Consider the following 71,706-nt stretch of genomic DNA (forward strand, 5'->3'; position numbering starts at 1 on the left):
ATTTTATTTAACTAGGCAAGTCAGTTAAGAACAAATTCTTATTTACAATGACGGCCTACCCCGGCCAAACCCTAACCTGGACGACGCTGGGCCAATTGTGTGCCGCCCTATGGAACTCCCAATCACTGCCAGTTGTGATACAGCCTGGAATTGAACCAGGGTCTGTAGTGATGCCTCTAGCACTGAGATGCAGTGCCTTTGACTGCTGCGCCACTTGGGAGCACAAAGATCTACCTCTATCACTCCAGTATCCTTGCACATTGTAAATATGGTACTGGAGCTGACTGACCCTGTATATAGTGTTCTTACTTACTTTCTCATGTTCTTCTTATTTCTTATTTTTTATTTCTCGTGTGTTTTTGTTCTACCTTATGTTATTTCTTATTACATTGTTATTCATTACAGTTTTGTTGGGTTTAGAGCTTTGCAAGAAATAATTTCCCTGGATTTGTGCATGTGACATTAAAAACGTGAAACTTGTTACTTGCATGTCCATTGATTAAGTTGTTTGATATCCACCAGGCGTCGCACTATCATAAAAAAATATGCTTTCATATCAGTCCTGTAAGATAATTCGCCTTTGAAGTTGCCTAGGTTTGAGTGGTTTAAAATAGATCACCTTTAACATGTGTTTAGCCAGGCCTATACTACCCTGCGGCTTTTCCTCACCCATTCGTATTCTACATTGTTAAATTGCTAGTTGTGTGTTATTTTAGGCCTACCCCATCTATTCCTTCTTTATTTATAACCCCTCCCCCTCTGCTTCATTAGCTATATCACCGCCAACTGACTAGTGAAAGTCAATTAAAGCGTCGGGGGGAAACTGTTTACACTCGGTTCCTTGTTCTATTCCTTGACTTGAGATACTCGCTCAAGCGTGAAAGCTGCATGCAGAGGGGTGCGTGCGCGCAGTCGTAAAGAAAAAGGAAAAAGAGGATAAATACTTCGCCATAAATCGTGGCAAGCCGTCTCATATTTACACGCAAACAATCCCCTAAAAATAAACATACAAATTTACACGTTTAAATGTTTACGAAATGCAATTATTTAAATGTAATATTTCGGTAATGACAAAAGTCCTAAAAATACATTTGAGGTAGGCTACTCTAAATGAAATGCCACTGTGTATGTTATGGTAAAAAAAGAAGAGAAGGGAGTGCAGGAGGGAATACGACAGAGGAAAAGGAGGGGAATATAGAGACGGCAGATCTAGGACCCGTCTAAATTGTTTACCCCTATCGTAATCTTAGCACATGGAAAATAAAACAAACTGACACCAGATCAGTGTACTCTCTGCGGTCCGTTCCATACCACACCAATCGGGACGTACACGATAGAGAGGAAATCGTGTTCTTCGCCAGTCCGAACACGCCACTAGAATTCATTGAACATACTGCGAGAAAAAGAACGGTGGTAAAAAGAAGGCTAGGAGAAAGAGAAGGTGGAAGCAAAGAAGGGCTTAAAAATATATTTGGTTGGGAGCGGAGGGCGCATTGGTTCGCAAGGAGAAGATTAGTGATTCAAATAATTTCCTAACATTTTCTATATTGGGCGGAGAAAAAAAGTATCGTTAGCTAGCTAGTTAGCTACTGTTACGAGGTAGCGGAATGTGTAGCTAGCTAATTAGCAAGAAATTTGTGTTTTGTATTTACTTGGTTTACGTGTTCTATTGTGACTATTTTTCTAAGGCTAGTAATTGTGTGAAATGTGCACGAGCCACACATGGTCATGGTGTTCTGTATTGATTAGACAATAACAATCTAGCTAGCGGTACAATACATTTGGCCGAGAAGACCAGCTACAATCAGCTATTTGCACATTCAAGGAATAGCATTCCTTATCCCAGAATAGGGAAGAAGTCAAAGGTAGCTAGACTTGTAAGTGTAGACTAGCTGCCGTCCAATGTTAATGTCGACCGACGTCGCATCCATAATGTTACCCGTTACTCGGGGAATGATGGACCGGGAAAAGGACATTGATACAGCAACCGGTCCCCACGTGAACACGACCGGGGGTCCAGCAGCAGTAGTCCGGGGAATGAAACGAGGGGATCCTGAGCAAACAGCTGCAGCTTTGACTGAATTAGTAGGAGCAGAGTGCAAACGGCCAAGGATAGACGGGACGGTGGGTGTTGGTGACATTGGACAGGTAAGGAGTAGAATATCAACAAATTAAGCCAAATTGTTGTTTGTTTCCGTTCGATGTGCTGTTTTCATTGAATGTGTACAACATTGTAACCCCTGTATTAAATGATTTCATTTCAGTAGCACGTTACGTCTATTGTTTCAAGAACATCATGATTCTGCTGACAGGCAGGCCCACCTATCAATAGCATGCCTCGTCGCATCAACTGCAGTAACGAACGTGCGGTAGAATTACAATCTAGGTACTAAACGTGTCTTGCACATTGCTCTGTGCTCGTGGCAGCTAGACTAACACCATGATTATGGCCGAGACAAAGGTAATATGATAGCCCACAGTTTATCGGCAATGACAGTTAAGCTACAGCATAGATCCGACGATACACAAGGGCCGTTCATGCATTTACGTGCACTGCACTTATGTACACACTGATATTCCCGCCTTTACCATGATGGTCTGTCTTTGTCGATGGGCATCACATCAAAGCCTCCGATACAGGAGGGTACCTGCATTGGGAACAGTAATTTGTGCCAGTCCCCCTGGTCTGTGATTGGAGCTAGTTGCTAAAAAGAGGAGAGAGACAGGAGGTTGGGGGAGGGGTCATTATGGGAGAGACAAAGAACAGACCCCTTTTCGTGAATAAGGGAGTAGGAAGGAAAGGGGTTTAGGATACCTTGCCTCTAGCTATGGGCCTCTCCATGACTTGACTGCTGATACAGCATAGCAACAGTGCTCTGCTCTTCGGCTAACCAGTGATATTACATGCACATACAGTATCCGTAAGCATCATTGAAAATAGCTGACATAGTGTTTTTGTTTGAGGCAGCAGTCAAACATGGTTCAGGGTCAGCTGTGGATAATTGAATCCTGGGGATTGGGAAAATGCTTTAATTGGTACTGCTGCATATCTATTGCAATGACAAATGGGCAGGCCATGTTCCTCACACCATATAATGGATGAATGGTGATGACAAAAGGTTACGTGTAGATGGTGTGACAATGAGAGGTGCAACAGGATCTCGCTGCCAATCACTTATATTGATCTTCTGCCGTTGTGGGTCAGGCTGGAAATACGCCCACAGGATAGAGGGAAGAAACAGGAGGATAGAAGGCAGGATATACACTATGAGAGAGAACATTAATACGAGAGAAGGAGAAAGATGTAGAAAAATCCTCTATGCAGCTTAGGTGAGGTTTGACGATAACTAAAGGTAAAAATTAAGAAATTACAATGGTGGTGCTTAATGTTATTAGACTGGATTACATCATCCAGTCCTGTAGGTGACATCATGTTCAGTGCTGAGAAGATGAGTTCACTAAATATTTTTGGTGCGGCGATGGATAGCTATTTGATATTCATTGCTACCCAGAGGACAGGATGGGTAACAGCCTAAATCATGGCTGACATATTAAATGAGAGAGGAGTGTCCTCATCTCCATCCTCTTCTTTTGTTTCCGTCATCCTCCCCCTAAGGCATATTTCCAGATTGCTAATTGACTCCTGGTCCATAGAATTTGAGTGTGCACTGCCAGTGAGACAAACCTCCCCACCCCTGCTCACTGTCCCAACCGTTCTCTCTCTCTCTCTCTCTCTCTCTCTCTCTCTCTCTCTCTCTCTCTCTCTCTCTCTCCCCCCCCCCCCCCACTATGCAGTATTGATGTGCCCTAGACCAGCCTGATAGTGTACAGTGTGCTGTATATGCCTCCCTCCGGCTCCCCGAGAGCAGATTTATCCTATCGTTGGCAGTAAAGAGGCTTTGTGTCGCGCTAAACGAGATCAAAGCTCATTTAGGAGAGAGCATTAACCAGACTGATCGCTTCAAGGGGAGGACAGCAAAGGTGGGAGAGGGTGGGCAAGTGTTGAGGGGGAAACTACGATATAAACAAACCATTAAAATGATACAGTTTTGCACAGATAAGCTCCAAAGGTGCAGTATTCTATGAAACTATCAGGCTACCAGGGAATGTTGACTAGTAATTGCGGGAACATTGGCTGTCATTAAAACCCCAAAGAAAAAAGTAGGAGTTATAATGTGCAGCACACTAGTGGACACTCACTAATGGTTGTCACTGAACTTTGAGCGCAATGCAGCGGTGTCACCTTTGACCTTTCACCCCTTGAGATAAGCTCAAAATTCTCTTCAAGATGTTGCTCAACACAACAGTGCTCAAACTTTTTCCCCCTTTTTTTACAGTCCGTCACTCATTTAATCAGATGCAGGGCCTGCCACTTACACTCACATGTTAACTCTGGACACTGGTTATTGTTGTCATGTTGTTGTCACCTCCCCTTCTACCCCGCTGCCCCCAAACTGTCATATGTACTTCCATCTCCGCCCGCGAATGTCTCCCTGTCGGTAACGTTGATTCATCCTGTCTTCTTTCTCCTCTTTTTGTCCCCTCTGTCTGAGCCCTCCATCCCTTCTTCCCCATCCCCCTCCTCCCTCACCATCTGTTGACCTCATGCCATTTTGCCCTCCTCCCTCCACTGCTCTCTTTTTCTGCCCATTTGCTCCAACTCTCAACTTTTTAACTTTTCCTAAAATAGAAAGTCGGGGAGAGAAAAACCCAGCAGAGCAACGCCCTTTAGTAGAGCATACAGAGAGAAAGTCACTGTATGAGGTGTGTCTGTACATTTCTGATCCATATAGTCTGGAACTCCTGGCCCTCAGAGCAGCCACACCTCATAACTACCCCTCTACTGTAAATGTGTGTAATTAATACCAAAGTGGATGGTACCCTGTTAAATTACTGTCTGTATCTGCATGAAAGAGGGTCTCATGACTTTCGTTGAGCGTAATAAAAGCTTGAAAAACTTCAAACTCAAAGCAGGCCTGATATGCATACTTGGCCAAAGCGCCATATGCCCCGCAAAAGAAAGTGTGTGTATGTGTGTTTTAACAATGAGTATCAAGTTCAGACCCCCTCCCCCACCATTTAAGGAAATATAAGTCACATGACATTCTTGGAGTATGAGTCATTGTCTCCATTTCTTGGTCTCTTCTTTTTGCTGTATTTTTCACTTCTTGTCTTTGTCTTTCTTAATCCCCACATTCTTCCACCCCTTTCTTTCTCTCCTAATTTCCATCTCACTCTCTTGTTCTTTCTTTTTCCTCCATCCCCCATTCGTCTCCCTCCCCCTTTCCTCCAGACAGATTGATTCCAGATGTTACCAAATTCTTCTCCTCTCCCTCCCCCTGTTCTAACCTAAACTCCTCCCTCTTCATCCTGCCTTTCTACTAGAATTTTTTTTTTTTTTTTTTTACTGCAACCTTGTTATGTATTGAATCGTGTGGGGTAGTTCTGGTTTCCAAGTGATGCGCTACATTGTTTTCCCACTGATGGTGCCTTGTCAGTTACACTCACTTGGGTTTACATTGCCATTGCCAGCGTCCTTTCAAATGTTCAGTGTGTCGCATCTTCATCAGTTCTCCACTGTCCAGCCTTTGAAGACTACCAGTGTTTTTACCTCGTGTGTTGCTGAATACAGCACTGTCCGTTCGGCGGCTCTCCCACTTTAATGCGGCGCACTGAGGAGTGTGTTCCCCCAGGGGATGAGGCACGAGGGGGAAATTGGTTCCAGATGAAACAGGAAGTGGATAGGGGGAGACAAAGAGAGGGCTGTTATATGCAGGAGAGGGAGCCCGGACACTGCTGGGCTGAATAGCATACACCTCACTCCTCTGGCATGGGTCATGTATGCTATAGTCTGTACTGTCCAGACAGCATCACACATCACTCTGTCACTCACTTCTGCTGCTCACTACTTAAACGCTCTCTGTGCCCCGTCAAGTGTTGTCCCTCTCTACTTGTTTGATTGACCTCATTCCCCTTTCCCCTCCCTGTTTTTGTTCTGTTGATTCAGTTTTTCTGTGCTCTGTTTTATTTACTTAACAAATAAGGAACACTCAAAATGTGCACTTATAAATCATAACAATTTTCATCAAAATACAGCTGTAGACAGAAGTCAAAGATCAAACATATTATAATCAATTATTATAATACATCAAACATTTGGTGCAGCCCTATCATGACCCCAATTTGACCCCATCATTCCCCCCTTTGAGACTCACCCAGAGTCTCACACCATCAATCATAATATTCTCCTCTGAAATGAAACAGATTTGGCAATCCCCCGGATCCATTTGATCCCAGGGATGGCCTGCTAAAGGGAGAAACAACTCCTGAGGTTCCTGGAATGCTGGTGGTGGTGGGGTGAGTCTGTCTATACTCCCATTCCTCCTTCTACCACATGAAGTAAGTTTGCTCCCTTCTTGTCACATCCTCAAATGTTCAACAGTATTTTTAGCCAATCACTTTATTATGCAGAAAGCAACAGCAAAGCACAGTAGCCCAACCAGAAGTGTAACAATCATGTCATTACCTTACCCATCACGTGAAAATACACCCTTAAACCAGTGTCCAATTTGTCAGATTTTCCCAGAGTACAACCTAATTTGGCCAGGTCATTGATAATAGCTGTCATGTTGTCACAGGAGTCAGGAAGCAACATGACACAGTAATCCTCATCGTCTATTCCAAGGGCCCTGCAGGCCCCTCTGTCTTTAGCCAATATGTGCCATTTCGTCTCTGGTCACTACTGCCTTCAAATTCTGCACATTTAGTGACAACTGAGTAAAACCCTGTACTTTCAAATTAGTAAGGGCCTGCATGGAGTATTTCAAATTGTTAATCCCCTTACCCTTTAGTTCAACTCCTGCACCTGAAAACATTACTAGGGCTGTCTCTACCTGAGACAGCACATGTCCATAAGCCTCATTATTTTGAGCCTATGCTCTTTTAGCTCTGCCATTCGATCTGATACTAATTTGCAGTGAACTGTTCAGCAGCTCAAAAGCAAGTAATGTTGCTACTGTCAGTTCAGTTTTCCCCAGATAATAACACCCTTTCCATCCCATGGGGAGGAACATGTAGCCTTTACCCCCACAGATCCAGAAATGATCCGGAGGTGTCCCCATGCCTTTGCCTATGTTTGACATATTTACCCAAGTTATCAATTGTTGCCCATCCAGTACACCAAAACTACTGGTATCCGTTTTTAGGTCTGTGTAAGACAGGCAAGTAGTGGTGTTTCCTACATCCACATTCCCAGAGTTGCAGATACAAACAGGGGGAGTTATTGTGGGTTTTAATCCTGTCAACACATCATCTACTACCCGTCAGATACTCCCTCCATTGTACTTTTGGAGGTCCTATGCATTTAATCAGCTGGGAAATGTTACCTGGTTGTTCGCTAGGAACCTTCGTCCACCTTTCCATTTACTCTCAATGGATCCACCCTCCTTAAATCCTTTAGCTGCATCTGAACTGTTACCTATTGACTTATTGGATAATCCTCCTTCCCATGCTGCTTCCTTCCCCCTAGTGACCAACATCAGAATCGTATAATTGCTTTTTCTTTGTCGAACCCTAGTATTGTTGATTAACATCCAAAATCATTCTTTCCAATTGGTACTACCTGGGTTCCCCACAGAAAGGCTGTGGAGGTGGGTTTCTGGAAAATCATTACCCGTGTGCCAGATGTGTTCCCCTTCCCCTGTAATCCTATGTCTGTCACTGCTTCCACCCATTTATTATTCTCCACATCCCCGTCCACAAAGGGAACGAGTAGGATTTGGAGAACAATAAATACCCTGCATGTGTGTTTCCATGGTTGAAATGTTCTTGTTTCACAACCATAGTGTGTGTATGATGGTGTCCTCGACATCTGTTGACTCTTCAGGTTCTGTGGCTGAACCCTCTGTTGGTTCTTCTGGCCTTTGGTCTCGGCCCTCTGGCTGTGGTCTTCCCCGTTTCTCCTCTGGCTGTGGTCTTCCCCGTTTCTCCTCTGGCTGTGGTCTTCCCCGTTTCTCCTCTGGCTGTGGTCTTCCCCGTTTCTCCTCTGGCTGTGGTCTTCCCCGTTTCTCCTCTGGCTGTGGTCTTCCCCGTTTCTCCTCTGGCTGTGGTCTTCCCCGTTTCTCCTCTGGCTGTGGTCTTCCCCGTTTCTCCTCTGGCTGTGGTCTTCCCCGTTTCTCCTCTGGCTGTGGTCTTCCCCGTTTCTCCTCTGGCCCCTCCTCATCGGTGGGTCTCAGCCTCTTTCCTCCTCTGTGTCCTCCAAGCAGGATGGTTTCCATCTTGGCTGGTTCCATTGTCTTTTATGGACTCGTAGTTTCACCCAGTCTCCTATACAGATGGTTAGAGCATCTGGATCCTCACCTGGGATCGGTTCTGCTGCTTTCCTAGTGTGAGAATGGAGAAAACTTCCAACAGAAGTTAGTTCCTTCATGTACTCAAGACGGTCACACTATGTCTCAGTTATGTCTATCTGTCGGTCAGTCATAGGTCTCACCCCTGGGGTGTTCATTGGTCGTCTTGTTAACATCTAATAAGGTGTACACCCAATACCTTTGTTAAGGCTGCTGCGCATTTTCATGAGGACAAGGGCAAGCATTCCACCCAGCTCATTTGTTTTTGATGGCAGGCTTTTGTAATCCTTCTTTGATCATTTAATTAGCCTCTCTGTAATCCCGTTACTCCACGGGTGATAGATGGACACAAACTTCTGGTCAACACCCATCATTTTGGCCACTTGGGCAACCACATCTCCTATGAGATGGGTCCCATTGTCTGCAGACAAACCTCAGGCACTCCAAACCCTAGTAAAATTTCCCTAACTAGCAATTTTGCAACTGTTCGCGCAACGCAGTTGGTAGTGGGATGGTTCCACCCACCTGGTAAACCTGTCAATTATCACCAGGCAGTATCTCTTTGTTTCTTTTCGCTCTACCATGTCTATGAAATCCATAGCAAGGTGGACAAAAGGTCCTTTTGGAGTGGGGAACTTCCCTGGTTGCAGTGGAGTTCCCTTGTCTATGTTATATAACAAACATGTTGCGCAACAGTAAATTAACTGTTTTTTGTTGTTTTTTCACATTTATTTATTTATTTATTTTTATTGCGTTGGTTAAAATTTTGGCAAAACCATTGGGCCAAAATCATCTCCTCCTAAATCCCCCCTTTGACGAATGGCTCAATCCATGAGCCAATCGGCAAATATTAAAGATCGTGGTTGATGGTAAACAGAGCATGCCAGACAAAAGATGTAGCCATAAGCCAGACCTGGGACAGAGAGAACACTCTCTCTCCCTCCACGCCTGGTGACTGAGAATACCAGCCTGATGCTGTTTCTCAGATCAGTAGTTTCAGATGACACAAACCAAACGATCAAAAATAAAATGCATGTGTGTGACAACGGGAAACAGCCAATTTGTTCACCTCATCAGCTATGCTGTTACCAATTCTAGCATAATCACACCAACCCGTGTGTGCCTCAACCTTAACAATAGCCAATGTGTTAGGTTTTCACATATCTTCAATCACCGGTTCAACATAAGGTCTGTTTTTAATAGGTGTGCCTGTGGTATTAGTAAACCCTCTTGCTCTCTAAACCCCACTAGCAAGTAAGGGCCTTCCCTTCCCCCAATTCACAAGCTGTTTTCAGCTAATAAATCTGTCTGTTGCGCTGATAAATGGTCTGGTATAACCTCTATATCACCTTCCACATCTACTTCAGCTAATCTTACGTGTCTTCCCTGTGCTTTGATCTATATAGGCAGATTCATCAACGAACAACACCATGTCAAGCAGTGGTACATCAAAAAAGTCTTTGTCCGGTACACATTCCTAGGCTGTCCCGATGTCCCTGTTATTGTTACTGATGATTTGCTCAGGGAAGCTCTCCAACAACTTGTCCAGGTTTGCCTAAACAGGAACAGTGAGCTTTAGTGTCTATTATAAATGATAGGTCATGTCCTTAACATTAAGAGTATCCATTGGCTCTTCTCTTCCATCATTGAATTCATACTGGAGCAGGGGAGTCGGGCGCCTTCATTGTTGATTCGGAGGGAAATAATAACTGTTAGTGTTGTGATTTCCCATTGGCCACGGCTGTCCTCTGTCATTAACTTGTCCTCCTTGTCCATAGGGCATAAGTGGCCCAGGGAGCATTTCCAGCTCAGGGCGAGTGGTACTGTGGCTGAGTTTCCTCTTGCAGACACAAAGTTTCCTCTTCCCCCGTTGTAACCTCTTCCTCTTCCATTTCCCCCACACTGCAAACTCACATGCCCCAACTGCCCACAGGTCCAGCATTGAGTGTAGTTCCATTCACAAAGGGCTCTGGCGGGTCCACGTCCTTTTCCAGTCCATGTTTGTGGGTCACCATAATGTTAAGTGGTGAAAAGCACAGACCCTTCAGGCACCAGGTTCACAGGTGTGACTGATGTGAATGTGGGGGAGCTGCAGGCTGTGGTTGGGGTGAGCCTGTAGAAACAACTTGAGCAGCCATCTAGGGTCTTGTCTTCCAGTCTGTCCCTTTATGTGGAGTGAGTTGGGGTGGCGAGGGAAACCCCCTACAGGAACTGTGCCTCCTTTTTCTCCCAGCACCATCATCCCCCATCACAGTGTCTGATACAAGGGCACTTCTTCCTCATCCCCTTCTCCTTGTCCATTCTTCCTGTCTGAATTATCTCCTTGACTAAATCCAACCTAGTCTTGTTGAATGAACCAGCCATTGGAAATCTGTGTTCTCCTGCCATCTCAGTCCAAACATGCCATTTCTTAAAAGTGAATGTACATTCCACAGCAGGAAACATATTTTGCATATATTCAACAGGCGTGATAGGCTTCATTGCTCCTATCTCCTCATTCTGGTTTGACTGTGCCACGGTGCTGCGGATTTTTATTTAGATAGTCTGCGTGTAATGATAATAGTGTAGGTGCCCTATGTTAGCCTATTATCTAACCTGCAATAATGTCAGTAGTGGGAGTTGTATCAGTTCTAACTATTTCCTCCACTGTCTTCTCATATGTCCATAAAACACAACCTCCTCCAGCTATTTCACTTAAAAGTCTCCTTATCTATCCACCTACAAGTAATTATAGGTCGTATTTCAACTAATCTAAAATCTGTTGAGGGTATTACTAGTTCCTCAGGGTGTAGGGTAATATACGTCTTATAGATCTTATCTTTATCAAACACAGCTTTTCTTATCCAATGACAGAACTCCTTCCTGCCGTCCTCACATCCAAAAATCCGTTTCTTATATTATTCCAATGTAATGCCTTTATCTATATACTGTTCCTCATCCTCCTCTTTATCAAAAATCTACTTCTAACGGCCCCTCAGTCCTCAGACCAAATAAACAAATCGAGAATTGGCTATCTCCTCACCCACTGCGCATTTCACTCACACCAAACAAACACATAAGGACAGACAACATTATTCCTATCTTCCAGGTTATCGCCTGTTTTCAGAACTTTCACGCTAGATACAGCTTCTGATCCTAACTACTCTTCAGTACCCTTCCGGAAGTTACCCCAGCACCCCCAACACGCGAGCTACTCTTCTTAGTACATATAACATATAACACACATTGACATACAACAATTACCACACATTCATTGTCTTATACATGCACATTTTAGGTTCCTTTGTTTTTACAATTACAAGAGGGAGGCGGCGCTTTTACATACCAGCGAAACACTGAACACCCACTTCTTATAAATTACAGACTTCGATATAACAGGTGTCTGCCTACCTTACAATTTGGTGATCAGAGAAGGGGGGTTCAGATTCCGTCCTGGAAAGCTCGCCAAATGTTGGTTCCGTTTTTCTGTGCTCCGTTTTATTTACTTAACAAATAAGGAACACTCAAAATGTGCACTTATAAATCATAAACATTTTTATCAAAATACAGCTGTAGACAGAAGTCAAAGATCAAACGTCACATAACGATCTGATGTCTCTCATGAGTTCTGCCCCATAGGAAAAGTCCAAGTTGCTTTTATCATGCTTGTAGTCAACCCCCTGTGATGTCATTACCTGCTACTCCTCAGACCAAGCCCATGCATACACAGCTATACAAACTTGCAAGAGATACAATAGTTCCAGTGTTTTCTAAGGCCTCAGCAGTAAAAGCCCATTCCCCCAAGTTGATTTATAGAGGTATGTCTGACTAGCCTCTTATCTCTTCTACTCCCCTGCAGGGCTCTTTGTTTATCTTTGAAATGCTTTCTCACAGACCCCCCATTTCTTTATAATAGGCAGAGACTTAAAGACTGTGGAACAATTCTAAAACCTTACAATGAATACATATATAGTTAATCTGTAGGTTAGGACCCTATAAATGTAGAGGAGGAGGGGTCCCATAGCCCCTCCCCTTCTATTAATACAACATATTATAATCAATTATCATAATACATCAAACATTTGGTGCAGCCCTATCATGACCCCAATTTGACCCCATCAGTTCTGCCACTCCCTCTCTCTACCACCGCCATGTCTCATTGTGGTGTGGCTGTGGAGCCCCATCCAGGGTTAGTGCAGTAAGCACAGCTAGCTTTCTGAGAAGGAATCTCTCCCGTGCTGTCGCCATGGCATCCTGAGTCAGGCCTTTCCCATGATTGGTTGAAAAAATGATAGTAGGGAGGGACCAATTCCCCCAGGAAGCAGGTTGGGGCAGAAGCAGGAGGTTACCTCTGTCTGTTTACAATGAAGAGGCCACAACCACCTTTTTACTACATTACACCAGCACTGGCTGCTCACTGAATGGAAGCTAATGGAGATAGTGTATGATTTTAAAATGAGTTGCTGACTCTCGTCTTTTAGCACAAACACAGTGGAAACATTCACCCTTTTTAACACGTAGGATGTTCCACCCTCCTTTCCCTGATTGAAAAGGCCGGAGTCTTGTTACTCTGCCTCTTTTCCCTGCACAGTGTACTGCTAGCATATCAGACGGGATCGCTGGAATCCTCTCTCCTTACTGTTGTCAATATCATTGTTTGGTTTAACTTTTCCCCTATGGTTCTATCCCACCCCCTCTCCCCCGTTCTTTTCCCTCCTCTTACATTGCCATGAACAATGGCTCTTCTGCCAGGGGGAGAGGGAGGGGTGACAGAAATAATCTAATTACAAGTAATTACAGATCAATTAACCACAACACTACATTCTGGGGCATGGACGGGGGAAGGGTCCGTTCTTTTTGTTGTTGCGGAGTGCAATTTGTTTTGTCGGCTGAATAAGGACCTGGCCTGGCTGCAGAATGATTCACCAGCTGCTCTACATGGTTGAGGCAGCGCTCCGGGTCTAAACCAAAAGAGTCATCATGTTAACTGTTAACTTGCATAATCCTTTGTGAAATGTTCCCCCTTAATTTCCCTGCTTCTTTCCTGCACCATACGTATTTTCATAAATGTATTGGTCTGTAGGGTATACAGCTAGGGCTGGGAACTGCCAGGGACCTCACGATACAATATTATCACCATACTTAGGTGCCGATACGATATGTAATGCAATTCTTACGATTCTATATGTGTTGCGATTCCAAACATATTGCTCACCATACGTCTGCTGCAGAGGGACTAGAGAGAGCCATGAGAAAACAAGTTTTGATAAAACTGCTAAAAACAAGCTGGAGAACAAGCTTTGAAGGAAAAGTACTGGAGTATTGGTGCAGGTACAGCACACTAGTACAAACATAATATTGCGAAATTGTCTAAATCATGTGATCGGCAAAAATGATATCCTGATATCTTACTGTATCCATTTTTCCCCCATCACAAGTAACAGCTAGGCTCTTTCTCCTCTGGAGCATATTACTTTGTTAGGGGTGAAGATGGGAGCTGAAAATAGACTTCATTGCAAAATGTTAGACTCATGTTGAGTCACATCACATTTTCCAAACCCTTAACTCTCTTTATTTTTATTTTTTTTAGAACAACGACCCTTTAACCCCAGGTTTCCTTGGATACCCACCTCACAGCCAGGTAAGAGTACCATCTTACTGAAGTCTCCTTTAATTTAGGTATAATTGATGGATGTATCGTGGAGTTTCATGAAACACGTTATAGTACTATTATAGTACTTCAGAAGGCCCAACACGAACAGCCTACAGAAACTGTGACAACATTTTCTCTGAATCAATTTGATCTGCCTGTCTGCTGTGCACATTTTTCCACAATCCACATTCCCCTGCTCTCTTTCTCCTTCTTTCTTTTAGTTTCTTGTGCTCTCCCTCCATATCGAGTGGCGCAGCAGTCTAAGGCACTGCATCTCAGTGCAAGAGGTGTCATTACAGTCCCTGGTTCGAATCCAGGCTGTGACACATCCGTCCGCGATCAGGAGTCCCATAGGGCGGCGCACAATTGGCCCAGCGTCGTCGGGTTTGGACGCGGTTTTAAATATCGGTTCCAGTAATGAGTACCTTATGTGCGCCAGACAGGGCTGTTTCTGACAGTCTCTTATCTGCCTGGGAGCAGCAGCACAGTGCTGTGTCTTCTGTCTGTTGTCATGGCTGAGATGTGAGTGCAGGTCTCTGGCAGAGCCACAGGAGGGGGGTGTTGGTCTGCCTGCCCTCCCACTCCTCTCAACATGATGGATCTCCACAGCTTTATCTCCATTATGTGTTTTTTCCTCCAACGTGCGTTCCTCCTCTACTCCTTTCTTGGGAATGCAGTTCGCTCGCTGCTTGTGCTGGAGAGAAAGGGGGTGGATGGAAAGTAGAAGAGGCAGGAGAGAGGGAAAGCGAGAGGAGGGGAGGATAGAGACTGAAGCAAGTGAGCCACCATATTGAAGTTAAGCTTTCTGTGGTGAGGTAATTTACAGGTTAGACCAGTGGTATTCAAAGTTGGGAGGGAACGGGGGAACTGCAGTGGGGTTGCCAAAATATATATTTTTATAAAAATTAAGAGTGCCTGCTATATTATGCTTGGTTTATTGTGTAGGACAATTTACAAATGTTATTTTTAAATACAATTTTATTGAGTAAATGTATTTGGTTTTTCTTTTAATATTGATAAGAGATGAAAATGTAACGAATTGAATATTATTTGTTGATGTAAAAATAATTTGACCAATGTTAGATTTGGTGAGAAATCCCTGAGAAAAAAAATGGGGATGCCAGAAATTCTTGCCGAGGGAATTGGGTCCCAGCTGAAGAAGTTTGAATACCATTGGGCTAGAAACATCTGAAATAACATGCATTTGGTAAGGTTGTTAAAATAGTTAGGTTCTCATGTGTTTGTTTGGATCATAACTTACTTATTTGATTCAAGACTAGTCAAATATACAACAAATGTTTGCTAGCTAGTTGTTAGTGATGTAATCGGGTACACAGGAGTTGAGCCGGTTGTCATGCAAAGGGTTGGAGGAGTTAGTCTAACTTACCTACACTCTAGCTGGAGTTCCTATGGGCTATTGTGTGTTGGTTGATCTGGCTGTAGGTTTGGCTGAGTCAATAGGGACAATGTTTATGCATTGTGGCTTAGCCGAAACCCTATGTATTTTGGTTTGTCTGGAGGTTGGTAGGGTCTGAGTCTAGTGCCCCTCCTCAGAAGCCATGATGGTTCTAGTCAGTCAGTATACAGTGACCACACAGTGCTGTATCTGCCTCTGCTGATATAGAAAATAATACGTTTGACTGTGGGGTCAGTAGTGTGTTGTGCATTTACTGCAGCAAAATCACATCCATACCTAGGACCACAATGGAAATAAGCCTTCTGGCTTTATTGTGTTTTCATCCTTAATTTATATGTATGTATTTTTGTTTCAAATCAAATTTTATTCTTCACTTGCTTCGTAAACAACAGGTGTGGACTAACAGTGAAATTCTTACTTAGGGGGCCCTTAATAATTTTAGTATTTTTTTAATTGAACCTTTATTTAACTAGGCAAGTCAGTTAAGAACAAATTCTTATATACAATGACGGCCTAGGAACAGTGGGTTAACTGCCTTGTTCAGGGGCAGAACGACAGATTTTTACTTTGTCAGCTCGGGGATTCGATCTAGCAACCTTTCGGTTACTGGCCCAACACTCTAACCACTAGGCTACCTGCCACCCAAGATTTTTATTTTATTTTACAGGTCAGTTAAGAACAAATTCTTATTTTCAATGACGGCCTAGAAACAGTGGGTTAACTGCCTTCGAACTTGCAACCTTTCGATTACTAGTCCAACGCTCTAACCACTAGGCTATGCTGCCGCCCCGATAATATCAACGTTGGCAGAGGAGGGATTCAAACCCACATCTCCAGAGAGCCTGAAGCCTAAATCCAGCGCCTTAGACCACTCGGCCATACTACCCAGTTTAATAACAATACAGAGAAAGACAATTGAGAAATAAAATAAAAATAAAACATGTATTAATAGATACAAAATGAGTAACGATCACTTGGTTATATACAACTGGTGCCAGTACTGAGTCGATGTGCAGGGGTGTGAGGTAATTGATGTAGATATGTACATATAACTAGGAATAAAGTGGCAGATAGCACATACGCTGCTGCTGCTACTGTTTACTGAGTCAAAGTTAGTGCAGAAAGGGTCAATGCAGATAGTCCGGGTAGCTGTTTGGTTAACTATTTACCTAACTATTTAGCAGTCTTATGGCTTGGGGGCAGTAGCTGTTCAGGTTCCTGTTGGTTCCAGACTTGGTGCATCGGAGAACAGTCTTGGGTGGCTGGAGTCTTTCACATTTTTTTTAGGGCCTTCCTCTGACACCGCCTGGTATAGAGGTCCTGAATGGCAGGGAGCTTGGCCCCAGTGATGTACTGGGCCGTACGCACTACCCTCTGTAGCGCCTTGCGGTTGCCATACCAAGCGATGATGTAGGCAGTCAAGATGCTCTCAATGGTGCTGCTGTAGAACTTTTTGAGGATCTGAGGGCCCATTCAAAATCTTTTCAGCCTCATAAGGGTGAAGAGGCGTTGTTGTGCCCTCTTCATGACTGTGTTTGTGTGTTTGGACCATGATAGATCCTTAGTGATGTGGACACCAAGGAACTGAAAGCTTTCGACCCGCTCCACTACAGCCCAGTCGATGTGAATGGGAGCGTGCTTGGCCCTCTGTAACCTGTAGTCCACGATCAGCTCCTTTGTGTTGCTGACGTTAAGGGAGAGGTTGTTGTCCAGGCATCACACTCATTATAGGCTGTTTCATCATCGTCGGTGATCAGGCCTACCACCATCGTGTCGTCGGGAAACTTATTGATTGTGTTGGAGTCGTGCGCAGCCACACAGTTGTGGGTGAATGGGGAATACAGGAGGGGACTAAGCACGCACCCCTGAGGGGCCCCCATGTTAAGGGTAAGCGTGGTGGATGTGTTGTTGCCTACCCTCATCAACTGGGGGTGGTCCGTCAGGATATCCAGGGTCCTTAGCTTAGTGATGAGCTTGGAGGGTACTACGGTGTTGAACGCTGAGCTATAGTCAATAAACAGCATTCTCACATAGATGTGTATTTTGTCCAAGTGGAAAAGGGCACTGTCTAGTGCAACAGAGATTGCATAATCTGTGGATCTCGTCAGGGTGGTATGTGAATTGGAGTGGATTCAGGGTGTCTGGGATCATGGTATTGATGTGAGCCATGACCAGCATTTCAAACCATTTCATGGCTACAGATATGAGTGCTACGAGACTATAGTCATTTAGACAGGTTACCTTGGCATTCTTGGACATACAAGTTGGTATTACAGACCAGGTCAGGGATAGGTTGAAAATGTCAGTGAAAACACTTGCCAGCTGGTCAGTGCATGTATGCGTCCTGGTAATCTGTCTAGCCTTGCAGCCTTGTGAATGTTAACCTGTTTAAAGGTCTTACTCACATCGGCTACGGAGAGCGTGATCACAGTTGTCCAGATCAGCTGGTGCTCTCACGCATGGTTCAGAGCATAGAAGGCATTTAGCTCATCTGGTAGGCTCACTTCACTGGGCAGCTCGTGGCTGAGTTTCCCTTTGTAGTCCATGATAGTTTGCAAGCTCTGCCATATCCGACGAGCATCAGACCCGGTGTAGTACGATTCGATCTTAGTCCTGTTTTGACTCTTTCGCCTGTTTGATGGTTTGTCAGAGGGCGTAGTGGGATTTTTTTTTGTGTCTGGGTTAGTGTCCCGCTCCTTGAAAGCATCAGCGTTAGCCTTTAGCTCAGTGTGGATGTTGCCTATAATCCATTGCTTCTGGTTGGGATATGTACGTACGGTCACTGTGGAGACGATGTTATCGATGCATTTATTAATGAAGCCAGTGACTGATGTGGTATACTCCTCAATACTATCGGATGAGTTCCGGAATATATTCCAGTCTCGTTAGTAAAACAGTCCTGTAGTTTAGCATCTGCTTCATTGGACTGCTTCCGTATTGAGGGCGTCACTGCTACTTCCTATTTGAGTTTTTGCTTGTGAGCAGGAGTCCGGGGGATAGAGTTATGGTCAGATTTGCCAAATGGCGGGGGAGGGAGAGCTTTGTTATGCGTCTCTGTGTGTGGAGTAAAGGTGATTTAGACATTTTTTCGCCTCTAGTTGCACAGGTTAAATGCTGGTACAAATTGTGGAAGACGGATTTCAGTGTTCCTGCATTAAAATCACCGGCCGCTAGGAGCGCTGCCTCTGGACGAGTATTATTTGCTTATGGCTTTATACAGTTTGTTGAGTGCAGTCTTAGTGCCAGCATCAGTTTGTGGTGGTAAATAGACAGCTAAAAAAAAAAATATAGATGAAAAGTGTCTTGGTAAATAGTGTGGTCTGCAGCTTATCATGAGGTATTCTACCTCTCCGGCTGGACCAGCCTGCTCCTTTTAATAGTCAAATTCAATCTACCTAATTAGTAGAGCTATGTATTGTTTGTTGGTATGTAGGGATGCACGCATTGGCCTTCAAATTAATATTGCCATATCGATATATATAATCCATCATGGACAAGAAAATATTGATTAGGGATATCAGTGCATCCCTATATGCATGGCCTTATGATGATCTGTGTTTGTGGGGGAGGGGCATTGTTTGAATGTATGTGTGTGAGAGAGAGTGTGATGGAAATAGCCCTTTGTTTGAAAGCGTGTGTGTGTTTGTGTGCCTGCCAGGGTGCACAATAAATATGGCTGTGCATCTGTGTGTTTATCAGTGTGTTCAGTCTGTGTAGTTAATCCTTAGATCATCCCCCATTCATCCTCTCATCCTCCTCACTTACACCCTAATCCCGTCATCCCTCGCTCTTTCCCCATCCCTTTATCCTTTTATCTCTATCCCGTTATCTCTCGCTCGCATCCGCTGCCTCTCTCAGCCTCTCTCAGCCCCTCGTTTACCCCTTTCCCATCACCTCTTTTGGTCCCTCTCCCTCCCTCCCTCCCTCCCTCCCTCCCTCCCTCCCTCCCTCCCTCCCTCCCTCCCTCCCTCCCTCCCTCCCTCCCTCCCTCCCTCCCTCCCTCTCTCCATCTCTCCATCTCTCTCTCTCCCCTCTGTAGTAGCCAGCCTCAGCAGATGTCTGCATACTGGCATAGACGTTTTGCAGGCAGGGCAGAAAAGGGGAGAAAAAAAACAAGAAGTGCAGGGGAACTGCTCTCCTCTCTCCCATCGAACCCCAACAGTACTGTAGTGTAGGAAATGAAAAAGCGCAATGCAGAGTAATAAATATACATGTTGTGAAGGTGTAGAATTGGGCCGTAGCAGTTTGAAGCTGTTTCCTCTCTGGGTAATGAACATGGGGAGGTGAGGGGGAGCTGCCTGCCTGCCAGCCTAACATGGGGTTGACAAGCTGCCATCCAATAAATAAATGATTAAAAAAACCTGCAATGCAGTGGGTAGCGTTACAGTGTGAAACGGAGCGTCTTCTACTCAGGGCTGCCAAACAGCAGCTCCTTCCTTCCTAACCTGTCAGTACCTAGCCAGAGAGGAGAGGGGAGGGGATGGAGAGACTGATGGAGAGGAGGGACCCAGCCAGGCTCACAGAGAGGGAAAGTTTGAAGGGGGATGGAACATGCAGAAGCCATGACCGAGCAGAGCAGGAGAGGTAGTGTGAGTGAGAAGTGACACACGTCAGAGGAAGAAGAGAAGAGACTCGAGCTGTCAGAGGAGAGAACTGACAAGGGGCAAACGGAGAAGAGGGGTAGGGAGGGGGTAGTGAGAGGGGGAAAGTGACAAGGACACAAGGCTTGCGTGGTGCTAAGGGAAGGGGGAACACTGGCGGAGAGCGAGGGAGAATTTGAATCTGTGAGAGACGTGGACAGAAGGTGCTTCCCGGCGGATGGTAACAGACCACATTCAGAGCGGAATAGAGAGAGAGGAGAGACTCTTCCTTCCCGTGCAGACAATGATGGGGCTGTACTATCCTGCGGTGTTGCCGGTGAGTTCATGTCATAGCCAGTTTTCTGTACGCTCCTATCCAGTATAGCAGGTTTAGACCTGGAACATCTAAACAACCAAATACTTTGCTCTTTTCTACACGTTTTGGAAAACTATGCAGTTGATTGGACTGATGTTTACCTAGCTAGTTTTGATAGGTTGCATAAGGCAAGGCCTCAGATTACTACATGGAGTTATACTGTTGTTTCTCTTTTACCACAAATACATGCACATAGCCTAGACATTGAGGAACGCTCAGTGTTTTGTGTAACGACTTATGTAACGTAACTTGTTTTGTATCATTTAAATATGTAGATGTGTTACTGGCAGGCAGAGGGGTTAACTGTGTACATGTTCTAATGAGCCTGCTGCCCCAACATGTTCTGTGGTCCTGTCTGTGCTTCAGGGCCCTCAAGGAGGTCCAGGCTTCTGCAAATGTCTCTGTAAATTAGCAGTGTTGAGCTGTGTGTATGTCGCACGTTGCGGCCTTGCTGACTGTACAGGACATCATGATAGTCCAGGGGGTGCGGTGGGGGGCTGTTGGAATGAGAAGGGGGTGCTACAGCAATTCTTTGTTGTCTTCCCAGCTGTCTTTGCTGTTAACCCACCCCTTTCTGAGTGAAAGCGAAACAGTTGTGACTCTTCCCCCTCAACCCTTCTCTGTTGGTACGACCCAGCCTCCCCTTTCCTCCCGCCACAATACTGGATGGGGTGCTGTGAGGTTCTGTGCTCTGGGTGCTGATTGGACAGTTAGCAGCAGGAATCTCCCCAAGTGCTTTTAACTCCAGCACATGCATTTCTAGGGCTGTGTGACTTGGAGCTCGACCCTCCCCTCTCTCCCATTTCTCTGCTGTTTCTCTTCCCTCAGGCATCAGCAGCTGTTACCTAAACATGTTTTTCTCCTCAAAGGGCACGGGCAGCCAAATGGGGGATGGGGGGGGTTCAAGTGTGAATGGATTTTAAAGGTGTCACCAATCATCCACTGTCCCATGCGATCAGAGAGAAGTGAGGTTAAGAAAATGCCTTCTTTTAGTTGGCAGATTTAAAGTGTGAGTGCGTTAGGGTTATAAATGCTGTTTGCTACCCCATCAATTTAACTTACAGCTTTGCTATTAAGCAACCAAGCAAAGTGCAAACACAGCAACCAACCATATTAATGTCAGGTTCTGAGAAATGGCGTGATGGTGGTGTATTTTGCTGCCTCTCCTCCATTACTGCAGCCACCCTGCTTGGTTTAGAGAGGGAAGGCAAGGATTGAAAGTATTTTGCGGAGCCCCACCCAAGTGTTCGCCCCCAGGGGTAAGAGACTTACCTGCTGCTTCACATTTGCACCAACCAAACTGCTGCAGAACTGACAGACAGTATTACAGCACTAATGCACTCTGAGACATCTGTCTCCACTACAGGCTTACTGCTGCTCCTCACTGCCCATCTAAACCTGCAGTACTGACAATCCAGCTGGCTCAAGGGACGTGCAGAAAAGCATTGAGCTTTGAATAGACAGCACAGCAAGTATGTTAATTTTCACACATGCACTATTGTGACTGACAGAAACAATGGCCAGTTCTGCTGCAGTGCAGTGTTGAGTCTCAGAGGCTCCTTAAGCCCCTTCCCCCACTATCGGCTGACGAAGCTGGTTCAGTTCAATGGACACATGGCGCAGCAACGTTTATTCTCTTGTCTTCTTCTGTGGGCTGAAAGAGAAGAAATCCTCACTACTGTTGGTGGCTGACTCAATCAAATATTGTGGGGCAACTTTAACAGCGATTGGGCATGGATGTTAATCCTCCCAAATACACTGATTCGTACCCCTACAGCAGGTCTTAGGGTGCTGGGTTGTTTCCCTCTGCAATTAGCTGCATAGAGCAGCGTTTCATAGAGAGACTGAAGGATTAGGAGGGAAAAGGCTAAGCGTCAGGGAGGAGGTTAGCTCCTCCACCATACCAGACATCTTTCAGAGTTTTGGGACCGTGTATGGCCACCGTGGTGTTGGTGCCCTAGTAGACGTGGCTCACGTTGGGCCGTCTGTAGGTGTATTTAATGGGGAGGCTGCTGAGGGAAGTCTTTTTAAAGGTGTCCTGTGAGACGGGACCAGCCAGGCTTTCAGAATCAGTGTGGTACGGCTGAACATCCAACTGGCCTTGCATGGTCCCTTCCTTCCACATCCTCTGATCTCTGATGTGTTTATGTAATATTGACTGAGTCAGTGAATACAGTATCCTGTACTACCAACCAGACCTTTAGAAACTCACTAACTTTTTTGTTAAGAGTCCTCTGTTAGCCTTAAATGAATTGCCATGTGCTATTTTGCTTGTGGTGCCTGTAGGGTTTAAGCCAATTAGCTGTTAATGTACCGCGGAGGGATAGGCTGTATATTATGTGTCGTGATTTTCATTGGTTGACAACCCTGAAGGAGTGACAGGGTTTCAGTACATAGGCGCCCTTACATGGAGATGGGAGGCGGCTACAGCGCTATGCTTGACTGGCTCTTGGGATCCGTGGGTCACGTTTCATAGCGGCGGTGGCTTTGACTGACTTGGGGGAGGCGGGGCGGAGGTAGAAACCCTCGTCTGGATTTCATCAAGCGAGGAGGGAGAAAGAAGGAGAGGAAAAGCATATCTATTTCTCCAGCTGCAGAAAAAGGAAGAGGAGCGTACTACTGCATTGGAGAGAGAGGGGGAAGAGGCGGCATATTTAATGCAAAGCAATGCGTCACAGTAGGCTGTAGATTAGATTAATAGTGGTCATTCAGTTATTCATTCATGATACACGGATTGGGATTAGAGTAACTAGCTGGTTAAAGAGATTACTGTAGTCTACTAACACTCTTCACTGACTGTCTACTGTACCTTGCAATTGAATTCAAATTATTTCATTACGCTGCAGTCACTGCACACATTTTAACACATGCGCTCTCGCAACGTTCGCTGAATATTTTGACCCACATTGCAAGCCCTCTCTCTCCCCCCGGTCCTCTTGGTGTATGGAAAAACCTATGGTCTCTCAGGTAACACTTCTGTACTACCGCTGTCCAGTGTGTAGAGAAAGAGGGATGCAGAGTTTAGCCTATCGTAATTCAGATGGTGCATTTCATATTGTGTTATACGTTCATGCAGAGCAGTAAATCTGAAGTTATTTTGAAAGGGTATCATGTGGTCAAATGAGATTTGTTATGCTTAGACTATTTTATATTCATTCCTGCATTGCCTTTGAACATCGCCTAGTGGCTTACTAGTGAGTTATGATATATATGATATTGTATACAAATATACATGTGAAATATTATACAATTTGACTGTACAACCCCCTCTGTCTCTTGAAATTTGTAAACAATTTGATCATTCAGTTTCCGTTTTTAAAACATGTTTTTCCACTTGATTTCATTCTTTGCTTTTTTCAACACAGAATTACTCCCTTTTATAATAGCCTCTCTCTTTTCTCTCTCTCTCTTCTCTCCCTCTCTCTCTTCTCTATCTCTTCTCTCGCTCTCTCTCGCTCTCTGCTCTGTGTGTGAAATACTGCCATTTAGGGCAGTGTTACTGTTACCTCTCAGTGAGTGTGGCAGGAATGTCCCGTTGACCAATGGGTTGAGTGCTACCAGCCCTCAGCCAGTACCTTCTCTCTACTATTTAGCTTTGTCCATCCATCAGTGGATACCAGTGAGTAGCCTAAATATCCATTCCACTACTCACATGATCGAGATACTGTACTGTTAGAAACACCTACTACACTTCCACCCCTCCCCCATCCTCTGAGCCTCCAACACAGATTTGGATTTGGTCACTGTGACTCAGATGATGGGAAGCACCCTTTACTTCCTGGTTCCAGACTTCTACATGTTTATGGATGACATGTCTTTACAGGAGGAAGGCGTCTTTGATTGCCTACATTTAACCTATTTGGAATCCTCCTTCATTTAATCATCCTCCTTTAATCATCCTCCCCGGATTTATGTGCTATTGTTATTATTAAGTTAATGACATTGCAATGAATGCAGTATGCAGTCAGCCTCATAAGCGATTCATATGGACCAGAATACGTAAGGAGAGGCTGGCGGAATATAGCAGTAGAACAGTTTTTCCATCCTGTTCTAAATTAAACCTACTTTTGTTGCACTCGTTATCTTGGAGGCACAGAACCGAGAGCTCAGTCCTCCTTATCAAGTAGAGGGGATTTAACAGTAGCCGGGACGGTTCTTTCCACTGTCGTTTCAAGATGAGAAGTCTGCAGTCTCTGGGATTAGTGAATCCTCATTTGCTTTACTGCCCCGCAACTTAGTTTCCCTGGTAATTAAAAAGGCTGTCTGGAGCCTGGGTGTCGCCTCGCCGAGGCCTGGCTGGCTGGCCGGCTGACTGACTGGCCCGTTTTAATGGTATTGGATGCTGTCATCACGCCTGGAAGGCCACGAAGCAGTTTCATGGCCCGAAACAAAATGGCGCCCCCCCATTCCTCCCTCCCCCTACAGGCTTTGCTCTTTCTGAGCACAGTTGGGGTGTTTTCGAAGTTATTACAGGATGTCCTTGAGTGTGTGACTGCAGAGTGCTATATCACAGTGTCACCATACCACAACACATAACTGACACCTTTTTTAAAATGGTGACCGGCCGGCGCTACAATCCATTACCATGCTTATCATGAAGACAGCATAGTAACAGTGCTGTGGCAATGGCCTGGAGGCGTCTCCCAACTCAACTGGTTATATGAATTCATATCAAGTGTACCTAAATAGGATAACCGTATCTGTTCACAGGGTATAACAGGTACTGATTGTTGTAAATATTCTCTGGATATGCATGTACATGAATAGTGAGCAGGCTTGTGTAGCAATGTGTGTGTGTGTGTATCAGATTTAGTGATTTGTCAATAATAGATGTGGTTGCAGTGAATATTTCATGGTAGGCTGACTGAAACGCTCTGCTGTCAGAGATATGGAGCGAGAGACCGAGTAGGAGGGAGGGTGAAATTGAAGCTGTGTTTTTAACCCTCGTTCTAGTCTCTCTCCCTGCCCCCCATCTGCACGGTACAGTACAGTAATGCCTACCAGTATTAACCCTGTCTTCTCCTCTCTGTCAGGGTTCTCAAGATTCAACGGGGGGCCAGGAGGGGCTGGTGCCCCCGCCCTTCTCAGCGTTCCCTCCACCACCCCCTCCGCAGAACGGCCTGGGGACAGAGTTTGTCGGTGCTTTGTTTGGTGCTGGTGGGCAGGGGCCTTCGGATTCAGGGGCTGGAACAAATGGCTCAGCCACCACTTCCAACATCTTACCCACCCCGGTCAGTGTTATGGTTGGTGGTGTTGTTAGGTTCACTCTGCATTTGTCCCGACAATGTTCAAGATTACTCGGTTCATTCCATTTATCAGCCTCTCCCTTTCCCTCTCTCTCCCTCCACTCTCTCTCTCCCCCAGCAGACAGAAGTGTCCCCAGGTCAGGTAGATGGAGTGGGGCAGTGTGTGGCAGTAGAATTAGCAGGAGGACTATCCGGGGCTGACTCCGCAGAGGCCAAAGGAACCCCAAAACGACTTCACGTCTCCAACATCCCCTTCCGCTTCCGAGACCCTGACCTCAGGCAGATGTTTGGGGTAAGAATCTGGGAACTTCCTTGCTGCACTTTGAGATGAGGAGTAAATCACTTTAACCCTCCTGTTGTTTAATTGATGGTTGGTGTCAGAGTGGGTGTTGAGAAGAACAAAGGGCCAGACAGTCACAAAGGAAGGAACACTCATGTCCTTTGATTTGCTCTATCATGAGAGCCACAGAGAGGTAGTTAGTGAACGAGTGAGGAAAGGAAGGCATGTAGTAACAAAGGGATAGAAAAATAGACAACAGAAGGTAGTTGCAATTTGATTGAATTTATTTTGGTACAATACTGCCTCCTAGTGTGCTGCAGGTGTAGTTCACCCCTGATTGTCAATTAATTACACAGAGTACATAATGCAAGTTGAGTTTTTGTTTGTATCCTAATTTCTTGTGTTTTGTTTATTTTCAGCAATTTGGGAAGATTATTGATGTTGAGATCATTTTCAATGAGAGGGGCTCAAAGGTGAGTGAGATGGTAAACATGTCCTCAGTCCCACCGCTGTGGACGTTATGATGAAGTGTTCACTGTGTCTCAATGATACATGTTTCACACACACTGTGTCCTACTGACCTGCACTGATAGTATAAACAACAATGTAGTATTATGGTAAAAAAAAAACTCCAGGCCACTCACTATTGAACGTCTGAAACTAGATTGAAAGTAAGTCAAAATTATAATGGACCTATATATTTTCTATTAACTGCAAATAGATTTTGAAAAGCAAATCGGTCCCATGAAAATCTGTGCGGCCCTCTGTTGAATTTCGACATTCCGTTTGCCCAACCCTTCCCTAATCAGTAACCACCGTATCAGTTCTAGAACAAACAGTACAAACCAGTGATTACAACTGTGTACCTGTTCAGTAAATGTGTAATGAAATGAGTAAAACTAGCTAAATCAAAGGGTTTTGATTTTCTATAGAACAACTGGTGTGTTTCTTCCACCCCTCTCCTTACGCTGTCTTTGTGGTGCTCCTCTTTCCCCTCTGTCTGTCTACCCCAGGGCTTTGGCTTTGTCACGTTTGAGACCAGCGCCGACGCGGAGAAAGCCCGGGAAAGGCTTCACGGCACGCTAGTGGAAGGTCGCAAGATAGAGGTAATTTAACCCATCTCCTCCTCCTCCCATCGTTCCTCTGCCTGTACACTGATTCCGCTAGCTGCCATCCTTTTCCACTGACATGCTCTGATGTGGTCTCTGCGGGTACCCCCCCAGATGGGTTGCTGCCTTTTTTCGGGGTGTTTGTCTTGTTTCCTGGTTCATTTGGGGCGGGGGGAGAGTTGAAACCTCAAGGCATGCTGGGAAGTTTTCGCTCTCTAGATCGTTTAGGTCTCGGTTCTGTCTTGCACCATTTCTTATTATAGCTTCCACTGCTTTGATTTCAAAATACAATCATCTTTCTCTGTTGCTGGAACCGCAGGACATTAGGAGAACGTGATGAGACGATGATGCATGGCCGATTGTAGCCAGGTTGATCATATCTTAGTTCCTAGTCTAGAATGTTCCTTCCCCCCCGTGCTGCAAAGTGGTAGTGACAAGCTTATGTCTCCTGGCCTCCAGCATGCAGCACAGTGCATGCTCTCCTCTCCATCTGTAAAATAACTACACCATATACTTGACATTAAGCTCCCTCCTTTCACTATCATTTCTTTAAATGAAGCTTTGGCTTGTATGTGACTGTTTCAGGGTTGGGGAGAATCTGAGAAGATGCATGTTTTTCTTTAAAATATTGTCCGTTTGCGTGCCAGTGATATCCTACCCATCTCTGAAGCAGATCTATTTTAAGCCAGGTTCTTAGCCAATCATGATTCTGCATGGGCTCCTGCCTCCTTGCTGTGGTTAACTGTGGTAGTTGTGTCCTGCATGATGGTGATGGCTGGACCTGCTTGGGTTTCATCTGTCAGCTCTCTAACGTCTGGTTCTGAATGACACCTGCATCCAATGGTCTGTAGGCCCTAAATTTCACCTTCAGTCAATCAGCAAGTTGAATGGATACTGATGGAGCCCAATGAAAACCCACATCAGTTAAACCTCTATAAATCAACAACCTATTTGTTTGGCCCTGGTGGTTCTGTAACCTCTGTCTCTGTAGTCTTTGGAGTATCTTCTTGTTTCATGCATGATCGTTATCACTTTAATTGTAAGGAAGTTTCTCTCTCTCTCTTCGCCTTTTATCATTGCTGCATGTGTGACAGTAGTTGTATTCTCTGAAGCTGTGGCCAGTCCTTTGTAATCTGCATGGGGTCAACAGGAGTATCTGTCATCAGGTTTGTCTGTGTTTGACTAGTGCATGGGATAGAACAGCCGTACAGACTAAGGGCAAATAAAGGTTGTTCTGTGTTTATACGCTCATTCAACACCGAAGGAAAAGCCCAGCATTCCTTTGAGGCAATGCTATGTGACGATTCTTCTTTCTCCTAGAAGTTGTTTGCAACCCTAGTTTAGTCATTGGTCATATAATTTCATATTTTTTTTTTTTTTACTGGCCGTTATTCTAACAAATGTGAAGATGCTAATTAAAAACTGGCTAAGCTTAGAGGCAATGTTCAGACATGGGGAATGTTTAGATGTTTTAATGGCCCCGTACTAGGCTAGGCTTAGATTACACATTGTTTTGCTTAAAATACTATCATGGTATGTCATTCAGTTTCCTAACACATTGTTTTGCTTAGGAAACTCTGAAAGATATACCATGGTAGTATTTTACCAGATTGTTTTTGAAATCACGAGTGTGAATATTCTGTTTGCTATCCTTTTGCATGGGATTTATTGGAAGTATGTGTGCATGATAATACTATGGTGTTGTAACATGGCTGTCACTGCAGCACTAGTGCGGAGAGTCTGGGATTTCTTGCATGTCTTTTATATCAGCTATTTTGTTTAGACTAGATGATGTTGGTGATAGTGATGTGGACTTTTGGTTGTTTAGCATGACATCTTCTCAAAGTTGAAAATGCCTTACTACTTTTATGAAGGTCTGTTTATCCATAAAACGAGAAAAGGCAATAGTTGTTGATTGGATTCAATCATTTATTTCATGTTGTTGACTAAAGTCTGTCCGTGCATGGGAATCTGTAGCGATTGTTCTCCTAGCTAGTCAGTTTGGAATCCTAAGTGTGCATGGCTGTTGGTTCTACACAGAGTGTAGTATTGATCTCTGCACAGGCTTATTCTATTACATCGAAGTGTACTTCTTTTTGTCTGGAATAAAACTCTGCGCTTTGAAGAAGTCAGTTTCCCGTGCGCGTCCAATGTACCCATGTAAGTGGTCCAATTCACTTGTCTTCCTGCTGTTTGTGTCTCCACTCCGCACTACTGTGTGTGTCTGTCTGCACACACACCATGCATCTCCTCCATCAGTCTCTCTGTGTCCTCCTCATATCGAAGGGTATTCCACAAAAAGCACTCTAACTAAAGACATTGACATCACCACCCATAGACCAGGGCTCTCCAACCCTGTTCCTGGAGAGCTACCCTCCTGTAGGTTTTCACTCCAACCCTGTTCCTGGAGAGCTACCCTCCTGTAGGTTTTCACTCCAACCCTGTTCCTGGAGAGCTACCCTCCTGTAGGTTTTCACTCCAACCCCAGTTGCGACGTACCTGATTCAGCTTTTCAACCAGCTAATTATTAGAATCGAGCGTGCTAGATAACCTACAGGACGGTAGTTCTCCAGGAACAGGGTTGGAGTGATAACCTACAGGACGGTAGTTCTCCAGGAACAGGGTTGGAGTGAAAACCTACAGGACGGTAGTTCTCCAGGAACAGGGTTGGAGTGATAACCTACAGGACGGTAGTTCTCCAGGAACAGGGTTGGAGTGAAAACCTACAGGACGGTAGTTCTCCAGGAACAGGGTTGGAGTGATAACCTACAGGACGGTAGTTCTCCAGGAACAGGGTTGGAGTGAAAACCTACAGGACGGTAGTTCTCCAGGAACAGGGTTGGAGTGAAAACCTACAGGACGGTAGTTCTCCAGGAACAGGGTTGGAGTGAAAACCTACAGGACGGTAGTTCTCCAGGAACAGGGTTGGAGTGAAAACCTACAGGACGGTAGTTCTCCAGGAACAGGGTTGGAGTGAAAACCTACAGGACGGTAGTTCTCCAGGAACAGGGTTGGAGTGAAAACCTACAGGACGGTAGTTCTCCAGGAACAGGGTTGGAGTGAAAACCTACAGGACGGTAGTTCTCCAGGAACAGGGTTGGAGTGAAAACCTACAGGACGGTAGTTCTCCAGGAACAGGGTTGGAGTGAAAACCTACAGGACGGTAGTTCTCCAGGAACAGGGTTGGAGTGAAAACCTACAGGACGGTAGTTCTCCAGGAACAGGGTTGGAGTGATAACCTACAGGACGGTAGTTCTCCAGGAACAGGGTTGGAGTGATAACCTACAGGACGGTAGTTCTCCAGGAACAGGGTTGGAGTGATAACCTACAGGACGGTAGTTCTCCAGGAACAGGGTTGGAGTGAAAACCTACAGGACGGTAGTTCTCCAGGAACAGGGTTGGAGTGAAAACCTACAGGACGGTAGTTCTCCAGGAACAGGGTTGGAGTGATAACCTACAGGACGGTAGTTCTCCAGGAACAGGGTTGGAGTGAAAACCTACAGGACGGTAGTTCTCCAGGAACAGGGTTGGAGTGATAACCTACAGGACGGTAGTTCTCCAGGAACAGGGTTGGAGTGATAACCTACAGGACGGTAGTTCTCCAGGAACAGGGTTGGAGTGAAAACCTACAGGACGGTAGCTCTCCAGGAACAGGGTTGGAGTGATAACCTACAGGACGGTAGTTCTCCAGGAACAGGGTTGGAGTGATAACCTACAGGACGGTAGTTCTCCAGGAACAGGGTTGGAGTGAAAACCTACAGGAGGGTAGTTCTCCAGGAACAGGGTTGGAGTGATAACCTACAGGACGGTAGTTCTCCAGGAACAGGGTTGGAGTGAAAACCTACAGGAGGGTAGCTCTCCAGGAACAGGGTTGGAGTGATAACCTACAGGACGGTAGTTCTCCAGGAACAGGGTTGGAGTGAAAACCTACAGGACGGTAGTTCTCCAGGAACAGGGTTGGAGTGATAACCTACAGGAGGGTAGCTCTCCAGGAACAGGGTTGGAGTGAAAACCTACAGGAGGGTAGTTCTCCAGGAACAGGGTTGGAGTGATAACCTACAGGACGGTAGTTCTCCAGGAACAGGGTTGGAGTGAAAACCTACAGGAGGGTAGCTCTCCAGGAACAGGGTTGGAGTGATAACCTACAGGACGGTAGTTCTCCAGGAACAGGGTTGGAGTGAAAACCTACAGGACGGTAGTTCTCCAGGAACAGGGTTGGAGTGATAACCTACAGGACGGTAGTTCTCCAGGAACAGGGTTGGAGTGAAAACCTACAGGACGGTAGTTCTCCAGGAACAGGGTTGGAGTGATAACCTACAGGAGGGTAGCTCTCCAGGAACAGGGTTGGAGTGATAACCTACAGGACGGTAGTTCTCCAGGAACAGGGTTGGAGTGATAACCTACAGGACGGTAGTTCTCCAGGAACAGGGTTGGAGTGAAAACCTACAGGACGGTAGTTCTCCAGGAACAGGGTTGGAGAGCCCTCCCATAGACGCTTAATCAATTTCCTGGCAGTGACAATTATATGCCATCAAGCAACTCATCACACTGATGTTTTGAAAGTGACATTTAAGACATTTGACTGTGGGATACCCCAACATTTGACGGATAAAGCCCTTTAAGTCTTGTCACCGTGCTGTCACACCACATTTCCCACCCTGAACTACTGTAGTTGTAACAGCGTATTGAACATGTAGGTGTGTCTCTCTCACCGTGAAGCATGCCGCTCTTGTTGATGTGTTGGTGTGATGGGAAGGGATTGCTCCGTGGCGCAGAGTTTTAGACAGACATTAGATGCAGTAGAATAGGAAGGTGCAGTCTATCACCCCAGTAGTGGTGGTAATGAGAACGAGCGACGTCTCGTCTCCTGGTGCTCTTGAGTCTGCATGCATCTCATCAGACACAGGGTCGCAGAGAGGAGAGCTCCTCACTCAGAGAGCAACCATGTCACCACTGCATGAGCCTGAGTCTCTGACTAAAGAGAGAGCTGGGTGTGATAAGGACTACCTTACTGGGACTGTTCATCTGATCCTGCATGGCTGATCCGTTCTCATTCAGTGATAGATGTACGCTACACTACTGCAGGTGGCAAACTGCTCACAGCCTCCATTTGAAACAGTTCTATGAGTCTTTTAAAGAAAAGGGCCATGTTCTTCAAGAAAACCAATCAGACTTGCTGTTTAATCCTGACATTCCACCTCGGTGTCAACCTAATTGAAAAGGCATTGATTTGAATCCTTTTCAACACGAGCTCTTTTACTTGAGCTTTAGATTTGAATTGGCTCAAATCAAAAGAAGACTGTGATCACTCTGCTCCCCAGAACTGTATTACTGCTCTAAATGGGCTGTTTGTGATAAACTGGGCTTAGCTTTGGATTTAGTCATGGTTGTTGCTTGTTTCAGATACTTTGCATGATTGACAGAGAGAAAGAGGTGAACTTGTGAATGGATTGGTGTGGTTGTGTGTGTTTATGTGAGAGGAGGGCAAACAAGGAGTATGAACTGTTCCCTTTCCACTCCTCTCTCTTTCTCCCAGACCACAGGCTGCTCCATCTCTCTCTCTCTCCTTCACTCTCTCTCTCTCCTTCACTCTCTCTCTCTCCTTCACTCTCCCATTCTCTCCAAGCCAGTCAAGTTTGTCTTCCTTTGTTTCTCCACTGTTATGTCTGTCCCTGTGTGACACTCCCCAGTCCTCACCCTCTTGTCTTGTATATGTGCACCTGTGTGTGTAATATCTCTCATTGTATTTCCTTTCACATGTTATATTTTCATCTTTAGTCCCTTACCCCATCCTTCTCTCTTTTTATCTCTTTTTTTTTCGAAAGTTATTTTGTGGTGATTCATGGCGGAACTAAATGTTCCAAAGTCATTTCTTTATATAATTACCCCCCTCTACAGATCAAAATATGAATCCTGCCAACGTCGCTTTTACTAAGAATCATTTTACGCTACAATTCACTTAAGTATTTTAACTGCCACTCTTGACTGTGGGAGACCTATGTTCAGACGGCATTAAGCCAATCTCTTAATACAAAAGTGGTCGACCTGGTTTTTGTGTCCCTTACTCCTCTCTTATGACCACTTTAATTTGCATACATTGAAAGAAGCACCCCTCCAGTCCGTCTGTCTCTCTAGAAATGGAAAGACCTTCATGCATTGAGCAGAAAGTCATTTTGGTTGATTTTTCTCTCTCTCAAAAACTGTATCACTGCTTTCAACTATTATCCCCATTTTATTTCACATTGGGGGGATTTTAATTTTAATTTATTGGGTTGTTTGTTGGTTTATTTATTTGTTATTATATTTTTTCTGTTTCCCTGATGACTTCTGTGTGTTGTCAGTCTCCACGGTAACCACTCGCGTGTCCTCACGCTGTTTCTTCGGCAATGGTAAGTTGTGTATAAATGACATAATCGCTGATCTGACCCCCACCCCTCCCTTGAAAAAGGCAGTAGATGCGAAATCACACATTGTTTTGAATATTCCTAAAGGAACCGTTGATTTGGTAGTTCCAATCTGTTAATTAGCTTAGTGGCAGTAGATGCTGGGAGCAAGATGTACAGTAGTTGCATGCTTTAGTTATGTCCACAGCATATTTGTATTGTATCTTACAAATCAATTTGAAGTATGGTAGCCTAGCATTGTTCTGATCTCCCAGCTATCCAGAGTATAAGTCCCTTTTATGATGGGGCCTGTATTGATAGGGAAGGTAGCAGTGACGAGGCACACACACACACACACACACACATAGACAGACAGACACACAGCCCATTGACAGCCTGGTCCAACTAGTAATAATAATGGATCCACCCCCCCTCCCCTCCTCTCATTAACACCTCCCCGGAATGTCCAAGTTTAATCATCCTCCTCTTTGCAATGACATGGCTTACCAGAACCCATTTGATTAATACTTCATTGTATGTATATTTTTCCTAATTAATTGTTATCCCCAGTAATGACAATAACCCATGGCTCTCTGGGAGGCTCCTGTTCAATTGTGTTATCATTCCTTCAGCTGCTTCAGTCAATGTTAGTTAAGGGGAAAATAAATCTGTCATTATTCTTTTGAGGATAACTTTTGTTTGTCTCCGGTATTGGATGGGTTTCAGATTCATGGGAGGGCCTGTGTAAAGGTGCAATATGCAGAAATCGCTTTGCCATTTCCTGGTTGCTGAAATTCTAATAGTTAGCCTAATTTCTGTTTATGTTACAAACAAGTGACCTATAGTGTAGAGAGTCATTGTACCATTTAAACCGCTGTGTAATATATTTTCAATAACGGAAAAATATTGTATTTTCAGCTGTTTGAAGTAGAGGTCGACCGATTATGATTTTTCACCGCCGATACCGATTATTGGTGGCCCCAAAAAAGAGACGATACCGATTAATCGGCCGATTTTTATGTATATATATTTGTAATAATGACAATTACAACAATACTGAATGAACACTTTTTTATTTTAACTCCAATCCGGAAACTATAATTTCGAAAACAAAATGTTTATTCTTTCAGTGAAATACGGAATCGTTGCGTATTTTATCGAACGGGTGGCAACCCTAAGTCTAAATATTGCTGTTACATTGCACAACCTTCAATGTTATGTCATAATTATGTAAAATACTGGCAAATTAATTACGGTCTTCACACAGTTCGTAACGAGCCAGGCGGCCCAAACTGTTGCATATACCCTGACTCTGCTTGCACTGAATGCAAGAGAAGTAACACAATTTCCCTAGTTAATATTGCCTGCTAACATGAATTTATTTTAACTAAATATACTTCTGTGTATTGATTTTAAGAAAGGCATTGATGTTTATGGTTAGGTACATTTGTCAAACGATTGTGCTTTTTTCGCGAATATGCTTTTGTTAAATCATCACCCGTTTGGCGAAGTTGAAGTAGGCTGTGATTCGATGATAAATTAACAGGCACCACATTCATTACATGCAACACAGGACAAGCTAGTTAACCTAGTAATATCATCAACCATGTGTAGTTAACTAGTGATTATGTGAAGCTTGATTGTTTTTTATAAGAAAGTTTAATGCTGGTTAGCAACTTACCTTGGCTCCTTGCAGCCACAAGGTCCTTTTGACAGGTGGTCAGCCTGCCACGCAGTTTCCTCATGGATTGCAATGTAATCGGCCATAATCGGCATCCAAAAAGGCCGATTACCGATTGTTATGAAAACTTGAAGTCGTCCCTAATTAATCGGCATGGCCGATTTAATCGGTCGACCTCTAATTTGAAGCTGGTGTAGAAAAATTAAAGTAAAGACTCAAACTAAGCTTAAGAACGGGAAGCATAGAAATGATGCACATGGAACAGATCTACCGTTTCTTAGACCTGCTTTCATTGAGAATGACAGATCCATAACTCACATTTCTATGTGAATTTGGCCGGGTCGCCCACAAAGTTACATATTGCAGTTGGACATGCTTAGAACACAGCATTGATCCTACAACATGGTGTGTTTTTCCATAGATATCCTATTCAATTACTAGAGGGGCTATTTCATAAGCCCTCAAAGTTCCAGAATGGGGTTAAAATGGCACCCATATTGGTCAGGGAGAAATCCAAACCAGGCTAATTGGAATGAATGGCTAAGGCATAATCCAGATTTTACTTATGCAGGAAAATTAAAGTAATGCATGTGATATATCACAAATTGTGTAATCGAATTATTGTCAACCTCAAATATTGTGATATAATTATAAATACAGTTTAAAGGTTTATACTAATTTTCCGTATAAATAGCCTCTAAAATATATGTATGTAAGTTGAGTGCCATTATATGATATAATAGCAGTACTTGTTGTATTTCCAACTTGTCTAAGTCCTATCATCAACTGATTTCAGCCAATGTATGGCTGTGGATTGACTGCATTGTTCGAATGGAATGTTGGCATATTGGCAGTTAATAAAAAAAAAAAAAGTTTTTTAAAATAAAATCATTCCTCTAAAACTGGCTGGCTTGCTAGCTAACAAACATACATGGCAGATACATTCTTCAAATTCATTACTTTATATCAGGGATGGGCACCATGGGGTGTAGATAAAATGTTGCTGTTTTAAAGCTAGTTTACTGCAATTCCAAAAAATGTGCCGTGGGGTGGAGAGAAGATTTTTCCAATTTTAGAACTAATTTCATGCAATTTTTTTGTTTGTTTTAGAGTTAATTACATGCAATTCTACAAATTTTTCCATAAGGTGGAGAGCGATGTTTCCAGTTTTTAATATAATATCTGTGAGACTAACTAACAAAATTAATGGGGGCCCCCGGGCTCTAATTCGACCTTGATTACTAGAAGTTTGGATAACTGGCTGCTAGACTAACTTTCCAATCTAAAAAAATGTTAGCTGACATGGGCTAATTTGACTGACATAAGATGAAAACAGTTGACAACATTTTGAAATTGCACCTTGTGTATTCTGCTTCGCAATAGTAAGTTCGCCCCCCCAAAAAAAAATATCCGAGGGGCTTCAAAAAAGGGGGCTGTTTCCCAGCCCAAAAAAGCCACCAGTTTCCCAGCCCTGTTTTACATTATCTTATCACAGCACTGGCAAACCATAGTTGACCAACTCCCTGACCAAAATGGCTGACCTTTATCCAATCATAAAAATATTAATGTCAATTCTAGTATTCTAATTCCTAATTCTATGTGTTTTTCTGTGTTCTAAATGTGAAAGTGTACTGCACTAAAGTGTATATGCTTATGTATTTCACATTTTGAAACTTCAGGGAGAATCACTCATGGAAGCCGATAGATTAACACAGGGGCATAAGCATTTGTGGGGTGGACACAGGCCCACCCACTGGGGAGCCAGGCCCTGCCAGACCCACCCAATCAGATTGGATTGGTCCTGTTGGCCAAACCAAATTTCTGCAGGCCCACCCACCAATTTCTGTCTACGCCCCTGCATTAACAAAAGGTACAAGATTTATGTCCATTCAGCAGTCATCATAAGTATATCTGTTACAGGAGTAGGTGAAATTGTAATTGTTTAGAAAAGATATCTCATCCATCTGTCCATATTTTCTCTTCACAATGATAAGCAGCGTTAATAGTGTTGCTCTTAAAGTTTGAGGATTTTTGAAGTTCAAATTGCGAGCAGCAGCAGGGAATCTTATTGAATGCACTTACATTTACATTTAAGTCATTTAGCAGACGCTCTTATCCAGAGCGACTTACAAATTGGTGCATTCACCTTATAATATCCAGTGGAACAACCACTTTACAATAGTGCATCTAAATCTTTTAAGGGGGGGGGTTAGAAGGATTACTTTATCCTATCCCAGGTATTCCTTGAAGAGGTGGGGTTTCAGGTGTCTCCGGAAGGTGGTGATTGACTCCGCTGTCCTGGCGTCGTGAGGGAGCTTGTTCCACCATTGGGGTGCCAGAGCAGCGAACAGTTTTGACTGGGCTGAGCGGGAACTGTGCTTCCTCAGAGGTAGGGAGGCGAGCAGGCCAGAGGTGGATGAACGGAGTGCCCTTGTTTGGGTGTAGGGCCTGATCAGAGCCTGAAGGTACGGAGGTGCCGTTCCCCCTCACCGTTCCCCTCACGTTCCCCTCAATAAAGTTTATAACAGCAATAACTCACCTCTGCAGTGAGTGTAGTAATGGGATTAACAACCAGGAGTTAAAAGCACACAGAGATTCATTCTGTTCTGTGAATTCCTTTGTGGAGTAGCCTGAAAAGATAAGGGGTTTAAGCAACTGTATATAAACACATTGGGTTTAACTGGGTGATCCTTTGGTCTGTCTTTTGCTGTCCTTTTAACTTCTCTTTGGTTTGGTTTTCCTTTATTGAATGGTGTGTGTATTAGTTTGTGTACTGGTCTTAGTTTGTGACACACAGTAATAATGCCTGGCAGTGTCTCATGTATTATTTGATTTCTCTCTTTTTTTGGGGTATGAGGATTGCTCTTCTCCTCTCTCTTCCCTCCATCCTTTGGTGCTCTGTCTCTCTATCCCTCCACATATAACTTAGTGAGATTTTTGGGAGAATGGTCACAGAATCTAATTGCTTTTTTTGAATGACGCACCTTGGTATTTGTTATTTTTGTTTTTGAGAAAATAATTGTTGATTTTTGTTGTTGCTTATCTAGACGATGTCTCTCTCCCTTACACCATCTTTGTGTTTCCCTGTTTCTGTATGTGGACTGGCTCTGTATCTATCTATCTATCTCTCTCTCTTTCACCTGCATCCCTCTCCTGAACTCCTTACCTGTCCCATCTGTCTCTGAATGTGTTTGATATGGGAGTGCTGCGATTGTTTTGATTGGTCTCTATGCTGCATCCGACGCTTGCTGATTTGGCTGAATTATATTTTTTTGGTTCTTTATTCTCACTCTTGGTCATGTGATGCACCCATATTTGGCTGCGTATAATTTCTGTCTTTATAAAATTATTAATTTTGTCCAACAAATGTTTTTTGCACCCCTCTCCCCCCCCCCCCCCCCCCCCTTTTTATGTATTGATGTTGATTTCTTTTTAGGTTAACCCCAACAAGTTTGGTTTAATTTGGGGGTGGTTTGGGTTATTTTGGCCCAGTTCTATTGGTACTGCTGTGGGCTTATGTCCTAAGTTGAGGGGTGGGGTGGGATGGATGGGGTTGAATGTTTATTATAAACCCATGCAGATGTGTTTCTCACTGGTCTCTGTTTGATTTGCATGTCTACCTCTCTGTGAGATTGATCAAATTGCATTACCTCCCCTGGCATTGACACACCACTAACTATACATAAGGAAATGGATCATTGCCCAGTTATCACACCCAAAATAGAGGTTTATAAATGACCCAGATATGAATGCTGTGATATAAAAAGATTATCAGCATTAATCTGATTCATTAGGCTGATTTTATTCGTTTTATTTTAGTGTCTTCACTCACAGGGACAATTATGTCAGCTAATTGAATCACTCAAGGCTGACCATCTCATTTGCAATGAAGGAAAATGAGGTAATTCTCATTTCCATTTGAATGAGGGCTGCAGTGATAGAGTATGACTAGTGGGGTGTTGAAGGTGGCTGAATCCATAATGGATTTCTAAGTGGAACTTCGTCACATAGAACTCTCAAAGCTCTCCAATTGGCCAATAGGTCATTAGTAGCTCACAACAAAGTTTGACATGGCGCGACGGCACACTCAAACTGTGAAATTGCACGACAACAGTCATTCTCATAAACCCCATCAAAGGAGATGGAAAAAGATTAAGGGAGCCTAGTATGGCTCTTTGAAGTTCAGTGAGGGGATTAGCCTAACTAGCAGCCATCTTGATTCAACAGCCGGGCGCAGCACTAGACAGAAATACCCGTCTTTGTTCACACACCTGCATACTGCAAACACATTATTATTCTCCTATCTTCTCCCAGCTCTTCTCCTTATCTTATCTCTCTTCTTTTCTTCTCTTACCTATAAATCTCTCTCTTCCTCTCACCGCTGGGCTCAACCACTGGCCCTCCGTGTAGCTAGTTGTCTCCACAAGGAATCATCGATTACACTCCTCTTGGGCAGAACACTTTAATTGCATGACTAAGATTCCCCCTAATAATCCTCCACCCACTCATGTACACACGCGCACACAAACACCGTAAGGGAGAGCAGAGACTACTTCATCATAACCGATGTTGTCAGCTGTCGTATAACTGGCTAGGGAGGAGGTAACGATGTGATGCATCAAACCCACCACCATATTGATGTGAATGATCCAGCGATGGTGAATGGGAGCAGACTGTAACTGTGGCCTCCCTGTATGTGTACACACAATCACCATTTTCTTGGCAAATGATCTGATGGTCTTAGACAGCAGGAGTGTTATTACCATTGTATTATTCACACATTCATAGTTAGATATGGTTTGTTTTATGAATATCTATCACGTGTAAATGTCTAATATTGGTCCACTTGTGTGTTTCCTCAATTGAATAGAACGGGCCAAACGTTGTGCTCACTGTCCCTCCTCCCACTCCCCAGGTTAACAATGCCACGGCCAGGGTGATGACCAATAAGAAGATGGTCAGCCCCTACCCCAACGGAGAGGCCCTTAGCACCCTGCCATATGGTAACCAGATGCAAACCACTCCATTAGCCTCATTATGATCCCTAACTAACTGTTAGTCAGCTGCCCATCTCCCTGTGGAACCCCTATCTATATGAAACCCTCCTGTTTCTGCCTCCTCTCTGCTTCTCAGCAGGATGGAAGCTAAGCCCAATGGTGCAGGCCATGTACGGACCAGAGCTCTATGCAGGTAAACCTCGTCTTCCTCTTAGATTGCATGCCCTTCATTTCACCCAAATCTGTCTTCATTTAAGCATCCCTAATTCATAGTGCCCCCAGGCATTGGACGTTCATACCCTCTCTCTCCTTCCCTCTCCCTCAGTTCCAGGGTTCCCCTACCCGTCTGCGGCAGCGGCAGCCTCCACGGCAGCTGCGTTCCGTGGTGCCCACCTTAGGGGCCGGGGAAGGCCAGTGTACAGCGCGGTGCGTGCGGCGGTGCCGCAGCCTGCCCTCCCTGCCTACCCTGGGTAAGGGATTCAACTACAGAATCCATCCTCTGAACGGACACACTTAACATGACATTTATATACGTTCCTTCAGTAAATTCAGTAGTTTACTATAAATACCAATACATGTAATGTCATTAGTTTGGTAGTATAGACACAAACTCCCTCTGAGCAGAACAATAATTTGATCCTCTGCGTCACACTGCACACAAAGACCAGACACATTTTCTTTCTATTTTTCTATGTTCCAGTAATTCCACTAGATTGACTCACAGAGAAACTGTACTGTGTTGCATGTTGCTGGGCTGTGCCAATTGGTTAATGGGGATGCAACTGCTGTGATATTCTGGATTATATTTGAAACTAGTGCTGCAGGAAATGCCTCTTCCATATTTAATCCACTACTGCCTGACTTCAAACAAACAACTGGCTGACTTGTCCTCAGTCTGTCCAGGACCTTATCCTCTTCAATGTAAATGGCCTCCATTCCCTCTCCCTGGGGGATGCTGATAGAGGATGGTACCCTATAATACAGTCATGTTTATAATACCACTTGGTTCAGCAGTAATGGAACAAATAAATGGTAGTCTATTTCCTCTGCATGCTGCATGTGTGTGAAATAACTGTTCTATCTCTCTCCTTGTGCGTTCACGTTTCCCCTCAATCATCTCCCTGTTTACTTTCCTCCACACTGGCTTTCATTCCTGCCACTCTGGTCTTGGACCATCTCACTGTACACACCTACCCTTCCATCTCCACTGCTCCTGTTCCTCCCATCTCACTGTACACACCTACCCTTCCATCTCCACTGCTCCTGTTCCTCCCTCCTTTGTCCCTCCCAATCTCCTCTCTTCACCCTCCCTCCACCCCTCTCTTCACCTGCCATCTCCTCTGTCTGCCTTCTCCTCTGTCTGCCTTCTCCTCTGTCTGCCTTCTCCTCTGTCTGCTTCTCCTCTGTCTGTCATCTCCTCTGTCTGCCATCTCCTCTGTCTGCCATCTCCTCTGTCTGCCATCTCCTCTGTCTGCCATCTCCTCTGTTTGCCTGTCTGTCTTAGCGTGGTGTATCAGGATGGTGGGTTTTATGGAGCTGCAGACTTATACGTAAGTAGATTCCCAGTCCTCACACTCCCTCACGACTCTCCTTTCTCTCTGTGCGTTTCTGCATGTGCATAATTAAATGCGCTGCACAGAGCTGCCCAAATGTGACTGAAAAAAGCGACTGTTTCGTGCACACAGCTCCTATGTTGAATTATGCTAAGGGTTACGCTCTGTACTTTACCATTCCACCGCTGCCTGGGATCACACCTGTGGGTCTGAGTTTTCCCAGAAGACAGACTGTAACAGAGGGTGTTGTAGTCTGGCGTTGTAACACGGGGTTCCAACATGGGTAGCCGGGCCGCTCTGTGTGCGCTTGTGTCAGGGCGCGTGTCTGTCAGTGTGGGCGCGTGTCTGTCAGTGTGGGCGCGTGTCTGTCAGTGTGGGCGCGTGTCTGTCAGTGTGGGCGCGTGTCTGTCAGTGTGGGCGCGTGTCTGTCAGTGTGGGCGCGTGTCTGTCAGTGTGGGCGCGTGTGTCCAGGTTGACAATGGCTGTTTCTGTTCTCTCTATAGAATAGTGTTTCAGGACTCTGTCATTAGTAGCAGATTGTCTCAGGTAGGGTCATTACCTCACACACTGTTTTATTATCCCTCTGGTGATTAGGATCTTTTGATGTTGTTTTGTTTTGAAACGGTAACTTGCTTTTCATTTTCCTACTAACTCACTGACATCTGCACAGGTGGATTGTGGGGAAGGGGTTTGTTACTAAGCTACTAAACAGCGTGTGTGTTTTGCCAGTTTGTTCAAAGAGAACCTGGTCTCTGAAAGGTAGACTGCTGGCAGTGATAACATGAAAGGAGGCAGTTGTATTTGTCTTTAAGTCACTGGCAGAGAGCCTCTTATTTCATACAAACACCAATGTTCCCAGCACCATTTCTTATGATTGGAAGTTACCACATCCATTATGCTGAGTAACATCCATAGTTGGTACAGAGATGAGCTGGAAGATATTCTATCTGTGTAGCAGCAGTGCCCTGTGGGGCTGAAATTAAGATGAGGAGAACACGGTTTCTTATTACTAAAGCCTGTCCCCAACCCCTTCCCGGTCTCGACTCTGTCTGGAGCTACAATTACTGAAGCATGCTGATTCACGTCTGCATGCACTACAGATATAGGCCTACCCTTTCTCTCTCCCCTTACCTCCTCTCACAGCCCCCCTCCCTCTGGCCTGTCACTAGTCGTACTGCAGGTTTCCAGGGGAATGCTGTGGGTTGTGTTCTGTATGATTAGGTCCAAATGCAGTGGTGTGTTCAAATTGATTTGCATTGAATTGAGGCATGCATGCAGTCTCAATGCCAGGAGGTGACACTGAGTGTGTTTGAGTGTGGCATCTCTATTTCCCCCTCTTTCTTTGTCTGATATGCATATGAGAGATCACAACGATAATATGGATGGTTCGTGTAAATGTTACTTATCTTTCTCTATAATTCTGAATCTTTGATATGCTGCATTATTGACGATTGTCAACAACCTCCAGTGTAATTATTATGATTTTTTTTTACATTTGTTAATACTTCAATCTTTAACCATAAATGTTCTAAACTTGGTTGTTGTACTGTGTGATTCTTTAACTCACTCTGCACTTACACAACTCTGCCTCAGTAATGATCCTGTCTACCTCAGCTGTACCATGGTGACAACCTCCATTTGTCCCTCTGTCTCCCAGGGAGGCTATCCTGCCGCTGCCTATCGCTTTGCTCAGCCTACTGCTGTAACCGGGGCAACTGCTGCCGCCGCAGCTGCTGCTTACAGTGACAGGTAAGAATAAGGAGGATCGTCTGAGGACTCGCATCCAAAAGCAGCATCCTCGAAATGCAATAATGTGGCCAGACTTTAACACAATAACATGCTAGACTATGAGTCACAGAATAAATGATTTAGTTGTGTTTTTTTGGTGGGTATTTATGATACACTTGATCTTACAAATCTTTTGTTATGTGATTTGTAATATCTCAGCCTATTTATGAGTCAGTGCAAGGTGTGTGTTATATTCTCACTGTAACTATGTGCAGCTGAAATCCATATGTGTTGGTATTCCTCTGGGACAGTTATGGGCGAGTGTACACTACAGATCCCTACCACGCTCTAGGTCCTGCTGCAGCTGCCTATGGAGTCGGTGCCATGGTAAGAGCCCCCCAGCCGCAACACTACAACAACAGGCTGGAAACTGAGTTATCTTCACTTTATGTAAATGTAGTTATTTACTTCTCGCACGTCTTTTTCACTGCTGTCTGTTGTTTAAAAACAGCTGCATCCTCCTTTCCTTATTTCTAATTTCTCTTTATCTCTCTCCTCCAGGCTAGTTTATATCGGGCTGGATACAGTAGGTTTGCTCCGTACTAAACAGCACTCGCACCATGGAATTCCACATTTCTGAACCTCTTCATTTGGAAAGAGCTCCCCTCCATTTTCTACGGGTGGTAGTATTAACCCATGTGTTTTGGAAAAAGGTCATCCACTCAAGATAAACTCAACTGTAACTCGGCTTGCTTCAACTGTCACACTCAGTGGCATAGTAATGGACGAATGAAAACTGCCTGTGAATTTCAAGACTGGCAACAATAATTGAAGACAACTGTGGGAAGAACAAGAATGGTTACATAAAAAAAAAACACTATTGGACATGGATGGAGAAATTGCTGCCCACCAGTAACTTTTTACACTACATCACTACAAACCTTTTCTCCTAATAGTCTGTGGTAATAATACTCAAATGTAAAATGCACACATATGTACACAGCTCAATGTGTTAGTACGACCTAAAAGTAGGCCATCACTAGCCTGAAATCTTAGGTCCTTTATATGAAACACTACATTGACAAAAACTTGCCCAGTGGAGGAATCCCATCAGTTAAACAATGAACACATCCAAGTTGTTTTTTAAAAGAACCTGTTCAACAAAAAGGTGAATGGCACGAAGAAACGCAAAAAGTCAATCTGAACTACAAAAGCTGAGCGACGACGCAGTTAAATCTAGGTAACAGCTGTTGCTTTGAAAATGATTAGAGAAATCCAAACAGTCTACCATTACACCACCAACCCAACTGTAAAAGACAAAAAAAGATAAACGGTGTGAAAATGACAAGGAAAAGAAACAAAATGACTTGTTTTTGTTCTGCATTACCTCAGTTTTTCTTTTCTTTAATTGTCTATGAAACAGCGTTGCTTAAAATGATTATTGTTATATAATGTGGATGCAATGAAATTACATCCACTATCATCATCATTTTCCAGTTGATTAATGCTGTTATTGCTGGTCTATAAGTATTATGATTCTTACTGTAGTTGAAACTATAATGACACAAGTCTTTTGATCTGTATCATGTATCCTTACTATTATATACCTACATTGTCTTCATTTTTCCTTTTGAGAATATTGTACAACTCATTCCTGCTCAACACAACTCCTTATACATGTTCTCTTTACTAGACTATATGACATTCCAGGTGTAGCATCAACATTGTGACAGAAAGGGGTAAAAACATTGAAAGTGTCTGGGCATAGCTAACATGCTGTAGAAACCAGTCATGCAAGCTGGACCCAGCTATTTACAGATAAGAATGGAATTCTTAGGGGTTTGAGGGAACAAACCAGATGGTAGGAAACATATGAGAGTTACAAACACTACAAGTTGATGTTACTTTTGGTTTCACCATTAATAATATATATTTTTGTCAAATTGACACATATAGACACGTGAGAAGTGAAACACCGTAATGTTCACCTAATGCAATCTTCCTCCCTCCTAAGTCTTTGGGAATGTTCTAGTCCAGTATGTATTAAAGTCACTGCCTCAATGCTACTTTAAGGTACAGGAAGTGACCAACAAAAATATAGAAATAGTCTTTGACCTATTATGTATCTCCATATACTCTGAATATGTTATTGCTATTGTTTGTCTTTTGGTTCCAAAGATTCTCTAAAAGCACATTTGTTGGTCAAGTGTGCACATTTATTATACTTTTTCTGATTGTTCTTGCTGTTATTTTAGCTCTTTTTCTATTTTATGGTGGGTTCAAAGTGCTCCCTTTCAGTTTGCTGATGGTGGTGTTTTAAAAGCACCATGTCCTGGAAAATGTCATCTGAGAAGTGGAGAGAGAAGATGGGGGCAAACATGAATTTATTTACATAATTTTATAGCAACAGATGAATAAACTTAAAATCCCCAAAATACATTTGGGAACTGGCAAAGTTGGTCTTTTAAAACAGGGCTGCTGAATGTGCCGAGGGGTTTTGATGAAGTGGTCCCAGGCAGATGATAACCCAACATTTTACACTGCCTTCAATATAACATTTAGGAGTCCACAGTAGACTTGCGAGGGGAATTTGGCATTTTGATCCATAATAGATGTCAGACTAGAGTGAGTGTGGTGGTGAAACAAAGCGTTCCATTACACACCATTTTAAAGAGCCCCCACATGCCTCCTTTTTCTAGTTGGGCGTGAGTGTGTAGTTCAGGGACAGCTGTCGGGTGGAGGACCCAGGTAGAGAGTTGAGCCATTAACCACCTTTTGACATGACGATTACCATGTTACTAGCTGTTTTATCAGGGCCGGAAGGATGCATACAGCTGCATTAGTTATTCTGTTGAGTATTTATGCCATGATATCATGACAATAAGAATTTTGAACTTCTCTTAAGTATTAAAAGTATCAGTATGCATGTTTCTGTGAGAAGGACAGGGTCAAAAGTCATTTCATTTGTTGCATGAATCAAAACAATTTCTATGGAAAGGAGGTTATGTGAAATATGAAGGCTGGATTGAGAGGGGTTTCAACGTAGTCCACTTGAGATTGTTTCTAGTTGTGGGGAATAATGATATGTAAAATACTGCTTGTTTTGTTAAGTTTATGCCTGGGTTATCTTATGTTCTTCTGTGGTCATGGTATCATTTGAATTACCAGTTATATCTCTTAATTAAATTTTAATTTGGAATGTTGAACCCCTGCAGTTTTTCTTTTGAAGTATGTTAAGTAACCAATGATGTTGCCCCACCATGCACACAGCAGTTCAGCACAGACTGAACTAATGTTTCCAATGCCTTGCATTGTAGCACAAGACCGCTCTATGGCACAGCAACTGACCATCCCTCCATAGGTTTCCACTTGTTATCCAGCAGTGGAGACTCACATGTGCCCTCTCACGGCTGCTGAGATCACCTTAGACCCAGCTGTGTGTCTGACTTACCCCTCCCTGCACTGTGCTGAAGTCAACCTAGTGGGAGTTGTTGGACAGAGATTTCATATGAGTTGGAATTGCATGTGACTTTTTTGTTTTCTCATGTGCATTGCTAAGCTCATTGATCCAAGATATTTTTTATTTTCTTCAAGTGACTTGTATTTCTCTTCATTTTTGCCATCTTCATGTTTTCCTTCTATTTCATGTCATTGTTATTGAATGTACATAATAAACGGTTTGGTTTTTATACTCTTCTTTTCTCAACTCCTTATTTGGGTAAAATGCTTGGTAGATTTTGTTGCCATTGATTATTGTTATGTAATCATAGGGTATGGCATGGCCATACAGTGAGGGGGAAAAAGTATTTGATCCCCTGCTGATTTTGTACGTTTGCCCACTGACAAAGAAATGATCAGTCTATAATTTTAATGGTAGGTTTATTTGAACAGTGAGAGACAGGATAACAACAAAACAATCCAGAAAAACACATGTCAAAAATGTTATAAATTGATTTGCAATTTAATGAGGGAAATAAGTATTTGACCCCTCTGCAAAACATGACTTAGTACTTGGTGACAAAACCCTTGTTGGCAATCAGAGGTCAGACGTTTCTTGTAGTTGGCCACCAGGTTTGCACACATCTCAGGAGGGATTTTGTCCCACTCCTCTTTGCAGAGCTTCTCCAAGTCATTAAGGTTTCGAGGCTGACGTTTGGCAACTCGAACCTTCAGCTCCCTCCACCCATTTTCTATGGGATTAAGGTCTGGAGACTGGCTAGGCCACTCCAGGACCTTAATGTGCTTCTTCTTGAGCCACTCCTTTGTTGCCTTGGCCGTGTGTTATGGGTCATTGTCATGCTGGAATACCCATCCACGACCCATTTTCAATGCCCTGGCTGAGGGAAGGAGGTTCTCACCCAAGATTTGACGGTACATGGCCCCGTCCATCGTCCCTTTGATGCGGTGAAGTTGTCCTGTCCCCTTAGCAGAAAAACACCCCCAACGCATAATGTTTCCACCTCCATGTTTGACAGTGGGGATGGTATTCTTGGGGTCATAGGCAGCATTCCTCCTCCAAACACGGCGAGTTGAGTTGATGCCAAGGAGCTCAATTTTGGTCTCATCTGACCACAACACTTTCACCCAGTTGTCCTCTGAATCATTCAGATGTTCATTGGCAAACTTCAGACGGGCATGTATATGTGCTTTCTTGAGCAAGGGGACCTTGCGGGCGCTGCAGGATTTCAGTCCTTCACTGCGTAGTGTGTTACCAATTGTTTTCTTGGTGACTATGGTCCCAGCTGCCTTGAGATCATTGACAAGATCCTCCCGTGTAGTTCTGGGCTGATTCCTCACCGTTCTCATGATCATTGCAACTCCACAAGGTGAGATCTTGCATGGAGCCCCAGGCCGAGGGAGATTGACAGTCCTTTTGTGTTTCTTCCATTTGCGAATAATCGCACCAACTGTTGTCACCTCACCAAGCTGCTTGGCAATGGTCTTGTAGCCCATTCCAGCCTTGTGTAGGTCTACAATCTTGTCCCTGACATCCTTGGAGAGCTCTTTGGTCTTGGCCATGGTGGAGAGTTTGGAATCTGATTGATTGTTTGCTTCTATGGACAGGTGTCTTTTATACAGGTAACAAACTGAGATTAGGAGCACTCCCTTTAAGAGTGTGCTCGTAATCTCAGCTCGTTACCTGTATAAAAGACACCTGGGAGCCAGAAATCTTTCTGATTGAGAGGGGGTCAAATACTTATTTCCCTCATTAAAATGCAAATGAATTTATAACATTTTTGACGTGTTTTTCTGGATTTTTGTTGTTGTTATTCTGTCTCTCACTGTTCAAATAAACCTACCATTAAAATTATAGACTGATCATTTCTTTGTCAGTGGGCAAACGTCCAAAATCAGCAGGGGATCAAATACTTTTCCCCCTCACTGTACCTATTGTTCACTAGTAGTAGAGCTGGTGGCAACTATGACAACCTAAAATCTAAAGTAGTCAATTTTCTGTAACCAATCTCTCATTGCATCTAAAGTTAATGAATGTGAATGTCTGGGTTGAGTTTGGAGGAAATCTCATATCCCTGTTAATTGCTCTAATGCACAAGAGGCTAATTGCCAATTTGATGACATGCACTTCCAGATTTTTGAAGTAGGACTAATTGAAAGGATTACATTGAGGGCTGTTTGATCAGTGAAACAATAAAGCATATGGATCCAGTGAATTATTGAGGTATTGACCTGACTGACTCGCCCACTATGGCCTATAGCCAAGTTATATTGTGCTCATGTCATTCCTAGAGCGCTACAGATCTATCATTCATCTCAGTAAACTGCTATTTGCATGGGGAAATTACATGATGGAATGCATTTGTTTACATTTGGTGACTCAATAATGGTATGAACATTGAGGTAAATTGAATCCCACCAACAATAATTCACATCTTGTACAGTGTCACCTAGTGGTTAAAACAGTACTACCACTCAGTCTAGCTTGTGCTTCTTTTTGTGTGAGAATGAATCAGCCCTCTGCTGTTAGATATGACTAACAAATATACCTTTTAACATTCCATTTTAATAACACTTTTTCAAACTGCACAATATGCATAGCATAACATTGATTTAAACATGTATTTATAGAGTGGGGTGTAAAAAAAAAAAATGGCATGCACCTTTATGTAAGATGTTAAGACATGATGACAAGGGTCTATTTTATCGCTGCCAGGTCCTTTCTCTTCTTCACACATCCCTGCAGTTTGGCACCCTGATACAGACAGAATCACGCCTCCTCCTGCCTGAGACTATTAGACACTGTCTCTGGTGTTTTCAAGCAGCATGTTGCAAAAACACTCTTGTCACATTAGCTCAGATTCAGTAAGCTCATTCTATCTGGATCCAGCCTGAGTAAAGAAAAATTTAACTAATCAATTGAGCCTTAGTCACATAATTATGGAAATCATGTTGCAATGCAGGTTCTATTTAAGAAATATACATTTGTAGCTGAACTTCCAAAACATTTCTGGGTCATGTGAGAGTGCATGTATAAATCAAATCAAATTGTATTAGTCACATACACATATTTAGAAGATGCTATTGCCGGTGTAACGTTTTAAAAAAAATGTTGTCTTTGTGTGTGGGTGTGTATACATGAAAAGCAATGTGATCTTAATCAGACAGGCTGTGTCCATAGTATACATCATAGGGCTCGCTGATGTTGGTGGTCTGAGGACGAGGGATGGAGTAATCTTTGTCAGGATCTATTTCCTGAAACACAAACATGTGAAACATTAAAACATTAGTGCAGTAAATAATGGCAATTAGTTGTTCAACATTACATATACATTGCTTGTAATGGCAAGGGTCATATTCTTTTGTAAGATGTTATTTATCTTTTATGAACAATACAAAACATAAACATACAAATGACATCATAAAAACATCAACTACATCACACCTGCCCAGACCCACTAGCACACAACCCCATCTCCAGCGCCCGCATCACTTTCCTCCACATGGCCTGAAACTGCACCATTTTGTTTCTCTCCGTAGCCCACGCGTTTTCAATATTGGAATAATAAATAGATTTTTCCATGGTGTTAATGATGGTGAATTGATTGATTTCCACATTTTTAGTATACGTTTTTTCAAGATGAGTAATGAGAAGAGAATTGTCCATGGAAAACAAAGGAAAATACCGCACACTGCTACTCCCAGGTGATATTTATTTATAACAACGTTTCGACCCTTAAATGTTTATTTCACCTTCATTTAACCAGGTAGGCAAGTTGAGAACACGTTCTCATTTACAATTGCGACCTGGCCAAGATAAAGCAAAGCAGTTCGACACATACAACAACACAGAGTTACACATGGAATAAACAAACATACAGTCAATAATACAGTAGAAAATTAAGTCTATATACAATGTGAGCAAATGAGGTGAGATAAGGGAGGTAAAGGCAAAAAAGGCCATGGTGGCAAAGTAAATATACTGCTCAAAAAAATAAAGGGAACACTTAAACAACACATCCTAGATCTGAATGAAAGAAATAATCTTATTAAATACTTTTTTCTTTACATAGTTGAGGCAGGCAGCAGAACGTTCTCCACGGCGTCTCCAGACTCTGTCACGTCTGTCACGTGCTCAGTGTGAACCTGCTTTCATCTGTGAAGAGCACAGGGCGCCAGTGGCGAAATTGCCAATCTTGGTGTTCTCTGGCAAATGCCAAACGTCCTGCACGGTGTTGGGCTGTAAGCACAACCCCCACCTGTGGACGTCAGGCCCTCATACCACCCTCATGGAGTCTGTTTCTGACCGTTTGAGCAGACACATGCACATTTGTGGCCTGCTGGAGGTCATTTTGCAGGGTTCTGCCAGTGCTTCTCCTGCTCCTCCTTGCACAAATGCGGAGGTAGCGGTCCTACTGCTGGGTTGTTGCCCTCCTACGGCCTCCTCCACGTCTCCTGATGTACTGGCCTGTCTCCTGGTAGCGCCTCCATGCTCTGGACACTATGTTGACAGACACAGCAAACCTTCTTGCCACAGCTCGCATTGATGTGCCATCCTGGATGAGCTGCACTACCTGAGCCACTTGTGTGGGTTGTAGACTCCGTCTCATGCTACCACTAGAGTGAAAGCATCGCCAGCATTCAAAAGTGACCAAAACATCAGCCAGGAAGCAAAGAACTGAGAAGTGGTCTGTGGTCCCCACCTGCAGAACCACTCCTTTATTGGGGGTGTCTTGCTAATTGCCTATAATTTCCACATGTTGTCTATTCCATTTGCACAACAGCATGTGAAATTTATTGTCAATCAGTGTTGCTTCCTAAGTGGACAGTTTGATTTCACAGAAGTGTGATTGACTTGGAGTTACATTGTGTTGTTTAAGTGTTCCCTTTATTTTTTTGAGCAGTGTACAATATAGCAAGTAAAACACTGGAATGGTAGATTTGTAGTGGAAGAAAGTGCAAAGTAGAAATAGAAATAATGGGGTGCAAAGGAGCAAAATAAATAAATAAATACAGTAGGGGAAGGGGTAGTTGTTTAGGCTAAATTATAGATGGGCTATGTACAGGTGCAGTGATCTGTGAGCTGCTCTGACAGCTGGTGCTTAAAGCTAGTGAGGGAGATAAGTGTTTCCAGTTTCAGAGATTTTTGTAGTTCGTTTCAGTCATTGGCAGCAGAGAACTGGAAGGAGAGACGGCCAAAGGAGGAATTAGCTTTGGTGCTGCTATGGTGACCAGTGAGCTGAGATAAGGGGGACTTTACCTAGCAAGGTCTTGTAGATGACCTGGAGCCAGTGGGTTTGGCGACGAGTATGAAGCGAGGGCCAGCCAACGAGAGCGTACAGGTCGCAGTGGTGGGTAGTATATGGGGCTTTGGTGACAAAACAGATGGCACTGTGATAGACTGCATCCAGTTTATTGAGTAGGGTATTGGAGCCTATTTTGTAAATGACATCGCCGAAGTCGAGGATCGGTAGGATGGTCAGTTTTACGAGGGTATTTTTGGCAGCATGAGTGAAGGATGCTTTGTTGCGAAATAGGAAGCCAATTCTAGATTTAACTTTGGATTGGAGATGTTTGATGTGAGTCTGGAAGGAGAGTTTACAGTCTAACCAGACACCTAGGTATTTGTAGTTGTCCACATATTCTAAGTCAGAACCGTCCAGAGTAGTGATGCTGGACGTGCGGGCAGCGATCGGTTGAAGAGCATGCATTTAGTTTTACTTGTATTTAAGAGCAGTTGGAGGCCACGGAAGTAGAGTTGTATGGCATTGAAGCTCGTCTGGAGGGTTGTTAACACAGTGTCCAAAGAAGGGCCAGAAGTATACAGAATGGTATCGTCTGCGTAGAGGTGGATCAGAGAATCACCAGCAGCAAGAGCGACATCATTGATGTATACAGAGAAAAGAGTTGGCCCAAGAATTGAACCCTGTGGCACCCCCATAGAGACTGCCAGAGGCCCGGATAAAAGGCCATCCGATTTGACACATTGAACTCTATCAGAGAAGTAGTTGGTGAACCATGCAAGGCAATCATTTGAGAAACCAAGGCTATTGAGTCTGCCGATGAGGATGTGGTGATTGACAGAGTCGAAAGCCTTGGCCAGGTCAATGAATACAGCAGCACAGTATTGTTTCTTATCGATGGCGGTTACGATATCGTTTAGGACCTTGAGCATGGCTGAGGTGCACCCATGACCAGCTCTGAAACCAGATTGCATAGCGGAGAAGGTGCGGTGGGATTCGAAATGGTCGGTAATCTGTTTGTTGACTTGGCTTTCGAAGACCTTAGAAAGGCAGGGTAGGATAGATATAGGTCTGTAGCAGTTTGTGTCAAGAGTGTCATCAGGCATCCATGTAAAGTACCTGGATGTGCGTATGTTTTTCAGTTTTTGTAAGAGAATCATCCAAACCACCGGGTATCTCACTACACCCCCATGTGCCATGTCTTGAAATATGCAGATAGACTGATTAAAAGTACATTTACATTTTAATACTTCAGACAGCCAACTTTATAGCTCCGCCCACAAATTCTGGACTTAATTGCATTCCCAGAAGGCATCGATTATTGAGACATGACTCTATGCTTGTGCTGTAGAATTTGTGAATTTTGTCTTTTGTATAATACAATTCTATACATGATCTTATACTGGATTAAGCATGTATTTTTGTTAGTTATTCTTTATTACAACATGCTGATTCTCATTCCTATTAATCATCTAGTAAGCCCAGAGCCATTTTGAAGCCTACTCACTGTCATTGAGAATCCAGACTCATATGGTGATTGGAAAACGGGGTCTTGTTTTCTGCCTGGGGAAGAGAACACAATACAATGACTCAATTATCTGCAGATTCCATACAGTAAGTATTCAAGTAACAGATTGTGTAATTAACCTCATATGTCATATTTTATTCATTGGAGCTAGTCCATATATAATTTAGCTTCCATGCAACTTATTAGTACTGTACCACCAGTAAATTTTCTGTGTTTCTAATGTTATGTTACTGATTAACTAAACGTAGACATGCAGTACAGTACATTTCCCTGCTTTACTCCTTTCCAGTGCTACTGTTTCTCACTTCTCCGTTCCTCACCGTCGTTCTCAAAGCTTCTGTTCTCCCTCCCTTCTATCAGGTTCCCCAGCCCTGGCAGGTTGGCGTTGGGACTGGTCCATCCGCCAAAGTCTAGGGGGCCCTCCTTTGAGCTGGCCTCCCACCTGCAGAGGAGAACCACTTGGGCTAGTCCGTGGCCCAGCAGCAGGACCCAGCCGTTGGCCACCAGGGCTATACTCAGCACCGGGTCATCCCACTGCGGCCGCCGGCCCATCTCCATGTTACCCCGGGTCAGCAGGGCGATCCACACCACCCAGATGGCAGCAGACAGCAGCAGGGTGAGGCAGAGCAGCGTGGCCTGGACCTGGGTCTGTCGGCGGCTGCCCCCGCTGTAGCTGTAGCTGTAGGTGAGACAGGAGCTGCAGAGGCAGCACAGGGAGAGGACCAGGCCGGCGGCCAGCAGAACCAGCACGTAGATGAGCAACATGACAAACTCCCCCTGGAAGTACTGGCAGGGCTGGCCGTCCCGCAGCAGCACAATGATCAGCCACTCTGTAGCGATGACCACCTGGAGGGTGAAGAGGGCCAGGGCCACCCCAGCCTCCCCCCAGCCCCGGGCCACAGAGAAGCCCAGCAGGGCCAGGCAGTGTGCCAGCAGGCAGGAGAAAGCCAGGGAGAACAGCACCCCGAACAGGAAGAGGCGCGTGGGGCATGTCTGGGTGGTGAGGCGGATGACGAAGGCAAAGGTCAGGGCGAAGACCCCCGCCGTGCTGAGCAGGAACAAAGCCATGGAGGCTACGCTCCCCCCAATGCCCCTGCGCTGGCGGGACGACACACACATCCACAGGGTCCAGAACAGCAGCCCCACCAGCAGCCCTGAACTGACCACAAAACCCAGTGAGGCCAGGCTCTCCACCACGATACCCCACGCCGCCTGACGGTCACACAGGTAGGAGTACACGGGGTCCAGATCCGCCCCACACCCCAGGATTGCATCCTGGGAAGTAGAGTTTGAGGAAGAGTTGCGCTGGAGGAAGGAAGTGGTGCCTCGGTTGATAATGGATTTTACAGTGGGATTGTTAGCGGAGATATTGGGGATAGCCTTAGAGCTAGTGGCAGCACTGGGAGGGATGGTTTGGTTGAGGGTGCTGGCATTCAGTGTGGTCTGACATGTGCTGGGAAGTGGGACATTGAATAGTAGGATGAGAAAAAGAGATTTGTGTGTCTGGAATGGAAAGACCATCCTTTTGTTTTGTTTTGTATGCATGTTGTTGTGTCCTTCCTCTCTGGTTTTCTGTTTTGATGGTATACTCCCTGCTCAGATGGGCCTTTGCTACCTGGAAAAAGTAGCATCCATGAGCGCATGTATTTTTGACTCTGAATATCTTTATTTATAGAGCATAGCGGTATTTAGGACAATCAAATCAATTAAGGTGCGTTTGAATAAAGATCAGAGAGAGAGAGAGAGAGAGAGAGAGAGAGAGAGAGAGAGAGAGAGAGAGAGAGAGAGAGAGAGAGAGAGCAGCCAGAGGGAAGGGAGCAGACAGACCACAGACATGCCAAGACAGGGAAATAACTTTGTGTACACAGTAAGAACAGAGGAATTAGGAGTGATTTCATTAGGAATTGATTCTAGATACTCTACATCAGGGATGGACAACTTGGAGGAAGTCGGGGCCACAGAAAATCTGAACTCATCATGAGGGGCTGCAGTTGCTCGCGGGTCTGCGTACCCACATTGTTTACAGATAATTGCAATTCTACACATTTTGCCATAGGGTAGAGAGAAATGTTTGCAGTTTTTAATATTATAACTGAGTGACTAACATAATCATATCATAGTATTATACTGTATTTTATACAGGACAGTTTAGATAGCTGGCTGCAAAACTAACTTAGGGATCTAAAAACTGTTAGCTGACATGGGCTAATTGACTGACTATCAGTGCTTTATATGACAAGAGAATAACTGCTGATGACAACCACATTTCGAAATTGCACCTTGTATATTCCACTATTTTAACTCGCAGCAATAAGTTGAAACCCCAACTGATTTCGTAATAAATAAATACAAATTGGGACGTCCCGATCCCCATCCCTGCTCTACACAGAGGAAAAATGTAGACTACATTAACTCATAAAGCCATGTGAAACCAGGAAAGAGGGCAATAGGGAGTGAGCGTGACAGTGAAATACAAATGCGGAGGGGGGGTTGACACACTGAGATTGGAAGTGAGAGGTAGTGAGAGAGAGAAGCCAGAGATATACTCTCCTGATAGTTGATTGTCACTTCCTCTAGTTCATAACAGAGCCCTTGTTTCAGTGTCAGAGATTCAAATATGACATTTCATTTGCTTATCGCTGGGTAAATATGGCCCTGGCCCCTTTATTTAACCCTTAAGGATAACTGTGTTGCACAGAGGGCAGGAGATGAAACCTCTAAAAGTCACTAAAACCTCTCTGTCAAGTCTATCTTTACCGATTATTTCAGGAACATGTTCATGTGGCTGGTAATTTGTTATATAACATAAACAAATATTTACTAAAAGAATTGTTTTGAATATTTTTCAGTTGATTGGGTCGTTGAATTGGTTGACAGTAACAACAGTCTAAACGATAATGATTAATTGGTTGACAGTAACAACAGTCTAAACGATAATGATTAATTGGTTGACAGTAACAACAGTCTAAACGATAATGATTAATTGGTTGACAGTAACAACAGTCTAAACGATAATGATTAATTATCATCCAACAACAGGAGACATGAAGGCATCGCTGCTTCAACTGCTTACTTTTAATCTTGAGCAACATTTTTACTTTAAAACAACAAACTCATCCTGTGGAAAAACAGGTGGCAAAAAAATGGTAGGATATACCTCCATTCAAGCTACTTTCAAACTAGCAAGGACAAGTAACATTAATTGATTTACCCTTTATCCGGAGGCTTCAGTGCATCCACCTCTGTGCTTGGTGGTTATTTCTCTCCTACTTGTAGTTCCACTTGAGATTTGCAATTAACTCTCAGCTGATGCATCAGTAGACAGTCATCTATGTATGAACATGCCTCCTAACTCAAGGATGTTCCCATATCTCTTACAGGCAGTGCAAGAGGGAGGGAGGGAGGGAGGGAGAGAGGGAGGGAGGGAGGGAGGGAGAGAGGGAGGGAGGGAGGGAGGGAAAGCAGGAAGAGAGGAATGAGAGAGGGAGTAAATTATTTTGGAAACTAAAGATGATTGGTTTTCACCTCAGCCACATTTACATCTACTGGTGAAGCGATAGGAGAGAAGTTTGGACTGACCCACCCCTGACTTCCCCTCCTCTCACTCTCTTTTTCTTAGTCTATCTCACAAAACAGCAAAGTATAGGTGGGGCTCAAATCCCTGGAGGCTATGGAACAGGCACTGATACACACACGCACACACACGCCCACAAACACACATGCGCAAGCATGCACGCGCACACACACACGCACGCCCACACACATACACACACGCACGCCCACGAACACACATGCGCACACGCACACGCCCACACGCCCACAAACACACACGCGCGCGCCACACACACACACACACACACACACACACACACACACACACACACACACACACACACACACACACACACACACACACACACACACACACACACACACACACACACACACACACACACACACACACACACACACAGTATTAAGGAAATGCTAAAGTTGAACATCTAGCTATGAGAGTTGACCACGTGATTGGAAGTGATATGCATAGGCCCAGATCTGAATGCCAGGTCATCATAAATAATCACACTGCTATGTTACAGAGAGAGGTTAAATTTGATCTTTGCTTTTAATTTAAGGTTAGACATAAGTGTGGTTAGGATTAAGGTTAGGTTTAAAATCAAATTTTTGTAGAAATAGACATGGTTTATTACTTTGTGGCTGTAGTAACTAGTGATGACCGAGGAGGAGGGAGGAGGAGGCTGAATAACACAACTGACTCATCTAACTGTCCCTAAGACTAACAGTAACCACTTAGACATAACCTCACAACACTGATACCCCTCGGGTGGTGTATGTCAGGGAGGGAGAATGCCTTCCAATGGGTCTCTGTATGAACAAGCCCGTGCTGAGCTCCTGGGTTCAAGTCTGTACAGGCAAGGACGTTCTGTAAGGTGTGTGTAAATGGAGCAGAGGGGATAAACACTGAAGCTTTCATAGAGACAGACATAAAGGCCGGGATAGTTTGTCTGCTCACAGTATAGGATTTCCATAAGCTTCAGGGACCTAGGAGAAGAAGTTACAGTATCAGTAGACTATCAAGAGTTACTAAATAAATATTAAAGCACAGACACAGAGAGTGACCTATGACCACAGGGCATCAACCAAAACAATGTAGCAACACAATGTTACGGCTGTCGGGAGAGAGAGTAAACCAAGGTGCAGCGGAGTTAGTGTTCATCTTGAAATTTAATTAGAACAAAAGAGAACACTACAAAAATGAACAAAAACACAACAGCAAAACAGTCCTGTTAGGAAATAATCTAAACAGAAACAATCCCCCACAAAACCCAAAGGAAAAACAGGCTCCTTATGTGTGACTCCCAATCAGAAACAACGAACTTCCGCTGTGCCTGATTGGGAGCCACACACGGCCCAAAACAAAGAAATACAAAAACCTAGAAAACGAACATAGAACGCCCACCCAATGTAACACCCTGGCCTAACCAAAATAAAGAACAAAAACCCCTCTCTATGGCCAGGGCGTTACACACAAATGGGAAAGACATTTTGAGAAAGATATTTGGGGGACTGTGAAATAAAGGAGTTGATTTCCTCCTTTCGTGTGCTAAGGGATTGTAACACCCAGGACATTGTCTGGAATATTCTAAGAGTGGCATACTGTATTATTCTTTCTCAATATTTGTGGTTGCTATGTCATGGAAATGAGACGTTGTTCTATAAGACACTGGTAACAGTTGGATGTGTCTCTGAGATAAGGACATGTACAGTATGTTTGTGAAAAACCTAACATAGTAAACCGGTTGTGAGAAATATATACAATACCAGTCAAAAGTTTGAACACACCTACTCATTCAAGGGTTTTCCTTTATTTTTACTATTTTCTACATTGTAGAATAATAGTGAAGACATCAAAACTATGAAATAACACATATGGAATCATGTAGTATCCAAAAAGTGTTAAACAAATCAAATTCAAAGTAGCCACCCTTTGCCTTGATGACAGCTTTGCACACTCTTGGCATTCTCTTAACCAGCTTCATGAGGAATGCTTTTCCAACAGTCTTGAAGGAGTTCCCACATGTGCTGAGCACTTGTTGGCTTCTTTTCCTTCACTCTACGGTCCAACTCATCCAAAGCCATCTCAATTGGGGTTGAGGTCGAGTGATTGAGGAGGCCAGTTCATCTGATGCTGCACTCCATCACTCTCCCCGGTCAAATAGCCCTTACACAGCCTGGAGGTATGTTTTGGGTCATTGTCCTGTTGAAAAATAAATGATAGTGGGACTAAGTGCAGACCAGATGGGATGGCGTATCGCTGCAGAATACTGTGGTAGCCATGCTGGTTAAGTGTGCCTTGAATTCTAAATAAATCACAGACAGTGTTACCAGCAAAGCACCATCACACCACCTCCTCCATGCTTCACGGTGGGAACCACACACGTGAAATCATCCGTTCACCTGCTCTGCGTCTCACAAAGACATGGCGGTTAGAACCAAAAATCTCAAATTTGGACTCATCAGACCAAAGGACAGATTTCCACCAGTCTAATGTCCATTGCACGTGTTTCTTGGCCCAAGAAAGTCTCTTCTTCTTATTGGTGTCCTTCAGTAGTGGCTTCTTTGTTGCAATTTGACCATGAAGGCGTGATTCTCGCAGTATCCTCTGAACAGTTGATGCTGAGATGTGTCTGTGACTTGAACTCTGTGAAGAATTTATTTGGGCTGCAATCTGAGGTGCAGTTAACAATATTGAACTTATCCTCTGCTGCAGAGGTGACTAGGGGTCTTTCTTTCCTGTGGCAGTCCTCATGAGAGCCAGTTTCATCATAGCGCTTGATGTTTTTTGCAACTGCACTTGAAGAAACTTTTAAAGTTCTTGACATTTTCCGTATTGACTGACCTTCATGTCTTAGAGTAATGATGGACTGTCATTTCTCTTTGCTTATTTGAGCTGTTCTTGCCATAATATGGACTTGGTCTTTTAGGCTATCTTCTGTTTTGAACCCCTACCTTGTCACAACACAACTGATTGGCTCAAAGCATAAAGAAGGAAAGAAATTCCACAAATTAGGCACACCTGTTAATTGAAATGCATTCCAGGTGACTACCTCATGAAGCGGGTTGAAAGAATGCCAAGAGTGTGCAAAGCTGTCATCAAGGCAAAGGGTGGCTACTTTGAAGAATCTCAAATATAAAATATATTTTGATTTGTTTAACACTTTTTTGGTTACTATAGGTTTCCATATGTGTTATTTCATCGTTTTGATGTCTTCACTATTATTCTACAATGTAGAAAATAGTAAAAAAATAAAGGAAAATCCTTGAATGAGTAGGTGTGTCCAAACTTTTGATTGGTACTGTACATTTGTTAAAGTTTCAAACTACAGTATGTTATTGTCACGATTCCCACCGACGGTGGCGCCCCCTCCTGCTCGGGTGGCGCTCGGCGGTCGTCGTCACCGGCCTATTAACTGCCACTGTTTCCCTTTTTTGGTTTTCCCTTCCTTTTGGTTTTGTGCACCTGTGTTTAGTTTGGTTAATTAGCGGGGCTATTTATGTTAGCTGGTCCGCTTCCGTGTTGTGCGGGATTATTTCTAAAGTGACGGTTCATGTTCGTGTCGGCGCTATTTTACGGCGTGTGTATTTTCTCCCCTGTGTGTGGGAGTATTTTGTTTAATGAGTGAGTGTACATTAAATACGCCACTACCCTGTGCTCGCTGCTTCCTGTGCCTCATTCCTTCACCACGACTGCCAATCCGTTACAGTTATTGTGGAGCAATGTAGAAAGAATATGGTTGAATTATATGCTTATGAATGTTAATTGCTGTTCTGAATGAATGTTCTTTAAAAGAATGTCAGATATTAGTGAAAAGTATAACATACTCAAATTTTCATTTTATACCCCATCATGGAAGGGGTTGTATTTTCTCATATTTTCTCAGAGATGACAGAAGAGTAAAGGACAACATGAGTATTGAAAATAATAACTTTACTGGATCTATCAGGACATACAATCACACATACACATTCCGTCATATAAATGTGTTTGTAACACATCAATATATTTATATTTTGTTTGGTGGCATACCATACACTAAGAAGGGGGCAGTGTGGTAGCACCACAGGGATAACAGGGAATGCCTTCACCATAATGATCTATGACAAAGCATCACACACCCTCCTCCCTGGTCTCATCCCTTTCGTTTCCTGTGTGTTCACAGTAGCACACCTTATCAACAACAAGTAAAAAACACAATGCAAAAAAAAGAGATTGGGGTAAAAAGGGAGGGTAACGAAGGTGGAGGTTGCAGTGGAAACAGAGACATATTTACAGTTCTGTAGTAGACTATAAGCAAGTACAAGCTAGTCATAGCTAGTCTTTGCTTGCGTCCACTGCTGTGGTTGATGGTTCACAGAGGAATTGGAGGACTAAAGGGATCTGAGTGATTACAAAAGGACAGAGGGAAGGGGGAGCCGAGGTAGGCTATTGTAGAGAGGAGCGGTGGGGGTGGTCTTGTTGTATCACATCAAGTATTTCTTATGTCCTGTATAAAATACAGTATAATACTATTATATGATAATAATAAAAATAAACAGTTCAGTGTTCCGTCTGCCCACCGTATGTGGTCTTTCAGGCCGCAGTGCCTGACCACAACAGACTTAAGAACAGTGTGGAGTGACGAGACCACTTTAGGGGGATGGCCAGTCGCCTTATGGTGGCGCGCCAGACTAACACAGAAGGAAAGGGTCAAGAGCGGAGAGGTTAAGGGAAGGCAGGAGGCAGCAGTCTTAGATGATTCCATATTTGGCCAGATCACTGAGCTCCATGTCGCCGTAGGCCTCCCATGGGCAGACCACTGCTATGTCTAGAGAGAATGAGAGAGGGAGAAACAATTAGTATTGATTGTCCAGTTGATGAAAAAGGGCAAGGAACACTTGTTGGTTGTCTTGGTTGTCGATATACAGTGCCTTCAGAAGGAATTCCACATTTTGTTGTGTTACAGCCTGAATTGAAAATGGATTAAAACACACAATACCTCATAATGTCAAAGTGGAATCAGGTTTTTCCACATTTTTCCAAATTAATTAAAAATTTGAATCTGAAATGTCTTGAGTCAATACGTTTTCTTGGATGAACTCACTCTGTGTGCAATAATAGTGTTTAACATAATTTTTAAATGACAATCTCATCTCTGTACCCCACATATAAAATTATCTGTATGGTCCCTCAGTCGAACAGTGAATTTCAAACTCAGATTGAACTTCAAAGACCAGGGAGGTTTTCCGATTCCTCATTACAAAGAAGGGCACCTATAAAATAATAAAAGCAGACATTGAGTGTCCCTTTGAGCATGGTGAAGTTATTAATTTCACTTTGGATGGTGTGTCAATACACCCAGTCTTTACAAAGATACAGGCGTTCCTTCCTAACTCAGTTGCCGGAGAGGAAGGAAACCGCTCAGGGATTTCACCATGAGGCCAATTGTGACTTTAAAAACTGAGGATGGATCAACAACATTGTACTTACTCCACAATATTAACCTAATTGACAGAGTGAAAAGAAGGACCTCTGTACAGAATAAAAATATTCCAAAACATGCATCCTGTCTGCAACAAGGCACTAAAGTAAAACTGCAAAAAATGTGGCAAAGCAGTTCACTTTTTGTCCTGAATACAAAGTGTTATGTTTGAGGCAAATCCAATACAACACATTACTGAGTACCACTCTCCATATTTTCAAGTATAGTGGTTGCTGCATCATGTTATGGGTATGCTTGTAATCGTTAAGGACTGGGGAGTTTTCAGGGTAAAAAGGAAACATAATGGAGCTAAGCACAGGAAAAATCCTAGGGGAAAACCTGGTTCAGTCTGCTTCCACCAGACACTGGGAGATGAATTCACATTTCATCAGGAGAATAACTTACACTGGAGTTGCTTACCAAGAAGACAGTGTATGTTCCTAAGTGTCCGAGTTACAGTTTTGACTTAAATCTGCTTGTAAATGGTTGTCTAGCAATGATCAACAACCAATTTGACAGAGCCTAATTTTGAAAATAATAATGGGAAAATATTGTGCAAAACTCTGAGACTTACCAAGAAAAACTCACAGCTGTTATCGCTGCCAAAGGTGATTCGAACATGTAATTGACTCAGGGGAGTGAAAACTTATGTACTTATACTTATTTTCATTACATTTGCAAAAATGTCTAGAAAGATGTTTTCTCTTTGTCATTGTGGGGTATTGTGTGTAGATGTGTGAGAAAAAAAAATATTTAATCCATTTTGAATTCAGGCTGTAACAACTAAATGTGGGATAATTCAAGGGGTATGAATACTTTCTGAAGGCGCTGTATACTGAAAGTAGAAATACACATATATAGATGAACAAACATGACTACTGATGATTGCAGATGGAATATCAAAGTTACCTGTGCCAAGACCCTCCATGCCGGGGATGTCATCACCAAATCTGCAATTGACAAGGAAACATGTTTGTATCTTACAGATTCTAGAATTTGTCTGTCTGCATTTATACAGGTTTGAGAATGTGAGAAATTTGAGTGCTTGTTCGTGTGAATAAGTGGAACGGTTGTGTGTGGAGTTTGTGTGAATGTGTGATGACAGAGAGAGAGATTCTCACCCTTTCTGGCCAGGCTTGGGGGCCTTGCTCTTGAATGTACGGGTTTGCCTCTGCTTGAACTTGGGGGGTCCCTTCTTGGGGGTGGTGGGGCCAGCTGTTCCGGCGGGCGTTGCCAGGGCGCTTCCTGCAGGGGGAGCTGTGTTCATTTCTGCTGAGGTCTGACACAGAGCGAGACAGAGATTGTTATAAGACTGTACATAATATAACATTTGAAATGTTTCTATTCTTTTGACATTTTTGTGAGTATAATGATTACTCTTAATTTCTGATTGTTTATTTCACTTGCTTTGGCAATGTAAACATGTTTCCCAAGCCAATAAATCCCATTAGAAAGAAAGAGAGTGCGCTGTTATAGTGTTGGCCAGAAAGTCTATAATTTCCCTCTATCTTGTATTATCCTCACTCCCATTCTCTATGTCTATCCTGGCTAGTTTAACTTCACTTCAGGTCTGTCCGCCCCCCCCCCCCCCCTCCCCTCTCTTCTTCTCTACTGCTTTCTTTCTGCTAATCTCTAGCGCTCTGCCAGGCTCCCTCCAGCCACCTTACTGGTAATCAGGATAGATTAGGGGGATTTGGCTAAACAGCCAGATTATCTTTGATTCCATATAAAACCCAATTTGATAAATTGCCCTTCTTAAATCCCAGGAATGTCCTCTGTGTCACACGCAATTGCTTAGATCACGAAGGGAGGGGGTAAATCACCTCCTTCATTTCTCAGTCCCATAATATATTTTTCTAAACATCTTTCCCATTTGGGTTGGTACATTGTCTTGACCCTGTATACTCTCCTTTCTTAGCATGGACATCTTTTTAGATGCCTGATTTTACATTATCAATTATTTTGACCTGACTAAAGTATTGACTTGACTAGCCCCCACTGAATTTATATACATGCATATAGCATTGTAACACTATTGTAAATTATATCTTCACTACTGTGCATCTGATTTAAGATCCCATTGGCCTTCGATGTCATCAGGGAAAAAAGGTTGATCCTTATGACTTAGTAAGGATGTCGGGACGGACGTCAATTAATGATGGTATTGAGACCGGCTGTGGCTGGCCTGCCAATCTCTTTAGTGGCTCAGACACTATACTGGACAACAGGTGAGGCCACACTCTGTCCTTCTTCATCCGTTTAAGCAGTATCCTCCTAATCTGTCTCCTGAGTACCCCCTTCCCTGAACCTGGGAGCTCCATAATCCTGTTAACATAATGACGTGGATGGAGCTCACTTTACCAGGACATGGTATGTAACTCAACAGATGCTGCACCTGCATGAGATCACAGATCTGGCTCTCCCTATGCTGCTGCCAAATGCCCATCCAGAGGGGATAAAGATCTGTAAAGCTGTGCAAAAGCATCTGTTGTTGTGATTTCAGTCTCTGCTTCTACCAGGTAAGTCTAGCCTCTCTCTCTAGGAATGTGGTGTCTGCTCTCTCTCAGATATCTGCCTTCCACTGGAAGTTTTGGATGCACATTGAAAATCCTGTCATTGTTTTACAACTTTTTAGATGTTGCACTGCGGTTTTGACATTTCCCCCTAAGGAGCAGAATGTGATTTCTGCAGGTCAACTGTTTCTACAGTCACATCATTTATCAATTGACTGGCACAAATGTTTTCCCACCTAGTTCCCACTGCGCTATTATAAATAAAATCTCACTGTTCCAATATCAACACTAGCATACCACTGAGTGTGAAGCAATGCATTGGGCATGCCTTAATGGTATTCTAGTATGGACATTGGAACTTGCTGCTTCTAATGTGCCAATGATTTTAGAGTCAAGATGCACACGTTTGTAGCTATGTAGACTTCTGTATATCACACAAATGGATTCCACATTTCACTTCCCAATCTGAAAGCACACTCATTGCTATCATGCTAGAATTCTCAATTGAGCAGGTGAGCTACAATTACAAATGCATGTACATTCTGCATCATGGCTACAGGTGATAGATTTGCATGAGTCAATCAATCACAATCTTAGATGTTCCTGCTTGATACTCTTGGAACTTTTCCTTTATACTTCCTTTACAAGTTATGTGTACTTATACTGTAGCACTAATGTATTCATCTATATTAGCAATAAGTAATTAAGTAGTAGTAATGTATTATTTCTAAGGAATAATAAAGAAAAGTAGCAATAAGGAGGCCCCCCCGTAACCTATTCCCAAGGTCGTTGCTGTAAATGAGAACGTGTTCTCAGTCAACTTACCTGGAAAATAAGGGTTAAATAAAAATAAATAAATAAATAAAAAGTCTCTGCCTCACCTAATTTCACAAATGTTCCAAGGAGCTTCTGTCTCGAAATGAGAGCTACTGCTGCATGTCAGTCCAAGAGCAAAATGAATACAAGGAACCGGACTTTGTTTAAATACCCCTGATTCTTAATCCTGCAGTCTCCTGGTTTCCAGTCACATGGTCTCCAAAAAGGTCAGCCAGCTCCTTCACCACCCTCACCCCACCTCCATTCCTTGACATCAGAGGGGGTGGGGACATCAGTGAGGCAGGTCAATATGTTGTTTTTAACTAACTTATCCAATTAAGCCTTGGCACGCCTGTGTCAAGCGAGTCGACATTGTCTGTATGTGGTTGCGTTCCTGGTTTATGTGATGGGTCTTTAAAGATTGTGTTGTCACTCATGATGTTCCTTGGTCCTTGTGATCAGATGGTACGCTTAGACCTCTATCTTCTCCTGATAACTATTTTGTTGCTTGAGTGGGATATTTTACCTAAGATACACCGATAGCACTGGTAAAATATTAAAATAACACACACACACACACCTGAAAAATAAAGAACATTTCCTGACTTGTCATGTAGGTTAGGGGTCAATCTACTAAAGTTATTTTACTTGGTGATAATCAGTGTGTCTGTATTTACTGTATTTTTGCAGGTGGCATTCTTTAACAGTCCTGTTACAGCTGGTATATACGCCTACCTGTAATTTACCATCAGAAATACCATCAAAACATTTCTGATTAAACAAACATTGAAGCCAATAGCAAAAAATAGTAACATTTTTCAGAATGGATTTTTTTTGTGGATAAAATGAAGAATGGATCAATTCCATTACTCATAATTGGCTAGACAATTTTTTCCAAGTTAACTGAAAACCAAGTTAGTCGTCATATCCGTCTTGCAGTATTCAGTATATACGTCAGAGCATTGAGGAAGTACTGTGAATCTGCATTGCGTAAGATTATCCTTTTCTAGTATGTGACTACATACTGTGAGTCTAATACTTTTAGCTATATATCCAATCACCACGCAGCATCTTACTGTATCAAGGACATTCAAACAATAAGTGATTTTTATGAATGTTTCAGAGCTAACTGTAAGCACATAGGTCTGAAATTTGTTTTAGAGCAAATACAACAAACTGTAATAGTAGCTCATTCCCAAATCCCTATAATTTATACTCTAGACAGTACAATTTAAGTCTAGCACTACTTGAGATCATTACACAACATCAAACTCTTTTTTTACCCCATTCATTTCTTCGGTGCTATTATTATTAGTAATAAAGTGCAGCATGAATCAAAACCTCTGTATGGGGAGAGGGTGTAGTATTGTATTTTACATTTCCTTGTTGATATGGTAAAGATGTTAATGTCCATGGGGAATAATTAGATGGGAAGGTGCCCATTTAATGGGGAAATGTACTTACTAAAACTGTGTTATGTGTTTCTCACCTAGCTATCTTAAGATGAATGCACTAACTGTAAGTCACTGTGGATAAGAGCATCTGCTAAATGCTTAAAATGTCAATGTAAATGAACCGTAACGGTGCTGGCAAAATCCACATCATCACAGGAGGCAACAGTCTAACCACAGAGCTCTGATGTGCAAAGACATTGATCTTGAGGTCTGGCATGGTGAAGTGGCCAAATATGGAACTACAGTTAATGGGGACATTCTATATTAGAGATTTAGGACCCTTTGGTACAGGACAGACCAAGCAGTGCAGACCAAGGGCCCTTAAAGGAAACTGACGCTACTTCATATACAGTACTTCATCACGTACCTGATAATGGAGGTCTGGGGACGAGTACTTAATTAATTGGTGAATTGGTAGCAAAGTTGACAATATGCCCTTAGAGGTCCTGTGTCTCATAAGAGATATTGCATTTTCTGTTGATACATTGTGAAGACACCACTTGGTCTTTCACTTTGTTATCTGTGCACAGATTAAATCAATGTCGACGAAACGTCTAGAATAGAAACTGCATTAGTCTATGTTTGGAAGCTATAGCTCAAGAGGTTCTTTAAGTACAGTTGATGTGATTAGGGATCTCTTAAATGTAGATAGATATACAGTACCAGTCAAAAGTTTGGACACCTACTCATTCAAGGGTTTTTCTTTACTTTGACTATTTTCTACATTGTAGAATAATAGTGACGACATCAAAACTATGAAATAACACATATGGAATCATGTAGTAACCAAAAAAGTGTTCAACTAATCAAAATATATTTTATATTTGAGATTCTTCTAAGTAGCCACCCTTTGCCTTGATGACAGCTTTGCACACTCTTGGCATTCTCTCAACCAGATTCATGAGGTAGCCACCTGGAATGCATTCCAGTTAACAGGTGTGACTTGTTAAAAGTTGAATTTGGTCAAATAGCCCTTACACAGCCTGGAGGTGTGTTGGGTCATTGTCCTGTCGATAAAACAAATGATAGCCTCACTAAGCACACACCAGATGGGATGGCCTATCGCTGCAGAATGCTGTGGTAGCCGTGCCTTGAATTCAAAATAAATCACAGACAGTGTCACTAGCAAAGCACCATCACACCTCCTCCTCCATGCTTCACGGTGGGAACCACACATGCGGAGATCATCCGTTCACCTACTCTGCATCTCACAAAGATATAACGGTTGGAACCAAATAAACTCAGCAAAAAAAGAAACGTCCTCTCACTGTCAACTGTGTTTATTTTCAGCAAATTGAACGTGTAAATATTTGTATGAACATAACAATATTCAACAACTGAGAACTGAGACATAAACTGAACAAGTTCCACAGATGTGACTAACAGAAATTGAATAATGTGTCCCTGAACAAAGGGGGGGGAATAAAAAGTAACAGTCAGTATCTGGTGTGGCCACCAGCTGTATTAAGTACTGCAGTGCATCTCCTCCTCATGGACTGCACCAGACTTGCCAGTTCTTGCTGTGAGATGTTACCCAACTATTCCACCAAGGCACCTGCAAGTTCCCGGACATTTCGGGGAGGAATGGCCCTAGCACTCACCCTCCAATCCAACAGGTCCCAGACGTGCTCAATGGGATTGAGATCTGGGCTCTTCGCTGGCCATGGCAGAACACTGACATTCCTGTCTCGCAGGAAATCACGCACAGAACGAGCAGTATGGCTGGTGGCATTGTCATGCTGGAGGGTTATGTCAGGATGAGCCTGCAGGAAGGGTACCACATGAGGGAGGAAGATGTCTTCTCTGTAACGCACAGCATTGACTTTGTCTGAAATGACAACAAGCTCAGTCCAATGATGCTGTGACACACCGCCCCAGACAATGACGGACCCTCCACCTCCAAATCGATCCCGCTCCAGAGTACAGGCCTCGGTGTAACGCTCATTCCGTCAATGATAAACGCGAATCCGACCATCATCTCTGGTGAGACAAAACTGCGACTCGTCAGTGAAGAGCACTTTTTGCCAGTCCTGTCTGGTCCAGCGACGGTGGGTTTGTGCCCATAGGCGACATTGTTGCGGTCCTCATGCCTCCTTGCAGCATGTCTAAGGCACGTTCACGCAGATGAGCAGGGACCCTGGGCGTCTTTCTTTTGGTGTTTTTCAGTCAGTAGAAAGGCCTCTTTAGTGTCCTAAGTTTTCATAACTGTGACCTTAATTGCCTACCATCTGTAAGCTGTTAGTGTCTTAACAACTGTTCCACAGGTGCATGTTCATTAACCTCTATGGGCTAGGTGGGACGCTTGCGTCCCACCTACGTAACAGCCACTGGCAGCCTGTGGCGCGATTTTCAAAACGTTAAAAATCCTATTACTTCAATTTCTCAAACATATGACTATTTTACAGCTATTTAAAGACAAGACTCTCGTTAATCTAACCACACTGTCCGATTTCAAAAAGGCTTTACAACGAAAGCAAAACATTAGATTATGTCAGCAGAGTACCAAGCCAGAAATAATCAGACACCCATTTTTCAAGCCAGCATATAATGTCACCAAAACCCAGAAGACAGCTAAATGCAGCACTCACCTTTGATGATCTTCATCAGATGACAACCCTAGGACATTATGTTATACAATACATGCATGTTTTGTTCAATCAAGTTCATATTTATATCAAAAACCAGGTTTTACATTAGCATGTGACGTTCAGAACTAGCATACCCCCCGCAAACTTCCGGGGAATTCGCTAACATTTTACTAAATTACTCACGATAAACGTTCACAAAAAGCATAACAATTATTTTAAGAATTATAGATACAGACCTCCTCTATGCACTCGATATGTCCGATTTTAAAATAGCTTTTTGGTGAAAGCACATTTTGCAATATTCTAAGTACATAGCCCAGGCATCACGGGCTCGCTATTTAGACACCCGGCAAGTTTAGCACTCACCATAATCATATTTACTATTATAAAAGTTTGATTACCTTTTGTTGTCTTCGTCAGAATGCACACCCAGGACTGCTACTTCAATAACAAATGTTGGTTTGGTCCAAAATAATCCATCGTTATATCCGAATAGCGGCGTTTTGTTCGTGCGTTCCAGACACTATCCGAAATAGTAAAGAAGTGTCGCGCGCATGGCGCAATTCGTGACAATAAAATTCTAAATATTCCATTACCGTACTTCGAAGCATGTCAACCGCTGTTTAAAATCAATTTTTACGACATTTTTCTCGTAGAAAAGCGATAATATTCCGACAGGGAATCTCCTTTTCGGCAAACAGAGGAAAAAATCCCAAAGGCGGGGGCGGTCGGGTCATGCGCATAAGCCCAGTGTCCCTTGATCTGCCACTTGAGAAAGGCGATAATGTGTTTCAGCCTGGGGCTGGAATGACGACATTCTGTTTTTTCCCGGGCTCTGAGCGCCTATGGACGACGTGGGAAGTGTCACGTTAGAGCAGAGATCCTTAGTAAATGATAGAGATGGAAAAGAAGTTCAAGAAATGGTCAGACAGGCCACTTCCTGTAAAGGAATCTCTCAGGTTTTGACCTGCCATTTGAGTTCTGTTATACTCACAGACACCATTCAAACAGTTTTAGAAAATGTAGGGTGTTTTCTATCCATATGTAATAAGTATATGCATATTCTAGTTACTGGGTAGGAGTGGTAACCAGATTAAATCGGGTATGTTTTTTATCCAGCCGTGTCAATACTGCCCCCTAGCCCTAACAGGTTAATTGTTTATGGTTCATTGAACAAGCATGGGAAACAGTGCTTAAACCCTTTACAAGGAAGATCTGTGAAGTTATTTGGATTTTTACAAATTTACAAAAAAAAAAGGGACGTTTCTTTTTTTGATGAGTTTATCTCAAATTTAGGCTCATCAGACCAAAGGACAGATTTCCACCGGTCTAATGTCCATTGCTCGTGTTTCTTGGCCCAAGAAAGTCTCTTCTCATTATTGCTGTCCTTCAGTAGTGATTTCTTTGCAGCAATTTGACCATGAAGGCCTGCTTCACGCAGTCTCATCTGAACAGTTGATGTTGAGATGTGTCTGTTACTTGAACTCTGTGAAGCATTTATTTGGGCTCCAATTTCTGAGGCTGGTAACTCTAATGAACTTATCCTCTGCAGCAGAGGTGACTATGGGTCTTCCTTTCCTGTGGCGGTCCTCATGAGAGCCAGTTTCATCATAGCACGTGATGGTTTTTGCGACTGCACTTGAAGAAACTTTCAAAGTTCTTGACATTTTCTGGATTGACTAACCTTCATGTCTTAGAGTAATGATAGACTGTCATTTCTCTTTGCTTATTTGAGCTGTT

At 43.5% G+C, this 71,706-nt stretch overlaps 3 protein-coding genes across 8 annotated transcripts; 1 reads left to right on the forward strand and 2 right to left on the reverse strand.

The window, feature by feature from the left end:
• The first annotated feature begins 1,162 nt into the window (after positions 1-1,162).
• Positions 1,163-47,019, forward strand: LOC106601175 (RNA binding protein fox-1 homolog 2). Of its 6 annotated transcripts, none has more exons than XM_082971420.1 (13): positions 1,166-2,148; positions 13,918-13,968; positions 25,387-25,596; positions 25,718-25,891; positions 26,299-26,352; positions 26,893-26,985; positions 39,968-40,055; positions 40,189-40,242; positions 40,375-40,519; positions 41,554-41,599; positions 43,260-43,351; positions 43,642-43,717; positions 43,892-47,019. In XM_082971420.1, the coding sequence occupies exons 1-13, from the start codon at positions 1,903-1,905 to the stop codon at positions 43,934-43,936; spliced, it is 1,374 nt and encodes a 457-aa protein (XP_082827546.1). In that variant the 5' UTR covers positions 1,166-1,902; the 3' UTR covers positions 43,937-47,019. The 6 variants fall into 6 exon arrangements, with proteins under 6 accessions (XP_082827547.1, XP_082827546.1, XP_045571121.1 ...); XM_045715165.2 differs by lacking the exon at positions 41,554-41,599 and adding an exon at positions 42,106-42,148 and having other exon boundaries at positions 1,169-2,148; positions 40,186-40,242; positions 43,642-43,780; XM_045715166.2 differs by having other exon boundaries at positions 1,170-2,148; positions 40,186-40,242.
• A 2,313-nt stretch (positions 47,020-49,332) lies between these two features.
• On the reverse strand, positions 49,333-56,917 carry LOC106601203 (G-protein coupled receptor family C group 5 member D). Its single transcript, XM_014193208.3, has 4 exons — positions 56,769-56,917; positions 53,878-55,172; positions 53,537-53,592; positions 49,333-50,041 (listed from the first exon to the last, which is right to left on the reverse strand). The coding sequence occupies exons 2-4, from the start codon at positions 55,100-55,102 to the stop codon at positions 49,943-49,945; spliced, it is 1,380 nt and encodes a 459-aa protein (XP_014048683.3). The 5' UTR covers positions 55,103-55,172; positions 56,769-56,917; the 3' UTR covers positions 49,333-49,942.
• Positions 56,918-61,047: 4,130 nt separating this feature from the next.
• Positions 61,048-66,090, reverse strand: LOC106601202 (retinal cone rhodopsin-sensitive cGMP 3',5'-cyclic phosphodiesterase subunit gamma). The gene is made up of 4 exons (XM_014193207.2): positions 65,990-66,090; positions 63,717-63,874; positions 63,505-63,545; positions 61,048-61,941 (listed from the first exon to the last, which is right to left on the reverse strand). The coding sequence occupies exons 2-4, from the start codon at positions 63,860-63,862 to the stop codon at positions 61,865-61,867; spliced, it is 264 nt and encodes an 87-aa protein (XP_014048682.1). The 5' UTR covers positions 63,863-63,874; positions 65,990-66,090; the 3' UTR covers positions 61,048-61,864.
• Positions 66,091-71,706: the final 5,616 nt, after the last annotated feature.

Source organism: Salmo salar, chromosome 03, assembly GCF_965601325.2.
Source record: "Salmo salar chromosome 03, fSalSal1, whole genome shotgun sequence".
NCBI lineage: Eukaryota > Metazoa > Chordata > Actinopteri > Salmoniformes > Salmonidae > Salmo > Salmo salar.

Coding starts and splice junctions, on each gene's coding strand:
- LOC106601175 (XM_045715163.2), top strand. CDS start 1,903: ATGTTAATGTCGACCGACGTCGCATCCATAATGTTACCCGTTACTCGG. Junction 26,353..26,892: donor TCAATGAGAGGGGCTCAAAG/GTGAGTGAGATG, acceptor TGTCTACCCCAG/GGCTTTGGCTTTGTCACGTT. Junction 26,986..39,967: donor TGGAAGGTCGCAAGATAGAG/GTAATTTAACCC, acceptor CCCACTCCCCAG/GTTAACAATGCCACGGCCAG.
- LOC106601203 (XM_014193208.3), bottom strand. CDS start 55,102: ATGCATACAAAACAAAACAAAAGGATGGTCTTTCCATTCCAGACACAC. Junction 53,593..53,877: donor CAGAAGCTTTGAGAACGACG/GTGAGGAACGGA, acceptor TCTCTTCCCCAG/GCAGAAAACAAGACCCCGTT. Junction 50,042..53,536: donor AGTCTGGATTCTCAATGACA/GTGAGTAGGCTT, acceptor TTTGTGTTTCAG/GAAATAGATCCTGACAAAGA.
- LOC106601202 (XM_014193207.2), bottom strand. CDS start 63,862: ATGAACACAGCTCCCCCTGCAGGAAGCGCCCTGGCAACGCCCGCCGGA. Junction 63,546..63,716: donor CCCAAGCCTGGCCAGAAAGG/GTGAGAATCTCT, acceptor TGTCAATTGCAG/ATTTGGTGATGACATCCCCG. Junction 61,942..63,504: donor CATGGAGGGTCTTGGCACAG/GTAACTTTGATA, acceptor CATTCTCTCTAG/ACATAGCAGTGGTCTGCCCA.